At 29.9% G+C, this 51,612-nt stretch overlaps 7 protein-coding genes across 7 annotated transcripts in view; 5 read left to right on the top strand and 2 right to left on the bottom strand.

The window, feature by feature from the left end:
- The first annotated feature begins 10,639 nt into the window (after positions 1 to 10,639).
- On the top strand, positions 10,640 to 12,724 carry LOC127262853 (nudix hydrolase 18, mitochondrial-like). Its single transcript, XM_051291689.1, has 4 exons — positions 10,640 to 10,950; positions 11,096 to 11,213; positions 11,325 to 11,408; positions 12,078 to 12,724. The coding sequence occupies exons 1-4, from the start codon at positions 10,859 to 10,861 to the stop codon at positions 12,396 to 12,398; spliced, it is 615 nt and encodes a 204-aa protein (XP_051147646.1). The 5' UTR covers positions 10,640 to 10,858; the 3' UTR covers positions 12,399 to 12,724.
- A 2,284-nt stretch (positions 12,725 to 15,008) lies between these two features.
- On the bottom strand, positions 15,009 to 18,282 carry LOC127262852 (uncharacterized). Its single transcript, XM_051291688.1, has 4 exons — positions 17,998 to 18,282; positions 16,532 to 16,649; positions 16,224 to 16,452; positions 15,009 to 15,206 (listed from the first exon to the last, which is right to left on the bottom strand). Exons 1-4 carry the CDS (start codon positions 18,147 to 18,149, stop codon positions 15,178 to 15,180), a joined length of 528 nt encoding a protein of 175 aa, XP_051147645.1. The 5' UTR covers positions 18,150 to 18,282; the 3' UTR covers positions 15,009 to 15,177.
- Positions 18,283 to 22,349: 4,067 nt separating this feature from the next.
- Positions 22,350 to 27,276, top strand: LOC127262848 (UV-B-induced protein At3g17800, chloroplastic-like). Its single transcript, XM_051291685.1, has 4 exons — positions 22,350 to 22,484; positions 22,582 to 22,729; positions 25,110 to 25,408; positions 26,264 to 27,276. Exons 2-4 carry the CDS (start codon positions 22,616 to 22,618, stop codon positions 27,063 to 27,065), a joined length of 1,215 nt encoding a protein of 404 aa, XP_051147642.1. The 5' UTR covers positions 22,350 to 22,484; positions 22,582 to 22,615; the 3' UTR covers positions 27,066 to 27,276.
- A 99-nt stretch (positions 27,277 to 27,375) lies between these two features.
- Positions 27,376 to 29,544, bottom strand: LOC127262851 (purple acid phosphatase 3-like). Its single transcript, XM_051291687.1, has 7 exons — positions 29,439 to 29,544; positions 29,139 to 29,295; positions 28,928 to 29,038; positions 28,270 to 28,397; positions 28,047 to 28,175; positions 27,903 to 27,970; positions 27,376 to 27,809 (listed from the first exon to the last, which is right to left on the bottom strand). The coding sequence occupies exons 2-7, from the start codon at positions 29,293 to 29,295 to the stop codon at positions 27,611 to 27,613; spliced, it is 792 nt and encodes a 263-aa protein (XP_051147644.1). The 5' UTR covers positions 29,439 to 29,544; the 3' UTR covers positions 27,376 to 27,610.
- Positions 29,545 to 34,617: 5,073 nt separating this feature from the next.
- On the top strand, positions 34,618 to 37,369 carry LOC127262849 (purple acid phosphatase 17-like). The gene is made up of 7 exons (XM_051291686.1): positions 34,618 to 34,881; positions 34,987 to 35,143; positions 35,234 to 35,341; positions 35,414 to 35,541; positions 35,748 to 35,876; positions 36,975 to 37,042; positions 37,113 to 37,369. Exons 1-7 carry the CDS (start codon positions 34,684 to 34,686, stop codon positions 37,327 to 37,329), a joined length of 1,005 nt encoding a protein of 334 aa, XP_051147643.1. The 5' UTR covers positions 34,618 to 34,683; the 3' UTR covers positions 37,330 to 37,369.
- A 3,697-nt stretch (positions 37,370 to 41,066) lies between these two features.
- Positions 41,067 to 45,013, top strand: LOC127262847 (UDP-glucose 6-dehydrogenase 1). The gene is made up of 2 exons (XM_051291684.1): positions 41,067 to 41,225; positions 43,233 to 45,013. The coding sequence occupies exon 2, from the start codon at positions 43,243 to 43,245 to the stop codon at positions 44,683 to 44,685; it is 1,443 nt and encodes a 480-aa protein (XP_051147641.1). The 5' UTR covers positions 41,067 to 41,225; positions 43,233 to 43,242; the 3' UTR covers positions 44,686 to 45,013.
- A 4,044-nt stretch (positions 45,014 to 49,057) lies between these two features.
- The window catches only part of LOC127262846 (uncharacterized), a 5,300-nt gene continuing 2,745 nt past the window's right edge, over positions 49,058 to 51,612 (top strand). Inside the window, exon 1 of the mRNA XM_051291683.1 lies at positions 49,058 to 49,797. Within this exon, the coding sequence (XP_051147640.1) occupies positions 49,361 to 49,797 (437 nt within the window). The 5' untranslated portion in view covers positions 49,058 to 49,360. The remainder of the gene's footprint in view (positions 49,798 to 51,612) is intronic.

Below are 51,612 nucleotides of genomic sequence, written 5' to 3'. Positions count from 1 at the left end.
GTTAAGTAGGTAGTACAATTACTAAATTAGGAAATGATACCCTTATTTTGAGACGGACAAAAATGAAAAATGGTAACCTTTCAATGGGACGAAGGGAGTACTTCTTTTGTCTAAGTTCAAAAGTTCTCTTTGGGGTTTTACACTAGATTAATAAATAATAGTAGTTTATTAGTTAGTTGAATTGTGTAAGAAGTTTTGACATTTTTGTTTTTGAACTTTATGTAAAAAATAATTGTATATTTGTAATTTAGGTAAAAGTAGGGTATTTTGGTATTGGTGTATGATTACTTTTACTAAAATAAGAAATAGACACTTTTGGAATGAGATGAGCGAAAATGGTAAAAGTGGTACTTTGAGTTGGAGCATTCTTTTTATCTCATTAAATATCTCATCATATATTATTTTAATATCAAAACCCCAAAATTTTGTCTCATATGGGTACAAAAACAATGAACAATACTCCCTCTATCCACATAATTTGTTTACTCTTTCTATTTTGGCTCGTTCCACATAATATGTCTTTGTGTTATTTAGAAATATATACTTTAATCACATTTTTAAATTAATAAATTATATATTTTTAAAAAAAATTAAACTATTTAGACATTTTAATCTTAGTTTATAATTATTTTTATTAATATAACTTTAAATTACTTACCAAATAGTATATAATACTTAAAATTTTGTGCCCCAACTGAATGAACAAATTAGCTGGAAATAGATCAAATATTATTTTAACATAAATGTAAATTAGGTAAAAAGAAATAAAATGAGAATATTATAAAAAAAAAATCATAGAATATTTTTTATATAAATTTAATACTCCTTTCATCCCTTAACAATTTATTTATTTTTTCATTTTCGTCTGTCCAATAATAAAGTATTCATTTTTTTTTTAGTAATTGTACTATCTACCTAACATTACAAATATCTTTCCAATTTACAATATATTACACAATGTCATTATTTTTATATCATACAATACTAACAGGGTTAATTTAGTTTTTTTACCTTTATTCCTATTTTATCCCAATACTAATATTTCTAAAATTTCGAACAAAAAACAAATGGATATATAAATATGGGACGGAGGGAGTATAAAAGAATTATAATTTTGTTAAATTATAAGTAATAAAATTGTATATAAATATTTTTTTTAGTATAAATGAATTATAAAAATAAGTTTAGAACCAACAAAGAAAAATTGACTTAATTTTTTTGGAAATTTTTACAGAAAATTACGGGTGTGTTTATTTTGTGAAATCAGTAGAAAGAAAATTTTTTTATTTGAACAATAAAAATAAGTGAAAAAACAAGCCCATTGATTATACGGTTAAAAAAAAAAAAATTGAATATAAATACATTGGGCTATTTCTTTCATTTATTTGGGGTTTATGGGTGTGTTTGTTTGGGAGTTTGGATATTGAGTTGAGATTTGAATAGTAAAAATTTTGAATTTGAATAGTTGTATGATGTGATATAAGTAGGTATTGATGTGATGTTTTAAATGTAAAATTGATTTTTAGTATAATATAAAAAATAAAAAATAGGTGTTTGATTTGATGTTTTTGGGGGAAAAAAATTGGATGAACAGTGGGATTAAAATCCAATCTCCCAAACAAACACACCCTTAATCTTTTGGTTCTTATAATATAAAAATCGGCAACCGTTACTCGTTGGGTGTACTATGAAAATTTTTCCGGCCGAATCTAATTCATTTTCTTAGATATATTTCATGCACAAAATGGGATATTTTGGTGTGTTTGGAGGTAGATTCAATCTCAATCCTACTATTTTTATTTTTTTAAAAAAAAAATATTAAATTAAATTTTATTATAACATAAAACTTTTAATCAAATTGAATTTTTACTGTTTGAATATCAAACTCAACTTCCAATCTAACATTCAAACACAAATTTGCCTTGTTTGGTTGCTTGTTCCTATGCATATTTATTTGTTTGTTTTTTTTAAATATTTTTAAACAAATACTTCCTCTACCTCAATACAATAGTATTGTTTACCATTTTTGTCCGTTTCAAAACAATAGTTTCATTTTCATAAATAATCATATCATCGTACAATTATCTCTATTTTTTCATTATTATTACACAATTGCCGTTACTTTTTACACTAATATACTCACAAGGGCAAAAAAGTCATTTATCCTTACTTTTTACCAACTACCAATATAATATCAATATTTAAATTATGTGTCTAACACAATAAGACTATAATTTTGGGACGGATAGAGTATTTTTTAAAAATCAATGTATAAGAACACACACCTCTGTTCATATGAAATAAAATTGTATATTGTTATTGAAATTGTGTACAGTAAATAATATTGATTTCAATAAACTCAAAGTATTTCGTTTCAATTTGTTATTTATGTTTGATTATAATTTAGAATAATATTCTCTTTGTCCAGCCATATATGACATCTTTTTCTCTTTAATGGTTTCACATAACTAATTTTAAAAATATTTAACAAATATAAATCAATATAATAAAATTTTAAATTTATTATTTATGGATCATTCAAAACTTTTTTATTTCTATATCTATCAATGGTAAATAAATATTTTTATTTTATATTTAAAATATGTAAGTACATATTTTAATTTTTTTTTTTATCATATATTAATTTTTAAATACTAACAACACAATTTATATAAAAAAATAATAAAATAATATTATAACTATTGTAATTATTTTATTAAATTACACTATTTAAAATACTCCTTGGGTTCCAAAATTATGTATCTGTTTGCTTTTTGTACGGAATTTTAAAAATATTAATATTATATTAAGATGTAATAGAAATATAATAGAAATAACTAAAATAACTTTATTAGTATTGTGTAGTATAAACGTAATGACATTTGTATAATACATCGTAAATTGTAGCGGTATTTATAATGATAGGTAGATAATACAGTTATTAAAAAAAATAATTATTTTGTTTTGGCAAAGACTAAAAATAAATAAATAAATAAATATTTGTTACGGGACGAAGTTGCTGCTAGTTGTTTAATAATATTTTTAATATTATTTAAACCATGGAAGCTAATTAATGAGTTCTAAGTATTTAATTATTTGGGCACTGTTTGACTGAATAGAAGTGCCAATAATGTACTCCTTTCCTCCAACTACAAAGAATATATATTTCTATTTTTGAACGTTCAATTATAAAATAATTATTTCATTAAATATTTATTTTTTTTCTACAAATACAGTTACTTTACATCACATCATTACTTTTATACCACAAAGTAAAGATAAAAATATCGTTACACTACTTTTACATACCCACTATAATTAAAATATTATTATTTCTTAAACTCCGCATCAAAAGTAAATATATAGTTATCGTGTGATCGGAGGGAGGGAGTATGTCTTAATTGACATAAAATATAAAATAAAAATAAATAAAATGATAGTGACAATATTCCAAGTTGGATTGATTGTATCTCATTTTGACGGAACTCAACTTGGAAAAATATTTCGACATCTGTTTTCAGTGAGCACAGTAATTTATTGGATATTTCTTCAAATTTTATTATGTTTTACACATATATTCTAGATATTATGGTCTATGAATATTCAATTTTAACTTCATATATATATATGTATTTATTTATTTATTTAAATTATTTTTTTTTGTTCGAATTATATGTATTTATTTATTTATTTTTATGTAAATTTTAGTGTATTAATATTTTAATGGTATAATTATTAATATTTTGTAAAGTTTATGAGAATTTTTATTAAAGTAAAAAATGCATTTACTAAAAAAGTAATATTTATTATGTTAAGTACGTAGTACAATTACGAAATTAGAAAATTGTAACCTTGTTTTGGGACGGACAAAAGTGAAAATAGGGATATTTTTATCTTTTTTACTACAACTTATTACAATACTAATATTCAAAAATTTACGTGTAAAAAGTAAACAGTAATCTTGCGGCGGGACGGATGGAGAATTAAATTTTTATATAAATATGCTAGATATTTATCATTGTTATACAATCATTATTCATTACTTAGTATGTTAAATTTTTCTTATAACAATATGATAGAGAATTTTGTGAATAGTTTTTACAATATGATGGTAGTTTATATAATATGAGTGTAATTAGTTGGGTTTTTTTTTTTTTTTTCAATTAATTCTTTGAATGTTATATTTTATGAAAAAAATTAATTTATTTTATATAAAATCTTGAGAATTGTAAATAGTAAGAAAAATGCAAATAGTAAAGTAAACTATGCCCTATATATTTAGAAGTATTATATATCTATTATTATACATATGAAAAAGTAGTTATGAACTCTAATATATTTATTTCAAATTTTACTATTTAAATTCTATATTTAAAAAACATATATTTTTTCTTATAAAATATCTTATTAAATAAATACAAAAATTAAATATTCTCAAATCAAATTCCAAAAAAAAAAAAAAAAACAATTGGTTGTGTAAGACAATATTTCTAAGATGAAATGGTATATTTTTATAAAATATTGCAAAATTGAATTGTAAAAACGAAAAATAAATAAATAAATAAAATAAAATAAAATAAAAATGATTGCAACCTCTGTTATTTCTAATTTACCAGTAATTAATTTCAACCATCATCGTTATTCAGGTCATGAATCAAGCCAATTATTAGCTACAAAATTGTACGGACGACTGGATAAATATTTGAAAAGACATAATATTTATTAAAAAATAATAATTTAAAAGTGACGAAGCTATATGTAAATTATTTCTGAGAAATTATTATTATTATTATATATATATATAATAATATTGTGGAATAAGTCAAAATAAAATAAAATAAATGTTTAAAATACACTCGTATTTGAAAATTATTAGAAAGTAGGCTGTAGGATGTCATAGCTATGTGTAACACACCATAAATAAATTAATTAATTAATAAATAGATCGAATAAAATAAATAAATAAAGTAATCATAATTTGGGTGCTGGAAATGAAGTGAAAGCGTGTGCTATACATTGGGTGAACCGAGTGGGTCAGTCTCAGTCTCAGTCTCAGTCTCCCCTATTAGCCTGACTTTGAATTTAAGCCCTCCGTTTTATTATTTACACAATGTGGTCCTTAACTTATACAATTAATGCACTTTTACCCGCTTCACTCTTGCATTATACTGTCTCCATTTCGAATTTTTTTTTTTTTTTTTTTTTTTTTTTTTTTCTAATCGGTCTTATATAAAATCATTTTTATTTTCGATAAATTTAAAAATATTAAATATATTTAATAAATATAAATTAATTAAATTAAATTTCAAATCACTTGCATGTAAGAGTTTGTTTAGTTTTTATTAAAATATCCCCCGTCTCGATACAATAGTCTTGTTTACTATATTTGTTCATCTCAAAACAATAGTTTTATTTTCATAAATAATCATATCACCATAATACTACCCCTACTATTTCATTTTTATTACACAATTTCTATTACTAATTTTGTTCATCCCAAAACAATAGTCTTATTTCCATAAATAATCATATCACCATAAAATACCCATACTATTTCATTTTTACTACACAATTTATATTACTTTTTACGCTAATACACTCATAAGGGCAAAAAAGTCTTTTATCAATACTTTTTACCATCTATTCATTTGTAAATTTTTCATTTGAATTTTGCACGTAAATTAATATGTAGTGTAATTAAATAATGTAATATCTATTTTGTCTTTGACATTTAAGTAAAAGTATTGTTAAAAAAAAAAAAAAAAGAAAAAAAGTAAGGATAATTGATATTTAGTTGATAGTTACTTTTATTAAAAAAATTAAAAGTTTTGATTTAACCAAACTAAATTGACAAAATGAAAAGTTCACTCTTCGATGAAAAGAGTATGATATTTTTCTAAAAAATATTGAATACTCCATCAGTCCCACTTATTATATCTATTTTTTCATTTTCATTCGTCCACCTATTTTGTTACATTTTTTTTAGAAAATAATTATAAACTTTAATTTTATTTTAAAATTTTTAATTATTATTTTTTTTATAATTTTAATTAGATTAATTAATTATTTTAGTCTTAATCTATATTATTTTTATAATTCGATAATTATTTTTACTAATCAATTATTAATTATTCTTATTAATTAATTCTTAATTATTTACTAATTATATCATTCATAAATTTTCGCGTATCTACAGTAACATGAACATAATATCCGAAACGAAAAAAATATATTTTTAATAAAAATCGTATGATCTCAATCATTTTGATTTCGGGACCGACCCAACAACGCCAGGAGACTTTCAACACAAGGCTTATCCGCATGTCACGAGGGCGAGTCCTCCACCACCACCACCAATGCCCAATACCTCCCAGTCCACTTCACCATCTAACCGGACTCTGATACCAACTCAATCCTAGAATATGATATTGTCCGCTTTAAGTTGAGTCCGCGGATTTGTTTTTGGATTTCCTTCAAAAAGCCTCATACCAGTGGAGTTTATGTGGGAACTTATAAAGTGTTGATTTTTCTTCACATCTTCCAATGTGGAACTTGGATTTGCACCCGATGACAAACCTCGGCTAAATACAAATGTGAACTTTCTAGCAACATATACCAAACTACACCAAACTTTGAAAATTGTAATAATATTCAATATTAAAATAAAACTACTTAGAACACGTAGATAAACTAAGCACCTTTTCAAATTAAGCCCTCAATAAAAAAATAATTAAAAAAAATACACGTAATAATATTTAAAAAAATCAATTCACACTCATGCATGATTTAAACCTAAAATCTCAGGCGTTGACATAGGATCAAGGTCAAACACAAATTAAGTCTGTTTCACGACTCACCACCGACGGAGACCAATTTTCAAAGTCAACCGAGCGTTCGACCGCTGACATCTACCCAACGTCAAACCCCAATAAATAAAATAAGATCAAATATTTTCATCCACCTAAAAATGTCAAACTCCCTCGCCAATACAACCCCAAAAGGCAATGGAGCAAACCCGCAAATCCACCAAAGTCTAGGGACTGGCTTCAAATTCAGTCCCAACGCCATCCCAAAGGGCGAACGGGGCAATCCCACAAATCCACTAAACTAGAGGGCCTGATCTGCAAACTAAATCACAAAGCTGCACCATTGATCAATTTTTATTTTTATTTTTTTAAAAATATCTTATTAAATATCTAATTTTTATTTAATAACTATAAAATTATTTTTAATTTAAAACATAATATCAAATACTCCCTCCGTCTCAAAAAAGTTGTCTTATCTTTTTCATTTTCGTCCAATTGTCTTGTTTTCTTATTTAGTAATTATGGTCCCTATTTTATAACAAAATTATTCATATTTTTCCAAACTACCCCTAAAATTCTTAAAAAAAGCAACGGCATTATAGTATTTTACATTCTACTTTATACCCACTTTCAATTAAATACTATTATTCTTTAATTCCCGTGCCAACTCCCGACAAGATATTTCTTCTGGGACGGAGGGAGTACTTCTTTTATGTTATACTCGCTCTGCCCCGCCACAAATGACCCAATTTTCTTTTTGGTACATTCTACAAAAAATGATTAATTTCTATTTTTGGTAAGTTTATCAATTATAAACATACTTAACAAATATAAATCAATTTAATTAAGCTTCTAACATCTTATACGTAGGACCCACTCAAAACCCATCTCTCTCCTCAATTAACAAATATTTTTATCCACCTTTAAAACTCTTCATTTTTTATAAAACTAATTTATGAGAATGATAAATAAATATATTTTTTTATTTATTTGTATTATATAAAATTTTATTGTTTACAAAATGATATCTATATTGCATATATTTTATTAAAATATAATTTTAAAAATATTTAAAATACCAATAATATTACATATATAAAAAATAATAAAATATTATTTTAACTTATTATTAATAATTTAATAACCTACATTATTATCGTGTTCCTGAAAAAAAGACTTCCTCTTCCACCGGACGGAGAGAGTATATATTAACACAAAATTCTCTGCTTTATTTATATATGTTTTTCATTTTTCAATTATTTATCATTGATAATTTTTTATACAATATTATATTAAATGTATTTTTATTTACTGTATACTACATTAAATATTTATTATTATTATTTTTTTTTTTAAAAAAAAATTTCAAGAAGGAATCTTCATATTCCAAAACCCTAACTCACATTTAAATTTTAAGGTGTATTACCTCGTATAAAAAAAAAAGAAAAAAAAAATCTTCAAACAATTTTAATAAACAAAAACACTCAAACTCATACTCCTTTGTCCCATATATTTTGGACGCATTACTGTAGATAAGATAATTTAAATAGAATATGATTAGTAAGTGCTTGAAAAATTTATTAGTAAAAATAATTATTATTTGATAAAAATAATTATAGATTAAGATTAAAATAACTAAATAGTTTAATTAAAATTAAAAAAATAATAAATTATGATATTTAAAATAGAAAAAAAAGACAAATTATGTGAGACAGGCGAAAATAGAAAATAAGGACAAATTATGTGGGAATGAGGGAGTATTATTTATCAGTTTTTTATTAATAAATATTAAATAAAATACATATTTTTATTTTATATAATTTATAAAAAATTAAAATTAAAATTTTAATTTAAAATATTATATTAAACATTATTCACTCCTTAAATATTAGTCCATTCAAATTTTACTATTAAAAAAAATCAAATTTATATTTATTTTGTTTGAATTTAAATTTTTTATTTGAATTTTAATTTGAATGATATTTTTAATGTAACAAAGTATTGTAAAAAATTATATTCACTCCCTCTGAACTCAAGATAATTTTTTATTATTTTTGTTTGTTTCAGTTAATAAAAATAATAATAATTTTTTATTTTAATAAAAATAATTATAATTAAAATTAAAATATCTATAATTATAAAATATTATTAAAGTACAATTATTATATACATAAAGTCAAATAACAAAAATATCAAAATTTTTACATACTTCAACTGACTAATAAAATATTAATATTATTACTTAATATATATAATATAAAATTCCAAAAAAATGCTTTTGAATTAGACAGAATAAAAATATTTTTATTCTGATTATACAAAGTAAACAAAAAAGATCTAAGATAAAAACTAACATTACTAACTATTCATTATAACTAAAATATTACTCCCTTCATTCCAGATACTGTGTCTGCTACACTGTAGACACGGTATTTTAGGAATGTGTAATTAGTAGATAATTAAGAATGTATTAGTGAAAATAATTATCCTATAATATAAATAATTATAAATTAAGATTAAAATAGCTAATTAGTTTAATTAAAATTAAAAAAAATAAAATTAAAAAATTTAAAATAAAATTAAAGTATGTAATCATTTTCCAAAAAAGGAAAGTGATATGGTATGTGGGACGCACAAAAACGGACAACATGGACATGGTATCTGGAACGGAGGGAGTATTATTGTTTAAACTAGGAGTAAAAAATAAATGTATATTATGAGAAAGTATAAAATAATTTTGTATGTGATGAATATTTATAAATTTATATAAAAATTTAAAATACTTTAATATTAATATATAATTACTTTTATTATAATAAAAAATACTCCCTCCGTCTCAAAAGAAGTGTCTTGTTGAGAGTTGGCACAAGTAGGTATAAAGTAGAATATAAATTACTAAAATGTCCTTACTTTTTGAATGATTTTAAAGAGTATGTTAGAGTAATAATTATGAGTAGTATGAAAAAATAGGAATAATTTTATTTTAAAGTAGGGACCACAACTACTAAATAAGGAAACAACACAATTGTTTTGGGATGGACAAATATGAAAAAACAAGACAAATCTTTTGGGACGATATTTTTAGATTAAAATAATAAAAATAGTAATATCATTAATTGAAATGTACTGTAGGAAATATTCTCTCGGTTCTATCTAATATGAGTGTATTACCGTAGACACGAGAATTTAGGTAAAGTATAATTAGTAAATAATTAAGAAGTATATTAGTAAAATTAATTATTATTTAGTAAAAATAATTATAAATTAAGATTAAAATAAGTAAATAGTTTAATTAAAATTAAAAAATAAAAAAAATAAAAATTTAAAATGCGATTAAAGTGCATAATTATATTTTCAAGAATAGAAAGAATAAATTATGTGGAAACAAAAATAAAAAATATGGATAAATTATATGGAACGAAGAGAGTAACAATCAGAAATGGTGACGTGAGGAACCCCACAAACCCCCCAAAGTACAGGGACTGCTTTGCAAATTAAATCCCAAAGCGGGAGCTACGCGAAGCCCACAACCGTACACAGGACACGTGCAAGAGCTTCTTCCCCACCCATCATGGCAGATTCCCAAAACCCCGAAAGCGACGTCGTACGCGTCCATCCAGAGAAACCCTAATTTGATTCCCAAAAGAGGGATTAATTTAATCGGAATCGATCATCCATCCATCCATCCAAGACATCCTAATCGTAGAAGAATTGTATTTTCCAAATTATTATTATTATTATTATTATAACGATAATCACAGCACTGTTCATCCACACGGATTGTTGTGGGGATTCCCTGTTCTTTTTGTAATTTTATTCGACCTGCCAATCATTTGTCTCCATCTCCATTCTCAGCACTCGTTGTTGCTTATCCCCTTCCCTTCCTCCATAAATAGGCCGCTCATTTTAGTTATTTTTTCGTCGTTCACTGATTCCACATCTCACCCAAACCGCAGCTGAGCTGATTTTGAAGAAATTAGGGTTTATTGGTGGGCGGAGATTCATATTTGCTCCATCGATTTGTTGAAGCCAGCGATATTTTCGAATCAATTATGACTCTGCACATCAAGAAATTGGCGACGTCGCCTTCTCGATCGGGCAGGCATTTGCAGCGCTACAATCAAGGGTTTCGTCAGGTCGTCGGGTATGTATTCTGCTGCTGCCTCAAAATTTCTGCGATTTTCGATGTTCTATTTGAGTGAAAAATTGGGGAAAAATGGTCAATTAGGGTTTCTGAAATTTTCCCCCACAATCTTGAAACTTACATTTGCCTTATGAAAACTGTGCAGGTGTGTTCCGTACAGAATCAAAGCTGAGAAATCAGCAGAAATTGATGAGATTTCGATTGAAGATTTGGAAGTCCTTTTGATAAGCTCTCAGAAGAGTTCAAGAATGATGTTCCCTAAGGTGAAGACTTTTTACCCAAATTTCAATTCCCTTTGAAATACAATTGAAGTGATTATATATATATATATATATTGATATTTATGAACTGACATTGTTACATTGGTTAAACAGGGTGGTTGGGAACTCGACGAGGATATCGGATTGGCCGCCTCCCGGGAGACGTTAGAGGAAGCCGGCGTAGTTGGCTTGCTCGGGGTGAGTATTCTTCACAAGCTGTTTTAATGGCGATGATAGATTTAAGTTGCTTTTAAAGATGTTTTGGAAGTGCAATGAAAGATTTAACTTGCATTTAGATATGAAACTACCTATAAAATATAGGTTTCGGATGTAATATTTTAAAGGTAAAATTGCTTATAACACCCTGTGATTTCGAAATTCAACGTAAGATCTCCTTATACTTTAAAAATTGCATGATACCCCTTACACTTGCAAAGACGTTGCATGAAACTCCACCACCATAAAACCTCCATTGTGTAATGAAAAAATGATTTTCTATCCAGTTTCATGCAACATTTTAAAGTATTGGGGGACGTCAATCATTTTTTAATATAAAGTGGGGATTTACTCTGAATTTCGAAACCACAAAGGGGTTTCATGCAACATTTTTAAAATATAGGGGGACGCCATGCAATTTTTAATGTAAATGGGGGATTTACGTTGATTTTCGTAACCACAAAGGAGTTATGGACAATTGTGCCTATTTTAAATGAAAAAATATAAGGACGTGATGATGATGATAATGATGATGATGACCAATAGCGCTAGAATGATTTGAAAATATATGTAAACTTGGTCTAACTTTCTTGTGTTGTTGTGTAATCAAATTAAATATAATCTAATCTAATTCGTTGCCGCGTCTTTTAGGACAAATTAGGCGAATGGATTTTCAAGAGTAGAAGCCAAGAGAAGCAACACGAAGCATCGATGTTTTCCTTATTGGTGAAGGAGGAATTGGAAGTATGGCCGGAGAAAGATGTCCGCCATCGTGTTTGGATGACGATAGACGAAGCCCGCGAACTATGCTCGCATTTATGGATGAAGGAAGCATTGGAAGCCTTCGTTCGCCAGTTCGCAAACGGACAAACGATAAAAGAAGAGTCTTTGGCTTCTTGCGGATTCGATGAATTAAGACTTAGCATTGGGGAGCCGAGCTCGGATGAAGAGGATTGTTATTTGGTTCGGTGACGGGAAATTAGTGACAGGTACAATGAATTCGATTATCCAATTTTTGTCTCTTTTTTTCACATCGGATCGATGAATTGAGACGAAGAGATGGTTTGTAGGGTAGATATTCGGATGAATAAGTAGTTCGGGGGCGTCGTCGGGATCGGGATTCTTTTATTCGTTGATTCTTTTTAGTTGTGTAGGTAGAAACATCCAAGAATGTGTATATTGCAAACCATTGTTGAAAAATTTGCAGTGGTTTCTTTTTATTCTAAGGATTTCTAAGAATTTTTTGACTTGTAAGTTGTCTCCTGCTGATCAATGTGGAATTTGATGCTGTTTGCATAGAGCTATGGTGTGTTGACTTTGACTTTGATGGGAAAACTTGGATGAAATCATTGTTGATTGGAATAAAAGAATCCAATTTTTTCTTTGTTAAAAATTTAAGGATATGGTATTTGGTATGCATATGATTTTTGTTCAAATAATCATTTGAAGACGATGTTTTTCTTTTTTTAAAGAAATATACTTCCTACGTCCATTAACAATCTATCTATTTTTTCATTTTGATCCGTCTCATAACAAGGTATTGTACTATCTACTTAATAACACAAATGTCGTTACTTTTGTATCGTACAATACTAATAAGAGTAGTTTAGTATTTTTACCTTTATTTCTACTACATTCTAATATAGTATGTCTATCAAACAAATCTAATCAAATTAAATTGTTGATTAATCGAACAAATTCAATTCGAATACAAATATTGTATATTCGATTTAAATTTGATTTGGTTTGGTTCGGTTTTGCTATTTATATTGTTATATCATTATATTTTGAATTTTAAAGTACAATTATATTGTAATCGATTTCGGTTTGATTTGAAATATTTACAAAGTATTTTTTTTTATTTAATTAAGATTTTAGTTATTTTAATGTTTTTTTCTTATTTTTTTTTAATACGGTTTACAGTTTTAAATATTTATTCGGTTCGATTGGACTATCAAATATCTGTGTACTTAGAAATAACCAATACCATCAATATAGTATTGTGCTACATAAAAGCTTGTGTCGTGTGGTGTATAGATAAGCTTTAGTGTACTAAAAACACTTCGGGTTTGTTCGTTTGTAAGATTTACAAATAATTTTACTGTGATTTTACTGTTTAAATCCACAATCTACAAATTCCAAAACCCCCCCACCTAAAAAATCCTAGCCGTCTACTTCGGCCAAAGAATGTTGAGGTGCCGGCGACGGCAACGGCCGGCGAAAGAAGGTGGCGGAAGAAGGTGTAGAATTTAAAAAAAAAATAAAATTGAAAAATCAAAATTGTAAAAATAAGGTAAAAAAAAAAAAAAAAAAAAAAAAAAGAAAAGAAATCAAAACTCATCTGGATGTTCCAGCGGTCGGCAGCGGACCTTGTTTCCTGAAAAAAGCAGCGGCCCAACGTAGGAGAAGAAAGGGGAAAGGGAAAAAAAGAAGGAAAAAAAAAAAAAGAACAAAGAGAAAAAAATGAACGACGGAAAAAAGAAGAAAGGAAAAGACGTTGAGGTCGCTGCAGTGTATTTGTGGAATAGAGCTTTTTTTCAATCACAAACGTCAAATCAAATTATATTTTATTTATTTATTTTATTTTTTAAATAATATTTAAATATTAATTTATTTAAACTATCACATCAATATATCAAATTTTTCAATAAAATAATAATTTTTTTTACCATAATCATTCCAAAATTCAAACCCTCAAACAAACACTAACTTAAAAATTCTTACTTCAAAATCTTCAAAAATCCAAATCCAAAATTCAAACCCCCAAACAAACACACCCTTCCTTTATGTCTGTATTAGGGTGTGTTTGTTTGGGGAATTGGATTTAATTTTCACTATTCATCCCTTTTTTTTTCCCCCAAAAACATCAAATCAAACACCTATTTTTTATTTTTTATATTATACTAAAAATCAATTTTACATTCAAAATATCGCGTCAACAACTATGTATATCACATTATACAACTATTCAAATTCAAAATTTTTACTATTCAAATCCCAATTCAAAATCCAAACCCCCCACCAATCACACCCTTAAATGTACTCATTGCTAATATCGGCAAATATATATAAACACACCCTTAAATGTACTCATTGCTAATTTCGGCAAATATATATATATATATAATAGTTAAAATTGCTACTTTTAATTCAATATTTATTTATTCATTATTATTATTAGACATCATTCTAGAACAAGTAAAGCAATAAATTTTGCACCATACCAAACATTGATATAGACTAGACGAGCAATACATCAAGTATAAATCATATGACAATATTTTATATAGACTAGACGAGCAATACGTGAAGTATAACTGTCTATATTTAATATCATATGTTGGCAGCCTATCTTTTTAATCACTTTTGATTTATATTATTCCATCAATATTTGTTCTCACAAAATTATTAAATCAAATACAATACTATTACTTTCAAAAAAACAAATATTTTTCCTTCAATTCAAAATTTCACCAATCTCAATTTCAAATACGAACCTCGTAGAAACACACAAACACATATATTTATGTTTGCACAAAACAAAAGAAACACACAAGGAGAGGTAAGAATCTATACACTTCATGAAAGAAATTTACTAAATCAACATAAAGGCAATTAACACAGTCGTTTAAAAACACGAATCCTGACATACAACGTAAATTCGAATGATAGTGTTTCAAAAGCCAATGTTAAGATTAAGTCGAATACTTACCTTACAAGAAAAAATCCCCGTCACGAATGGACTTGCTCCTCAAGCTTTTACACGGACAACAAACGAACCTGCAAGATATATAGAACCGACAGTTTCAGACAGCGATAACAAACATGGCGAGCAATGTAACCAAAGCTTTTTGTGATAGATGTTTCCGGGGATTCCAGCGTTCGAATTCAAATGATATTTCTTCATATATTGCATTTTGCATTTACGCAACAATATTGAGTCATTCATAAACTATTTAAGCTAAAAGTTACGATTAAATAAAGTGCGCAGCAACATATCATAATCATCAACTGGCAGATAAATCATCGAAAGAAGATAGTGAGGCGTAGATTATTAGCCACAACTTAAGTTCCATTTAGGGGTTTGGTTTATCTTCGGGCAAGAGTTGAAGATGATAAATTTGCGGGAGTTAATCTTTAAAATTTCAACCGCATAACAAAATCGAGCAACATACAAATTGTAATGACATAAGTTTTATTATTGTTATTATTATTAGGGTCCGCTCTATTTTAGTATTTTTTTACTATGCAGTCTCGTTGTTGGATAAGTTTCTTAAAACCAAAATAGGGGTATACTACCAAATGCAACTCTTATAGATCTCTTTTGAGCCGCAACTCAAGGATGTGTTTGTTCCATGGATTTTGAAAGATTTCAACTATTCACATAAAATTCCCTCCCCCCGCCCTCTAAAAAAAATATATCAACTCAAACACTTATTTTTTACTTTTTATATTATACTAAAAAATCAATTTTACATTGAAAACATCACATCAATACTTATTTATATCACATCATACAACTATTCAAATCCAACCTCCAAACAAACACACCCGAAGTATCCTTCCACTTGCAGATTTTTTCAATTCCCATCGTTACTATTGCACAATAACATCAGGCTCAAACATTAAATTATAACACTAATTAAAATACTATTAGTTATTTCAATCTTAGCAACTTTTGTTCCAGGTATCATTGTAATAATATCAGAAGTACCTAAACTTGTCATTCATGATTTTTCCTCCATAATTTACGTCAATGAGATTCAGTTGTTAAAGGAAAAGGAAACGGAAACTCACATGCTGGGAGGTTGGATATGTCAGCAGAAACTGCACAGGTTATCCCCAAGTTTGAAAGTGCTCCTCTTATAATCCCGCAAGGAAAATAAAGATGCAAACTGGCAGCTTGCATCGATTTGTTGTCTGCCATAGCCGAAGGATCGTGAACAGAAGAAGCGCCTTCCACTGATTGATCAACTGACATATGAGCTAGCCATCGGAACCGGTTATCTTGCAATACAAAAGTACCCTGAAAGGAAAATGTAAGTATTTCATAAATATTCATCGTCTAACTAATCTATACTTTCTCTTCACATACTAAAACGTACTCTATGATTCGTTTTCAAGTTGTCGATCTGCTTCTTGAAGAGTTCAGACCAAAATTCCTTGCAGATAAATTTGATTGCCTCTAGGTGATCGGTGAACCTTGATCGATCCATTGTGTACCTGACGGAACAGAATGAAACCAGGACCGGCATTGCCATCAAGACACAATAAAGCGGTATGTAACAAAAGTAATGTACGATATAGAGACTCTAAGGTTGTGTTCTTTTGTGCAATTTTCAAAAAAATTCACTTCCAATTCATTTTTTCCCCAAAAAAATCAAATCAAAATTAGAAATCATATGTCAATGGATTTGTACAGGAGAAAAGATTCAAAATTTTACTATTAAAAAATCAAAACCCTCAAACAAACACTCCATATGACTTATGAAAAGGAGAAGTCTACGATGTAATTGAATGCAAACTATTAGAAATCAATGGATTTGTACAGCTGACAGACAAAACCTGATTTAAGTGGGTGTTTGGTTAAAAGATTTTGCCAAAATTCTACTATTCACTAGATTTTTTCTCCTAAAAACATTAAATCAAACACTTATTTTTTATTTTTTATATTATACTAAAAATTACTTTTATCTTCAAAATATAGCGCCTAACACCTATTTATATCACATTATACAACTATTCAAATTCAAATTTTTTACTATTGAAAATTCAAACCTTCAACCAAACACACCCTGCTCGAAAAAGGATACCACCATCTCAGAACGGGCAACCTATTTCTTGCCACACAATCTCAACAAAACCGAAATAAACGAGCTAAAAGGAACTAGTTTGATCAAATCAAGGCATCGAGCATTTGTAAACCAATTCTAATATGAGATTCATACAACCGGAAAATGAAATCGATAACTAGCAACAACCAACATCTCAGAAAGGGCAAACTGTTTCTTGCAATACAATCTCAACATAACCAAAAGAAATGTGCTGAAAAGACCAAGTTTTATCATCGAACATGCCCAGATCCAATGCCATACAACCGAGAGATACGAAAGCGATCAATAACATAAACTGCTCCAAAAGGATACCAACATCTCATAAAGGGGAAACTAATTTTGGCCACTCAATCTCAACATAATCCACAAATGAACTACTACAGATGACAATTTTTATTCAATTATTGAAATCTACAGCTTTCTTCCTCCTCAATACCTGTTAGAAGACAATCATCCACACCCAATCTTCTTCCAATAATGGAAACTAATCACTACCATCACCAAGTAGTATAATGGATTATTACACTGTCTTCAAAATCCATATCAATAAAAATTCAAGTAGTGTTTCTAATTTCTAATCACTACAAGTACGCAAATCGTTCGATTTTTCCTTCTTCCTTCAAACTGTTCTGATGGATCTCAATTTGCTCGAATTTCCCCAATTAGCATAACCATCAATTCGAAACAATAAAAAATGGTTGCATACGTGTATGCAAAAGTAGCGGTTACTGACTGACCTTTCGGATAGTTGGTGGCCGACCTGAAAACCAATTGCTTCGATCCGTGGAGCGGCGAGCTCGGGCTTGTTGGCGTAGAAGCCCCTGCAATAGGACGATACTACCTCCGCCATTAAACTCTCCACGCAGCTCTCTGATACTTCCCTCACCATGCTTCGATTGGATCCGATCTACTCCTCCTTTGCCCCCCTCCCCTTCGATTCGATTAACGATGAACGGATTTGCGTCCTTCGACGGAAGGCAGACCTCTGTACTTCAAATTTGCAATTTTTTATTTTTTTTTAAAAAAAATTATTTTTAGTTATTTAATAACATTTCTAGTAAAAAAATCAAAGAAGGGTTTTGGGTGTGCTTTGGTGGGTATAAATTGGATTTGGATGTTTATTATTATTATTGTTTAAATAATATTTTATTAAAAAAATATTTTTATAAAAATAAATATTGGTTTGTTTAATATTTTGATTTGAAATTGTTTTATATGTAAAATATATAAATTAGATAGATAATATTTCATCAATTTCATAACTAAATATCCATTTCTTTTTTCACATAGTTTTAAAAATATTAGTATTATATTGAAATATAGTAGGAATAAAATAGAAATGACTAAAATAACTTTACTAGTATTGTGTGATACAAATGTAATGACATTTGTGTAATATATTGTAAGCTGTAAGGGTATTTGTAATGTTATGATAAATATTACGGTTACTTAAAAAAAGAAATAGATACTTTGTTATGGATACTCTCTCCGTCCCACATACCGTGTGTCTGCTACACTGTAGACACGGTATTTTAGGAGGGGTGTAATTAGTAAATAATTAAGAATGTATTAGTGAAAATAATTATCCGATAATATAAATAATTATAAATTAAGATTAAAATAACTAATTAGTTTAATTAAAATTTAAATAAAATAATAAAATTTAAAATTTAAAATGAGATTAAAGTGTGTAATTATTTTTCAAAAAATGAAAGTAACATGGTATGTGAGACGGACACAAACGGCAACGTAGACATGGTACGTGGAACGGAAGGAGTAATATTTATATTAATTTTATTTTTTTGTGAAATAATATAATATATATTGAGGATCATATTGTATAAAAAAATAATTGGACAAATAAATCTAATAGTATCTTTTCAAATGTAAGTTTTTCTTTTAGGTTTAGATCAAATTCTTATATATGGGTTTGTTCGTTCTACAATATTTTTTTCATACATTTTTTCAAAAATATTATTCAATATTACATCTATTTATTATTTTTTATATTTCATACACAATTTTTTATAACTCATATAAATAAATATTTTTTCAATTTATTTTTAGGAAACAAACACGCATTCATAAATAGATTCAGTTTGAATATACATTTGAAGTATAGAAGGAGCTGGTCTTGGGCTCGGGCGAGAGGTGCCTGTCCAGTAACCAATCTGAATAGGGATCCATTATTCATTTATGTTATATATAAAATAATTATATATATAAATTATTCGATTTAATGTATTAAAAGTAGAATAAGACTTGGTGGTTAAGTGCTATATACATTATATTTAGAGAATATGTTTTTATGCATCATAAAGAATTAGAATTAGACAAAGTTAATATTAATGTTATTATTGATATTTTGCATATAAAAATATTATAAAATTTATTTTATTTAATTATTTATATTTTATTATAGATAACAAAAATATATATTATTCCCTCCATCCCAGAATTATAGAGTGGGTTGTGTTTGACACGAGATTTAAGGAATATTGATATTATATGGTTAGTGGGTAAAAAGTACTGGTAAAATTTTTTTTTTGTCCTTCTGAGTGTATTAGTGTAAAAAGTATCAGATAATTGTATAATAATAATGAAAAAGTAAGGATAATTTTATAGTGATATGATTATTTATGGAAATGAGACTATTGTTTTGGGACGGACAAAAATGGTAAACAAGACTATTGAATTGAGACAGATGAAATATTATTTACACATATTTAAAGACTTTATTTTTTGTTTTGAAATTTTTTAGACAAAATTATATTAATACTATTATTGATATTTTATCTAAAAATACTAAGAAAAATATTTTATTTAATTCTTTCGTAAAAAATTTATAGTATATCATTTATATATATAGAGGTCCTATTGTTGCAATTTTATTTTTTGGCATTAAAAAAAAATAAGTAGTATTAGACAAAATTATTATTATTATTATTATTGATTTTTTTTATTATTTTTTTATTTTTTTGCATCATATAATACTAGAAAAAATAATTTTTAATTATTTATATTTTATTATAGATAAAAAAATATTATATATATATATATAAGTATTGAGTTTTATTTCACCTCCGGCCTTTAAAAAGTCAGAATTGACCCTAAGTATAGATAATAAAATTATGTGGTGATAAAGTTCAAATATGTAATGATAGTAATAATAATAAAATGTTGGAGTCCAATTTTAATACTTTTCCTGTTGGTTAAAATTATACTCAAATTTTTAGATACATTAATTTTAATATACGTATATTTTTTTATTATTTTTTTCTTTTTATAATAATCATAATATATATTATAAATTTTTTATTATAAAAAGAATTTTTATGATACGAACGTAGTCGTAAGACATATAGAGATATTATTAATCCGTGATTGTGATACTAAACCAATGAGAATCCGCCACGTATAATATGAGATTGATTTCATGGTCCAAAAATGAGTATAACATTTTATGTGGATCCCAGTGGTCGTATTTGGACTCGCCACGAACACCAATTGACAACTGGATATGCAATTACGGTTATGCCCTTCCCTTAGAACCGACAATCCATTTGTTCGTGACCGTAGTGTGTTTGTTCGGGAGTTTGGATTTTAAGTTAGGATTTGAATAGTAAAAATTTTGAATTTTAATAGTTGTATGATGTGACATAAATAGGTGTTGATGTGATGTTTTGAATGTAAAATTGATTTTTAGAATAATATAGAAAATGAAAAATAGATATTTGATTTGATGTTTTTGAAGAAAAAAAAATGTGATGAATAATAAAAATCTAATCAAATCCCCAAAACAAACAAACTCTGATACACAACTCTCAAAACTCTTGATAGAACCACACTCTCACCTCACGGTATACAAGACAACAACCATGCAGGAAATGCAAAACAAACAAATTAAAATCCCTTGCACTTAAATAGAATAATGTGTCTATGCATGAAATCCGTAATAAATTGACCACCTAAAATATCTATTCCTTTTGTCTTGAGTGCTCACCAACTGAGAGAAAGACAAACAATATTGTCATCAATTTGTTGTAGCAACCAAACAGGCACCTTATTGCAAAAGGAAACCTGTGAACAACAACAACAAGAAATAATGAAAGTAGTCCCGTAAAGGATAATATGGTGGTGTTGAAGGTGAGATTTGTGACCGTAAGGTCATATGTTCAAACTAATGACGTTCGCCTAGTGTGACTTGCCTTATCGAACCTAGTTTGCAGAGTATTAGATTCGATCGGGGGTTTACTCAATACGCACTTTCGGATAATGGTTAAGTATTCTCATGTTATATATATATATATAAATATAAAGAATAGAAGTATCGATATGCCAAAATAGATTACGAGATTTTTTGTTCCTAACATAATAAAATATTTGAAAAAGAAGATTATATATTATTTATATACTAATATTTATGCAATATATATATCTTTATACCATGCTTCTAAAATATTAAAAGGAATTCCTTATCATTATTGTTAACTACAATATAAATTAAATTTATCAGTCATCTCCCGTCAACATTTTATTACCTTATTCAAATTGAATAGTTTTATTTTAAATCAATTATCTGTTGCACACTCTCGGTGAATGTGTTTGTTTGACAATTTGAATTTTGGTTTGACAATTTGAATAATAAAGATTTTGTTTACATAACATATTTTTATTTATTTAATACTATTTATTTTTTTAAAAAAATATCACATCAAATATATTTTATTTCTCCCAAAATATTCAATTAAATACTAATTGTTTACATTTTTTTAAAACTTCCAAAATTCAAAAAACCTCTAAAAATCTCTATCTAAACAAAGTAAAAAAATTTGAATTGAAATAATTGTATGATATAATATAAATAAGTATTAATTTGATATTTTGAATGTAAATTTAATTATTAATATAATATATAATTATTTTTTTTAATGAATAATAAAAATTACATGAAGTTTGACAAGAGAACACAAGAACAACGTGTATTTTTCATGCCATGAATTCCGAATGGCATGTTTCGTAATTTTTGAGAAACGAAAGGGTTAATTATCTCCAAGTCAATGGTATAAATATCGTGGGAGACGGAGGCGTGTCCGTGCACGCATCGGATACCAAGTGTCTCTCGAACGCTCGCGACAGTATTAAATCAAACAGATTTGGAGTCAATTTTGTATGCGAAGTACTGAATCAAACACGTCTGATACACTGTCATTTGGACCTTAAGGTATTTGGATCCGAATTCCTTTTTATTACTCCCGTCGTAGTAAGAATTTCTGCGTTTTTTTTTTTGAAATTAGGGTTTTGTATGATTTGTTCGGCAGGTGTATTGGGAATTGGTTCTTGCGTTGATCGGAAATGGAAACCTCGGCTGCTATTCAGGCTTCTTCAGTCGGAATCGGAAGTGTTTCAGCTGCTCGGCCCGGTGTCAGGGGTTTCTCGAGGCCCCTGCTTTCTAACGCCTGGATTCAGGTAATTCTATTGTATGTTGTTCGATTGAAGATTTGAAGTCACAGGATTATGGCTCCTTCTTTGATGTTCTTTCTAATTTTGTAGTACTAATTTTGGATCTATGGTTATAGTCTTGATTCTTGAATAACCATCTATTGGAAGTTGGGACCATGAATTTCGTCATAAATTTTGAGTGTGGTGTAGTAGGTAGGTCATTTCATATGTCTTAGGTATCTGGTATGAATATCTAAAAGCATGAGTTAACCCTTAGGGGCTTAGAGAAAATGAATTGGAGAAATATATAAAAAAAAAATGCAGCTGGATGGATCGATTAAGAGTAAAATGATTATTCAGACAAGAGAAGATTAAGAATAAATGATTGTTGGGACAAGAGAAGCTAGAATCTATGATAAATAGCTTTGATAAATTTTTTTATTTAAATAATAAATTAGCTACTGTATTTTGTAAGATCAAAATTTAGGGTGTGTTTGTTTGGGTGTGTGGATTTTGGGTTGATACTTGAATAATAAAAAATTTGAATTGGAATGATGTGATATAAATAAGTATTAATACGATGTTTTGAATGTAAATTGATTTTTAGGATAATATAAAAAAATAAAAATTCAGGGTTCTATTTGATAATTTTGGGGAAAATTTGGTATGAATAGTGTTAATTGTCAAAATCCTGTAAACAAACACAACCAATGTATTTTTTTTTTTAAATGGTAATAATTATTTACTTAAATAATAAATTAAATATGACATTTTGTAAAATTAAAATAATATAATTTCAAGAAATAAAAAAGCTAAATATTACAAAAATTTTTAAAAAGCAAATAAATAAATATATTGCATAAATATTCAATTATCTGCCTTTCTCATGTGCCAGAGAAATAAAATTAGATCATAGAAATGATTTATTTTTCAATTTTCAATTTTCAATTCTCAATTCTCTTGCTTAACCAAACAATTATTTTCATTTTTCTGACTTCATTTCTCTGCACCAAATACACTCTTACATAACACATCCTTACAGAATTTTAGGTATTTGGTGCACCATTGCTAATGTAAGTTTTAGGATCGAAAAATAACTTTCATTAAAGACCCAAAAACGAAAATGTACACGTTCGAAACATTAGCAAACACACACTATGTGACTCCTCTTTATTAATAGGGGCTGACCTTTGATAAATCTGAGCCACAAAGTGCGTGTTTATTAATTTTTCGATTTTAATAGAAGTTCTCTTTAGTTCCTTTATATTGTTTTTCGATTTCGATTTTTCAATATTAAAACTCACAGCTAATTTATTTTTGTCAAAGATGTTAAGCACTTCCTGATTTTAGGTGAATCTTCACCTACACTGTTGCACAGCCACTACTCAAAACTTATGCTAAAACTTTAGCCATTATATATTGGGGGCTGAGTTTTCAATCCCAGATCCCACCCATGGATTCCAAATAGGATCTGGTATCTTACCCAAGAACCCATAATCATAGATCTTCTAATATTAAACTCGAAACTGTTATAAATTTTTTTGATCAATGCACATACAGAATTGTAAGGAAAATATCAAGATATAATTGTGGATTGTTTTGATGAAATGGGAATAATTGTTTATGGTTGGCTCTGGAATATTTTACTTATCGGATTGACAATTAGGGAGATTGCAGTGAATGGTGAATGATTTGTTGATACTGGTAGAAAGTATATATCTAAGGCCTAATGGACTATTATTAGAAGACGACTTAGATTTGTTTATATACATACATATGTGGAGTGTGGGCTACTGATAAAATGATATATAAGATAAACCCATTTTTCATTCCAAATTTGCTCTGTATTTTCGGAAAAAGCACCAAAGAGAAAAGAAAAAAAACCATATTAAATAGAATTGAATCAAAGAATTTATCGGTGACGAAGGGTTAACGTTGTATTTAATCCTTTCATAAGTGGTCTCAATTTTAATTGCCATATGGATTGAAGTATGAGAACATAACAATATTCATCTTAGTAAAATAGTACTCTCTCCGTCCCAAACACCCTGCAATATTTTCTATTTTGTTTGTCCCAAACTCACTGCAACATTTTCAAATTTAAAAATAATTAATAATATTTATATACATATATTAATATATACTTCACTTTATCTCATCACGTAGCTCAAATAAAAAAATAAATAATCATTTTTCTCTCCAATCACGTTACTTAATATCCAAATTATCTCAAATTACCATACTTAATACTCTCCACCTAAATTCTAAATTCTTGTGCCAAACACAAATGTTGCACAGTGTTTGGGACGGAGAGAGTATTACATTTCAACATGTTCATATAATAGTGCAAATTTAAATTTTTAATTATTCTGATTAATTCAATTCTTTATATTGTGGTGCTTTGCAGGCAAGGCAATTTCCTCGTGCCAAGATTTGCCTCAGAAAAGTTGGCCTCTCGAGCAGAAGGCACTCAGCCATTCGAGCTTCTCTAGAACCTTCTGATTCCGGCAATTCAGATGCTCCTATTGCCCCCCTTAAGCTCGAATCTCCATTCGGCCAATTCCTTTCGCAAATACTAGTAAGCCATCCGCATCTTGTACCTGCTGCCATAGACCAGCAGCTTGAACAGCTCCAGACTGACCGCGACGTTGCTGAACAAGGGAAGGAAGAGTCATCTGTATCTGGTACCGATCTTGTGTTATACAGGTTAGTAATACATACACCTTACCGTTTGCAAATTGCAATGTTTGATGGTCGAGTGCAATTAAATTAAAATGTGCTTGAACAAAGTGTTTGTTTGTTCGTTGTTTTAGTTTGAGATACTTTTTAGATATGAGGTATGAGAAATTGTATTGATAATATAAAAAATAGTTTTTTCTTCCCAAACATGGTAATTTAGATAGGTAATATTAAATAGGATAATTTGAGAATTAAATTAGGTCTATTTATTTGTTTATTTGGGTCATATGATGTGTGTCTGTTTAGTGAAATTGTTTGAAGAATATTTTTTTTCCATGAGGTATAGGAAAATAATGAGTGTAGGAAAAATATGTTCTTGGGAATTTGTGGAAGAACTCACACCCAAAATGTGAGGTATCTTTATTAGGAATTAAGTATAGTTAATTATTTTTTATTTCGGAAATATTGTAGGGTGTTTGGGACGGAGAGTATAATACTCTCTCCATTCCATATCTATGTATCCGTTTGTTTTTTGCACGGAGTTTTAAAAATATTAGTATTATATCGTAAAAATAAAGTAGAAATAACTAAATTACCTTATTAGTATTGTAGGAATAAAATATTGTAAATTGGAAAGATATTTATAATGTTAAATAAATAATACACTAGATACTTTGTTATGGACGGACCAAAGTGGAAAAATGGATAGTTTGTCGAGGGAGGGAGTATATTGTGTTGAATTATTGACTTTATATATGTGAACGAATAGAGTCCATATATTGTTTATATTATGTGAATATGCATATATATATTTCATATTTGTATTTTTAAACAAGAACAAATCCAAACTCAGTCTAACATGTGATTGTTTTTGTCTCACAGGAGAATCGAGGAGGTTAAAGCCAACGAAAGAAACAGAGCGTTGCAAGAGATGCTTTACGCATTGGTGGTACAGAAATTCATGGATGCCGACGTGCGTTTGGTTCCCGACGTTACCTCCACATCTCCCGGGCAAGAAGATAAACTCGAGCGTGTCCATTCCCCCGAGGCTTACGAGATGATTCAGAACCACCTGACGCTCGTTCTCGGAAACCGACCGGGCAATTCCAACACGGTGGCGCAAATCAGCAAAATGAGAGTCGGCCAGGTCTATGCAGCCTCCGTAATGTACGGCTATTTCCTCAAACGCGTCGACCAAAGATTCCAGCTTGAGAAGAGCATGAAAACTCTACCACAAGGAATCGATGATCGAGAAACCAACATCCGAAAATTCGAGGACGGAACCTCTGCCATGGATTCTTCGAAGAAATTCGAACCCCACCCCCACCCCCACCCCGGCGTCCAGTCATGGTCTGCTAGCACCGGCGAGGCGGGGTATTCGGGAATAACGACTTCGAGACTACGGACGTACGTCATGGCGTTCGACGGGGAGACGCTCCAGAGATACGCGACGATCAGATCGAAGGAGGCGATTAGCATAATCGAGAGCCACACGGAGGCGCTGTTTGGTAAAGCTGAGATACCTATGAATCCCGTAGGGGGCGTCGATTCTTCGAAGGACGAGCTTGTTAAGCTTAGCTTTGGCGGTTTGAGGAGGCTCGTTCTCGAAGCTGTCACTTTCGGGTCGTTCCTGTGGGACGTCGAGAGCTACGTCGATTCGAGGTACCATTTCGTTTTGAATTAGCCTTGATTGATTCTGATTGTTTCTGGGAATGGGAAGGGATGATGCATAAGATGTGAATGATAAGGTTTAACGATGATGAAGTTTCTTCTTCTCTATGCATTTTGTTGTATTGATTTTACTTGTATATACACTCACTGTGGTTTATGCAGTGGACATAATGTTCTTAGTTAGAATAATAAGGATTCGAATATATATATATTAGTTTCATTAATTTAAACTTCTAAGAGGTTTATGGACCAAATAAAGCTTTCTAAGCATTCAACAATGGCGGCGATGGGATTTGGATATGAATTTCGACAGGTAGGCTTTTTTAACATCGGAATTTCCTTATTCTGCGCTGTATCTTCGAATGTCTTTCTCAAATCGGGAAGAAGCACATAACGTGTTCGTTATTATTAGCGTTAGCATCATGAATCACACAACCAAATATTCCGCACTCAATTTCGATTCTGTTTCGATTTTTCAGAAGCTGAATTTCACCAAACTAGGGTTACACAACGTCGTTCCGTTTCTCGATTTCTGTTACTATCATTATATTAGGGATTTTACGGTTTGAGATCCATACGATGGAGAACTTTCCCTGCAACGTCGTAGAACTCCATTTTTGCCGATTTCCTCGTGAGCTTCACCGCCAGGAAGCCCTGGCCGTCGTAGTAGAAACGCAGGCTATCATTGTGCACGCCGTAATGGATATCCTTCTTCCAAGCCTTCGAGCCGCCTCCGCTCGTCAGGAATTGCAGTTTTCTGCATCGATCGACAAAGAGGTATGTTTCCAAAAACCTTAAAACCGAATTCGTAAATTCACGATTACAGCAATCAGCAACTCCATAAACGAACCTGTCTGCGTTGCTTAGGTGCTCCAAGCAGTGGTCATGTCCATTGATGTACATATGCACCTTATTTTTCTGCACATGTTTCTCTGTTAATTCGTTACTGATGAATTTTAACCTAATTTTTGTTTTGCAATTGTGGTTTCAGTACCTCAAGGATTGGGAGAATCTGCTCGACGACTTCCAGAGTGTCGCCATGATGGCCTATGCTTCTGATCGTATGGTGTGCGATCACAATCTTCCAGGTAGCCTTTGATTTTCTCAGCGTTGAATCCAGACTCTGAATCATAAACAATTTTGCTTTAAAACTACAAGCAATTTGGCTATGGCTGCCATGTGTATGCATATATGATATGACTGTAAAATAGGCTTACTTCTTTAACAGCAGAGATATACTTGTCTCTTGGTAGAACACCACTCCAATCGAATTTCTGTTTCTTAGGATTCTTGAAGTATTTGTCGACGAAAGGAGTAGTGTCAACGAAAATGAAATCCACGAGTCCTAGGGGATTGATCATATAGTCATAAATGATAAAGTAACTCTGTTCGAGTCATCTTATATGCTGAAATATATAATATAGAGCTATTAAATGAGTCGAGCGAGCTCGAATATCGATTTTTCGAGCTCAAATCGAACTTGTTAATGGTACAGGCTCAATTCGGCTCGTTAAGAATTCGAATCAAAATACTAGCTCAAGTTCGGCTTGTAAAATTTGAACTCTGAGCTCGGCTTGAATTTTATACATATTCTATATATTTTTAATATATAAATTCAATATATTTAATTTTATTCACAATTTTTTTATAATAAAATATTCAAATTTTAATAATAAAATTTTAATATAAAAAATTATATATGTATATATTATATTAATATATAAATAATATAAATATATTATCACTAATTAGTTCAATTTAGCTACTCGCGAGTCGAGCTCAAGCTCGGCTAGAGTTGTTAACCAGCTGAGTCGAACTTGGCTCGCGAGCTATTTAATTCGTTTAACAGTTCTATATGCATATATACATACATACCTTTTACTTTCACAAGGAAATTTCTTTCGCAATGCCACCGTTTGTCAGCGCGCCTAAGTTCTTTACTGAGCTGTGCGCCGGTGCTCCCCAAATAGTCATGATTTCCCAACACTTTTTGTTATTTGGAAAAGATATTGATCAGTAGTTTAGGAATAGAACATAAAAGAAACGAGAATTTAATTACGTCGATACAAATACGATGATTTACTACCTGCATACCACGGCTTTTGAAGGCTCTTAGCTGTGTATATATCAGTGAATGATTGTTTATAGAGCGGATCTTTGACACTTTTCAATCCCTCGTCGTAGAAATTGTCCCCTGTGGAGATCACAAGGTCGATTCCGAGCTGCTCCCCAATCTTCCCCATCTGCAACACCCAAATCAGGACGGATTATATCCACACGGTATGTCCTTTTTTTTCTTTTTTAATGCTATACTTATTTTGATTGCGCAAATAACTACTCATTGATTTCGATAATTAGTTTCGGGCTAATAGTAAAACTCTGATACCTGTTTTGCCACTGCTGACTGATTAAAATTACCCCTTCTTCCCCAATCTCCCACGGCCAAAAAGGCGATCGAAGAATGGCTCTTCTTAGCACCACTATAGTGTAGGATTTTGAAACTATTTTCCGAACTGCTCGCCAATCGAACATTGAAAAAACTCGTAGGAATCAGCAAAAACCATGCGAGAACAAGGTTTCGGATTTCTGGAACCATTCTTACGGGTTTAGGAGGAATTTTTATTTAGATCTTCTATGGAAATTTTGTGTGAAGAATTCTGATATTAATAGAGGTCTCTTATAAATGAATGCTGGCTTATCTTAAACTCGACATATTATAAATGTTGGAATGTACTAACGTAGGTTGTAAGGTTTTTTTGGGTTTCTTTCACTTAATTTTATTTTTATTTTTGCTTTACTATTTTGGTTTAAATGTGACAAAAATTAATGGCTGATGAAGAGCATCGAAAATGAGATATTGTTTTGAGAAAAAATGGAAAGTGAAATTAGTGAAAAATGGATATCTACTTATTTCACTTTGAAATCTCTTTAGATTCTTTTGGTATATTTTGTTGTTCTTTTTCAGATTTTTTTTTGATTTTGTAGATGTTTTCTTTGCTAATGGATTATATATACAGAGCTTTTTTGAAACTTTTTAAGAATAGTATAAAGCGAATTTGATAGATGTTTTGTCATATGTAATACTAATTGGATTGAATGTGATATTTCAAAAAATAAATCAATAAAAATAAAAAATACTATTTTTAAATAACGGGCGCCAAAAATATAAATACTATTTTTCAAATAAATAGAGCTTTAAGTGTTTGATATATGTATATATATATACTTTTTATTTTTTTAGAAAATAACGTTAATGTTTTAGAGCTTCATACATTGAATGAAAATGTACTTTCTCAATTATACCTAAATAGTTCTATTTTTTATTTAGTACTGTTTTATTTAAACAATATGTTTCTATTTATAGTTTACATGGTTTAATTCATTTATTCATTTATCTTTACTGTTATATTTATATATTCAAATATATTGCATGTTTTACTTTTGGATCCAACTAAATTTTAGAATTTTGTATCTTGATGTAGAGTTTACGAAGTTACGATAAAATCAGACTAAATTTGAAGTATGAAGAATTTGACGCAATCGTAAAATATATGTGAATTTTGTACCGTTTTATAATATTTGATTCAACAATTTATTTATTTATTTATTTTTTTGACGTAACTGGGTAAAGAAGAAAAATAATAATAATAAAAGTTTGGATGAAGGATAAACTTTTGGGAAAAAAATTCAATAAAACTACATAAATTTTGATATTTTCACTAAAAATATAAAAATTGGATGTGTGGAGAACAAATTCATAAAAGAATACATAAAATTATAGATTTTTTTATATTCTATAGATATTGGGGGGGTTTGGGGACAGCTATCTTCGAGCCCTATATAGTTTCGTTCATATTACTCACAATATATTGTCATCATTGTATTGAATTTTAAAATTTAACACAATAACCATCACTATTCAATGATATATTTTATTTTATTTTTTGGTTAAAGACTCTAAAAACTAATGAATCTGGAAATTATCTTATCTAGTCAAATAAATGAAGGGAATAAGAAACAAGTGGATTTATAGGATAGAGCGGAACAAAGATGGATTCATAAGTAGATTCAAAGTTGGTTACAAAGGGCTATATTTAAGTCCACGGGATCGATTATGATGAGTGTTTTGCACCAGCGACAAAAAATGTGACAGTAAGACTTGTGCTTGCCGTAGATGTTTCAAAGGGTTGGAATATCTAATAAGTGGATATTAATAATACCACCAGTACAGTGAACTAGGACAGACATGTAAACTAAAGAAATTTCTTTATGAACTCAAACAAGCACCTCTTGTGTGGTATAAAATTCTTGCTGAGAAAGTCGTTCAATTTGGGTTTACCCAATCTACTCATGACCATTGCTTCTTCATAAAGCATGTTGGGGGGCATCTTTTGATATTGATAGTCTATGTCGATGACATTCTTTTGATAGACTCATCTCCCAATTTTATTCATGAAGGCAAGATGTTCTTGCACGATGCTTTTACTATCAAAGATTTGGGAGAAACAAATTGCAATATAAGGATAGAACTTATATAGTTAAAGGATAGACTGGTTCTATCACAAAGGCAATACATTTTTGACATATCGATGAATATGAAGATGGAATCTGATTAAAATTATCCACTACAATTGGTGAGAAACTTTTAGATCATTTTCCATATGGAAGGCTTTTTGGAAGGCTATGATATTTAATTTTTTTAGGTCTGATATTGCTTTCGCAACATACCAATTAAGCTAATTTATAAGCAGACCTTCATCTCTCACATAGGAAGTATTGCATATATATTGGGTCGAATATCATTTCATGGAAAGCTAAGAAACAACCAACTTTGAGTACTTTCTCTACTAAACCCGAATACAAAAGTATGTGCACTACAACGTGTGAATTGCTCTGAATTTTTTACATACTCAATGCGTGTCTATTTTACTACATATCCTGTTTTATTGTGATAATCAGTATACACTTTGACCTGTCGCGCGGTCAATCAAATATTTCACCTAATCCGTGATCACAATTTAATGTAATACAGGGGAAGGGATCGTCTCCACAGGGATTGTGTGATTCACTCTTTCGTGTTCTAATGCAGTAAATAAACGGGAGATTTTCTTTTATTATCTAATGAAAATAAAATAGCAAAGCAATTAAATTAAATGGGAACCGACTATAAGGGGATGTCCAGCTCAAGGGATGATGCAGTTATGACACTTATGTTTTATCATTAATTTAATAAAATTAATTCTTATTAAAGTATCAATAAATTAGTTATAGTTATCAATAAGCTCTGACAACCAATTTTTCCATACAGTGTAGGTAATTAAGGTACGACCATTAACTACCCCTAATTAAGCAAATAAACCTTGGTGCGCCTATAAGAATATTGTCCAACCGTATTTTAATCTAGAAAAACCCAATTCAAAACAATTACTACCTAAGAAGAGCAATTAGATTTGATTATCTAACTCCCGGGAAGGAACTATTCAACCCGGTTGTCACCTATTCAAGTGCGAATACGATTACGGATATCCTACCTGAATTGACTTTGGATTATCATAATAATTCAAATATCGGTACCAAAATATTCAATCAATTTAACAATCACAAACGTTATTCTCAGGATTAGACAAATATTGATAATAAAAAATAACTTTTATAAAGAAAATCAAGTATCACCCCTCAAACCAGAAAAATATCTACTCTATAATCAAATAATAAAGAACAAAAGAGACATATAAAATCATAGTGGGAGGGGAAAATCTTCTCTGTCGATTTGCTCTGCGCGATCTATGAATCTGTCAGTCTCCTGCTCTTGTGCGTATTTGCTTCGGCCGTTCTCTGCGTCAAAACGTGTTTCCCCTCCTTTTTATTTAATTTTTGCCCTAATTATTTTGTAGATGGGCTTTTGGGTCTTTAATTAATTTCGGATTGAATTGGTTGTGTTGGATCCTCTTGTCATATCGAGTTGTTGGTGATTTCTTTGGCTTATTTCGAATCTATGCTTGAGGGCAAGCATGATCTAGGTGTGGGGAGAATTGATAGTTAGAAATCGCATGCGTTTTATGTTCATATCATATGCGATATTTGAGTGATTTTGATTGAATTCTACCTAATTTATATGCGAATTGTTTATTTGCTGTGTGCAGAGGGCAAATATCAAATTTGACATAATTGACCAAAAAAAGAAAGAAAAATCCAGCTATTTATTCGCTGTGTGCAGAGGGCAAATATCAAATTTGGCATAATTGACAAAAAAAAAAGAAGAAAAATTCAGCTGAATCCAATCAAAATCACTCAAATATCGCATATGATATGAACATAAAACGCATGCGATTTTTAACTATCACACTTCATATTGCAAGAAATTCGATCCTTCATGAGAGAACAAAGGACATTAAAATATCATGTCATTTGGTACGCCATTACTTTCTACAATGATTCATCTCTTTGATTCATATGAGGAGCATAGTTCAAACTACGGATATTTTCACTAAAATTTTGTGTGGATCAGTATTTAAAAATCTTCGGATCAAACTATGTAAAGATACGCTTAGTCCGAGGGAAGGGTGTTAACTATTGATCTTTCAAAAGGTTGTTGACAGCTTCACCTCAATTTCAGAGGTTGATGAAGAACATGAACGTGATATAACAATGAAGAAGAAGACATTTTCGATTTTGGGCGTATCCTTGATGGGCTCTTGGTGCATTTTTTTTTTTTTTTTAATTTATATTGATAGTTTAGAAGTCCAATAATTAGTTATGTTGTTAGGGTTAGAGTCTTCTTGTTTTGCATTTGTATATATATGGAATATATAATACTTTCCCCTATCATTTTCGAAAGGTGAACTTTCTTCAATAGGGCTCTAAACCCGTTAACCGAGCTCGCTAAAATAATGATTATTAACCATGATGATTCAACAATTCATAAGTTTAAATTTTCGATGATTTTGAATTTTATCTGTCACATATGATTTACTTGGTGTCATTTGTCGTGTCAGACTTAATTTATAAATTATTAGGTTTGGTCAAAAATTTATTCATAATACACTAAAAAATAATACCATAAAAAAAAAAAAAAACGTTATCTATAACAGTATTATAATTAGATGTCAATTATTCGTTATTTGATTGTGATATCAAATAGATTTCATTATCATAATAGTTATCTTTATCCTTTAAAATAGTTAGATAATATATTTATTTTTATTCAATATAGATATATATATATATAAAAATACCTTTTCAAACCAAACCATCAAATCGAATAAATAATAGTGCATTAAATCTCTTTTTCATTTCATTCAATATTATACTAACATTATTATTTTCGTATTTAAATTTGCAACGACTATGATCTATCAAATAGTTGTCTGTCGAGCAGGAGCGAATATCCAACGGAATCCGAATCACCAAGTTCAGCATATTCCTTATTCTGCGGGATATATCACCGGACGATCTGGACCGCACGTTGTTCTTAATCACTGCCGTCCATTTTAACCCAAACCCTAATCATCGTCATTAGTGTTAATTAATTACTGTGATTTAATATCTCACCTCCCTTCATATATATATATATATATACGGTATACCCTTCCCCTTCTTCACTTCTCTTTATTTCGTAATTTCAGAGAGCCATGGAAGGTTCTAGAAGCGCCGCCATGGTTCTCCTTCTTACGTTTGTGTGCACTATTCTCTGCGTTTGTAAGAACGTTGCAGCGGAGCTTCCGAGGTTCGAACATCCGGCGAGAGGAGGCGGCGGAAGCGTCGCGTTTTTGGTTGTCGGAGATTGGGGAAGGAAAGGACATTATAACCAATCGCTCGTTTCTCACCAGGTTTGATGATTTCCTTTCCTTTCCTTTCCTTTCATCTACTGGTTTTTGCGTAATTCGACGTTGAGATTGTTTGTCTGATTTTGGAGTCGATGACGATGTCTGTAGATGGGGAAAATTGCAGAGGATTTGGACATCGACTTTGTCGTGTCGACCGGCGACAATTTCTATGACAATGGACTGCACGGAGAAGACGATCCGAACTTTCTGGATTCCTTCAGCAACGTTTACACTTCCAGAAGCCTCCACAAGCAGTGGTACAGCGGTGAGCGTTAAAATTCCTTACAGAAAACTGCTCGGACAAAACTCAACCGTCGCCTAATTCTTAAAATCTGCTATGTGCGTTGAATTTCAGTGTTAGGAAACCATGATTACAGAGGCAACGCGGTGGCTCAGCTCAGTTCGTATCTGAGGAAGATCGACAGCAGGTGGCTTTGTTTAAGGTCCTTCGTGGTTAATACAGGTGAGTTGCTTTATTATTACCTCATAAGCAGATCCGATTATGTCTGAAAATAAGTGAATTTCGATTCTTCAGAGATTGCTGAGCTGTTCTTTGTGGACACAACTCCCATGGTGGAAGAATATTTCACGAATCCAGGGGATCATACGTATGACTGGCGAGGTGTGTTGCCTGTGAAGTCGTACGTCGCCAATTTATTACAGGTTAGTTAAATTTTGAAAGATTTTTGTTGATTGATCTTGTATATATATATATATATATATATCTTTTTTTATTTTTTTTATTGGAAATTGATTGTTCTTGTATTGATTCCGTGTAAGGAAGTTGGAGCTGATTGTTGATTGTGATTTATTTAGTCTAAAATCTGAATTGGAATAATTTGCTGAATTGAATAATGCATTATGGATAGGATGTTGAGACGGCATTGAAGGAATCGAAAGCAAAGTGGAGGATTGTCATAGGGCATCACGCCATACGGAGCATTAGCCATCATGGCGACACCCGGGAGCTCGTGGACCAGCTTCTTCCTATTCTTCGGGTAATAATTTTATTATTATTATTATTAGGAAAATTGGTTTATAATTAGTTTAAGAATTCTAATATAAAATTAATTTTTATTTTAAATTGAAATAATTGGTGCATTATTTTAATATAAAATTAATTTATTGGGTAATATAAACAATAAAAATTTGATTAAATAACTTTTGATTTTTTTTAGAAATAATATTTCCCTCTGGATTGATATAGACTGTTGGAGCATATACTATTCATTTTTTTTTCTTAAAAAATATCAAATTAAACACTTATTTTTATTTTTTATATTATACTAAAAATCAATTTTACATTCAAAATAACACATCAACAACTATTTATATCACATTATACAACTATTCAAATTCAAAATTTTTACTACTCAAATTCAAGTCAAAATCCAAAATCCAAACCCCCGAACAAACACACCCTCAATGTATTGAAATAGTGTAAAGAGACAAACTGAAAACCCTTCTCAGCTTTTCTTTTCAACCTGAATTATGTTTTGAAAGTTTAATTTTATATTTCAATAATATTTAATACTCATGTTCAACTAATTTTTATTATTCTAAAGTATATTTGAGATTAAATAGTGTTAAATGAATTAAAGGTAAAAAATAAATATTTATGTTTAAAAAAAAATAGAACAATAATTGTTATACGTTCTAAATAAAAAAAATAAGAAAAATTTGTAAAAGAAATATACTATTAGTTTTAATTTATAAAATATAACACAAATTTTATATTTTTACCATTCATTCATTTATTACTTTTAGTTTTTTACCTTACAATTAAGGGCAAATTTGTCAATTCATAACAAAAAATAATTATCTAAAAAATCGTACAAATATATTTTAGGACAATAAAAATTGGATTGAGAGAGTATATTTTTATTGAGAACAATACAAATAAATAATACTCCCTTCCATATCTATTTACTTTTTGCATCAAGTTTTAAAAATATAATATTAGTATTATATTGGGATGTAATAGAAATAAAAATAAAACGGATCAAAATAAAAAAATGAATAAATTGTTAAGGAACAAGAAAAATAATATTTTGATTAAAAATAAATGACAAAACACTCATATATGTTTATCGCAGGCCAATGGGGTGGACTTTTACATCAACGGCCATGATCATTGCCTTCAACAAATTTCCGACAATCAAAGGTACGATGAATGCATATTTATATGAATTTACTAAGTAGTCGAAACGTAATGAATTTTATTTTACATATAGCCCGATACAATTTCTTACAAGCGGAGGAGGGTCCAAGGCATGGAGAGGGGAAATGGACAAATCCAACGTTGGAGTCGTCAAATTCTTTTACGACGGACAAGGATTCATGTCCGTAACCCTCGACTCATCAGACGTCGAGGTAGTCTTTTACGATGTTTCCGGTAGGGCTTTGCATAGATGGACTATGTCCAAATTTCTTCTTAGCTCCCTAATGTAAAAAATCGATTTGTAATTAATTTTTATCTTTTTTTTTTTTTTTTTTTTGATAACGTAATTTTTTATCTTAAATTGTGTGATCTATAGTAATAAATTGTGTTCATTATTATTTGTAGCTTATTATTATAAAAAAAAAATCAAATTATTAAAAGCACGAAGGAAGTAATATGTACAAGCCCACAAAGTTATTAATTGGTAAAATATGTTACGAGGAAAGCCGTACTGTTAATAATTGCATAATTTTAATGTTTGATTAATCGAGACGGAAGTTAATGTGGAAATTAAATTTGAAGTTTCCCATGTAATATAGGTGTATTACCGTAGAAAAGAGAATTTAGGTAAAATATTAGTAAGTGTATTAGTAAAAATAATTATAAATTAAAATTAAGATAAGTAAATAGTTTAATTAAAATTAAGAAAATTATAAAATTTAAAATTTAAAATGCGATTAAAATGCATAATTATATTTTCAAAAATAGAAAGGACAAGTTACGTGGGATGGAGAAAAATAAAAAATAGGAACAAATTACGTGGGATGGAGAGAGTATTTATTTACAAAGAAAGTGACATATTACGAACCCAAAAATTCGATAGCAAAGGTAAGACCACCATGTAGAGCCTAATGTGAGAATATAGGATTTGTTTCTTTTGTAATTTTTTTTTTAACACATTTAAAAAAAATAATAATATAATACACATATTTATTACTTTTATAATATCTACATATCTATATATTTATGTAAAAAAATAAATCACACATCTAGATAATTGTAGTATTATTATTATTATTATTATTATTATTATTATAAGGTGAGAGACTGACTATTTTTTGAATACGCTTTGAGTAAATTTAGATTGAAATTAAAAATCTGCAAACTAAATCCGATAAAATAATTCACATTATGAGTTCACCTAGACCACCGGATCATTACATTATTTGAAATTTGAATTCACGGACCGACAATCTCGAGAGGGGCTTGCCCCCAACCCTTCTCTATTTTTTTTTATTACTATCTATCTTATTTTCTAAATATATGTAGTACAAAAAGTAATTGAAATTAATAAAAATTAGTGAAAATCAGAATTTGTGTGATCTTAGTTTGAAACAAAAAATTATTATTATTCAATTTTGTATAATTTTTAATAAAAATATAGCATTAGGTTTTTTTCAAATTAATATATTTAAATATTATTTAAATAAATAAAATAGTCAAACTCAAATGGTGTGTTTCTTTTGAGATAGTTTTAAAAAATTAAGTCTAGATTTGGATTGAATTTGAATTTTTCAATAAGTTTGGATTTTTGTGTTCCTTTGAGATTGTAGGTTTGGTTTAGATTTGAGAATTTTAATTTGTATTGATGTGATAGTTAATAAAAATAATGATGTAAATATATATTAAATTAAATTTATAAAATTAAAAATAGTATTATTTGAGTATTAATTTATATTGATCATAAATAAATATTTATATATTTTTATTTATTTATATTATATAAAATTTTATTCTTTATAAAAATAACATGTATATTGTATATATTTTATTAAAATAATTAGAAAAATTAATTTGTCACATTTTTGCACAGCCATGAAAAAATAATAATAATAACAGAACCACTGAGCTCTGCATCCTAAGCTTACACCCTATAGTCAATGAGCCTGATTTGGTGCCCAAACCACTGTGCACAGTAATTGCATAGTGGGTTTGGAGAAACATACTCTAAATCTTTCTTTTCTCGATCGCTGTATGTCCAATCATCGGCTGAGTACTAAGCATGTATTGATGATCACTATTATTATTATTTTATAAGATGAGAATCCACACCCACTATCTGAAAGTGCGTATTGGGTAAACCCTAAATCGAACTTAATACTTGCAAACTATGTACGACAAGACAAGTCATACTAAATAAATCATATATAACAGGTAGACTTGAAAGCATTGAAGTTTGAACTCATGACTCCACGGTTACAAGTTCACTACCCATACCGCTAGAAAGTTGCTATGGTTGCTTCAACCAAAGTTTGCTCGACCAACGCATTGGTTAAGTATATCAAATGATGTCTAGATTTATTATTTTTTTTATGTGAATTACTCAATCCATCCACTAAATTTAGAATATTTGGGTTCGCAGTGGAGATTTAAAAAAAAAAAAAATTTAAAAAATGATAAAAATAAAAAGATAGATACTAGTATTTTTATAAATTTAGATAGAAATGAGTAGAGAAAATATAATAAATGTAGTAAAAATAAGTGTTGAATGAAGGATAACGAATTTGTTGACTTTACCAAAATTAGTAATAGAGTAAATTTAATAGTCCAGACTAAAAATGAAAGTGAAAGTATATATATCACATTGCTCTCTTTCCCTATGAAATATATGACTTTTCTTTTTATTTTTTATTTATTTTTTATTTGTCTACAAAAATATGTATTTTCTATTTACATTAAAAATTACTTCCTCTGTCCCACGTACCACATATCGTGTCTGCTATGCTGTAGACATGGTATTTTAGGAGGGGTGTAATTAGTAGATAATTAAAAAATGTATTATTGAAAATAATTATCCTATCATATAAATAATTATAAATTAAAATTAAGATAACTAATTAGTTTAATTAAAATTTAAAAATAAAATAAAATTAAAAAGTTTAAAATGAGATTAAAGTGTGCAATCATTTTTCAAAAAATGAAAGTGACATGGTACGTGGGACGTTGGAAGTATTACATATATTTTATACATTTCAACATTCTACTTTAGTGATGGATTGAATGCTTATAAATTCAATATTTTGTTTTACTCTATTAATTAATATAATTATCTAAATTAATTTTGTTGCGTCAGCACACATGTTGAATTTAATATAGATAATTAAGATTTTAATTTTATCCACAATTTATTACTCCTTCCGTCCCATGTATTATGAGCCTGTAGATACGAAAATTTAGGTAAAATATAATTAGTAAGTAATTAAAAAATGTATTAATAAAAATAATTATCGTATAATAAAAATAATTGTGGATTAAAATTAAGATAACTAAATAGTTTAATTAAGATTAAAAAAATTATAAAATTTAAAATTTAAAATGAGATTAAAGTGTATAATTATATTTTCAGAAAAAATTAGACAAATTATGTAGGACAGACGAAAATAGAAAATATGGACAAATTACGTGGGGACGGAGGAGGGAGTTCTGTTAAAAGAACAATCATTTAAATATCATCTCAATTTGGGCCTCAATTTATCTTTATTTATGGGCCGAACGGTTGGGCTGCCTCCTCTTTTGTTGAGTAATAATTTTTTCTACAATAATTTTGGGATAACATACCAATGTTCTATTCATTCAATTTATTCAAAAAAATTTCGCACAGCTCATTAAATATATATATATATATATATTTTTATATTTTTTGTAGTTGGAGAAAGTAATAATTTATATTACTATTATCAATTTTTTCTAAAACTTAATCTAATCTTAAATAAATAAAAAGTGTGAATCACGTTTCGCTTCGTTTGATGAAAAATGGCTTAGAGATTACTCAAAACACGTGGGCCCCGCTCCTCCCTTACACTTATTTATTAACGTATATTATATATTAATTTATTAATTAATTTAATTAATTAACAGTGTGTGTTTGCTTCGCTTCCACACTTATATTTATTACATACTCATATCATTTATTATTTTCAATACAAAATTTGCATTAATAATTATGAAAGGCGTTGGGAGGGTAAAATTGTCTTTTCATCATCGACCCGGCCGCGACGAGCGCGGGGTGGGGCGAGATGTCGTTTCGACTATTTAAACGAATCTTCCATGGTGATGTTTGAGCTCGCACATTCTCTTCTCAACGCCCATTCACTCGCAGCGGATTGTTTACAAGTGCGATTCTGAGGTAATTCGTTTTTAAATTTCAGGTGCTTTCGTATTTTGTGTTTATGGATGGGGATGCTGCTCTGTGTCGGCAGATCTGGATTTGTGGTTAAGTTTCTTTGTGTCTAATTTTTTTTGGATTAATTTGGTGGTGAATTAGGGGAAAATATTGGAATTGCGTGGTTTAATTTCTGTTTTGCAGTACTAGATTCGTTTCCAGTTGATTTGATCTTTCGTTTTTCTCATTTCATTCGTTGATTTTGTGTTGTTTGGGGGTAATTGTGTTGGATCTGCTTGAATTTTGTGAAATATGATCATAGATCGGGTGAAGAATTGTATCTAATCAGTAGTGTGTGATCAATTGCGATTGGATTTGGCTTTGGATCTTCGATTTGGAGTAGTTTATGATTTCTCGAGTTTCAGCTCAGATCTGATTCGAATAGTAGTATGTGAATTGTGCTTCATTTATTAGATCTGATTTGGAGAGTAGTGTATGAATTTGTGCTTCATTTATTAGGGCAGATTCGGGATTGCATTTATTGATATTGTTATTGAATTACGATTTACAGCTCCTGCAAGTAGAAACATAGAAATTTCATCATAGATTGCTTTTGAATTCTCATTAGCATCGTTATCACTTGTTGAACTAATCAAATCTATTATGAACAAATCCAAACTTTTTAAAGTTGTTAAATGATTTGAAGAACATTTGCTATTGAAAACATACTTGTCAATAGTTGCAATTCCGGTTTTACTTTATTTGTGAAATTTTGGTTTTGAATTGTAAAATTTTGAATTACTATAGTTGTTTGACGTTATATTTTAAATATAAAATTAAATTTTAGTGTAATACTCCCTCCGTCCCAGAAGTAAATATCAATTTTCTTTTTGCACGTAGTTTTAGAAATATTAGTATTATATTGGGATACAATAGGAATAAAGTAAAAATGACTAAAATAACCTTATTAGTATGTGTGATATAAAGGTAATGACATTTGTGTAATATATTGTAAGTTGTAAGGGTATTTGTAATGTTAGTTAGACAGTACAGTTACTAAAAAAGGAAAATAGATACTTTGTTATGGGACGGACTAAAATGGAAAAATGGATACTTTGTTATGGGATGGAGGGAGTATAATAAATGAAAAATAGATGTTTGATTTGATGTTTACATGATAAAAGAATTATTGAAATAGTAAAACCAAAATCAAAGATGCACAAGTAAACACAAGGTAAAGGTAAAGAGGTAAAGTGGGTTATTATAAAAACTTATGAAATAATTAATCAAAAATATTGAAGTAAGTAGAAACAAGCAGTAGAAATTTGGTTATTATTCGTTAAAATAAATGTAATTATATGGTAAGTAAATTGTTTTATTATAAATAGTTTGTGTATAAGTTTAGCTAATGACAATGACAGAAAATGAAAAAATAAGAATATTAATAATATTCATATAAGAGTAATAGTCAGAATGTGAAAATGAGGAAAATTATTTGTCACATTTTGAGCCCGATTAAATTTGATTATCTATCTATTAAAATAGTTGTGATCTAATTGTTCGTTCATAGTATTTTAGAGGTTGATTGTTATGTAACGCTGTCCGAACATTGGCGGCGAATAAATTAGCAAATCATCACACAATATATAGCACATTACTAAGGTATCACATTAAGTTGAAACAGTTAGCAAATCGTTATAAGACAAATGGATAATGTGTTATATAATATACTATATATATTGTGTAATGGTTTGCTATTTTCTTTATGAAAATTTGCTAATTTGATCATATTACTTTTGGTTTGAAGTCAAATTATAATTTGCAGGATATATTTGCTACATAGAATTATATATTGTGTTATTCAAATATGTGTATTCTATATCAATTTTCATTGAATATATTTAGATCAGAATTTTGAGCAATATTTTTTTTTTCACAGTAATGGGGTCGAATTCCTAAGTAGGGATGTCTTACTGTTTGATTTATAAGTCTTACGCAGAACTTTGAGCAATTTATGTGCAAATTTTTCAGGAGACTGAAAATGGTGAAGATTTGCTGCATCGGAGCCGGGTACGTCGGAGGCCCGACGATGGCCGTGATTGCTCTCAAATGTCCCAAAATTGAAGTCGCAGTTGTCGATATCTCCGTCCCTCGAATCGCGGCCTGGAACAGCGATCAGCTCCCCATCTACGAGCCCCGCCTCGACGAGGTCGTTAAGCAATGCCGCGGCAAGAACTTATTCTTCAGCACCGACGTCGAGAAACACGTCGCTGAGGCAGACATCGTCTTCGTCTCCGTCAACACCCCGACCAAAACCCGAGGCCTCGGAGCCGGAAAAGCCGCAGACTTGACCTACTGGGAGAGCGCTGCCCGTATGATCGCCGATGTTTCCAAATCCGACAAGATCGTCGTCGAAAAGTCGACCGTCCCTGTCAAAACCGCCGAGGCCATCGAAAAAATCCTGACCCACAACAGCAAGGGGATCAACTACCAGATTTTATCGAACCCGGAATTCCTCGCGGAGGGGACGGCGATTCAGGATCTTTTCAATCCCGACCGGGTCCTCATCGGGGGCCGGGAAACGCCGGGGGGCCATAAGGCCGTTCAAGCGCTGAAAGACGTCTACGCCCACTGGGTTCCCGAGGATCGGATTCTCACAACCAATTTATGGTCGGCCGAGCTGTCGAAGCTCGCGGCGAACGCGTTCTTGGCGCAGCGGATCTCGTCCGTCAACGCCATGTCCGCTCTCTGCGAGGCGACCGGCGCCGATGTCTCCCAAGTGTCGTACGCCGTCGGGAAGGACACCCGGATCGGGTCGAAGTTCCTCAACGCCAGCGTCGGGTTCGGCGGCTCCTGCTTCCAGAAGGACATCCTCAACTTGGTCTACATCTGCGAGTGCAACGGCTTGCCGGACGTCGCCGAGTACTGGAAACAGGTGATCAAAATCAATGACTATCAGAAGACCCGGTTCGTCAACCGCGTCGTCGCGTCGATGTTCAACACCGTCTCCAACAAGAAGATCGCGGTCCTCGGGTTCGCCTTCAAGAAGGACACGGGCGACACGCGGGAGACGCCCGCGATCGACGTCTGCCAAGGCCTGCTTGGCGACAACGCCCAGCTCCGAATTTACGATCCTCAGGTCACCGAGGATCAGATCCAACGCGATTTGTCGATGAAAAAGTTTGACTGGGACCACCCGCTCCACCTCCAGCCGATCAGCCCGAGCGCCGTCAAGAAAGTGCAGTGCGTTTGGGACGCGTACGAGGCGACGAAAGACGCGCACGCCGTCTGCATTCTGACCGAGTGGGAAGAGTTTCGGAAGCTCGATTTCCAGAAGATTTACGACAATATGCAGAAGCCAGCGTTTGTTTTCGACGGCAGGAACGTCGTCGACGTCAATAAGCTTCGGGAGATCGGATTCATCGTCTACTCGATCGGAAAGCCCCTCGACCCTTGGCTCAAGGACATGCCGGCGGTTGCGTAGATTGATTCGATCAATCGATTTGTTCCTTTTGGGCTCGGCTTGATTCGGCACGTTTAGGGACGTATTCAACACTATCCATCCTTACATACGGTACGCATATATATATATATATATATACCATTCTGGTTATTGAATTTTTGTTGGTGTTCTGAAAATTTTTAATTGGTATAATTAATTATATATTATGTCGTATTATTATTATTATTATTATTATTATGATTATTACATTCTACTTTACCCTCTTCAAAATATTACATTGTCTTCTTGTTCGGAAATTCTTATGTGCTGTTAAAAGCTTGTGAGGTTTAATAAAATGCTACTTTTGTTATTTTAGTCTTTTTCTTCTTTTTATTTTTTTTCTTTAAATCACTAGTGTTTGCTATCAATATAATTCCCACTACTTGACAAGTCAATATAAATACTACTTCTGTCTCACGCATTAGTGAAAATAATTATCATATAATATAAATAATTATAAATTAAGATTAAGATAACTAATTAGTTTAATTAAAATTTAAAAAAAAATAAAATTAAAAAGTTTAAAATGAGATTAAAGTGTAATTATTTTAAAAATGAAAGTGACATGTATGTGGACATGGTATGTGAAAGGGACGGAGTACTATTTTTTGGCAAAAATGAGCATGTGGTTTTTCAATTTGCTGAAAGATCCTTTTGCTTCAAATTTTTTATAAAATTTACCCCTGATTTATAAAATATTGCAGAAAAAAATCGCTTATGTTAAGACGTAATAGTGGTTGTATGTCACGTCTTTGTTGGTTCATAAATTGATTTATATATATATCTTTTGTGAAGTTACTGAAAAATTCTTAGCTTTATTATATATTTAGTGTTTGGAATCCGAATATCGGCAACTTCTGGTAAGTCAATCTCCAGTAATTCCATCAACGGATGACGAACCTTGATCCCCTAGCCTACACTATTCCGATGACCCAAATAATCAAAATCGACGGTATGCACTGGAAATCAAACTTTACTCAACCCAAAAATTTTAATTTAATCTTGCTCGTGTGATCTCGTCAATTTCTTCCTTGTTTTACTGAACCCATAAATCAAACTTTACTCAATCTAACATTACATATAGAATCCGTCTCCCCAAAATACACAAACAAAAATGACAAAATTCAATGGTAAACCCTTGTTTTTTTTCTTCCGGCTTCCAAGAATAAGAATATTTTTACCCAAGTGGACAATGACCGTGGAGAGCTGAGAGTGAGAGAGGGGTGCGGTTCGAACTTAGTACAAAAAATGCTTGCGGACGACGGCGGAGAGCTGAAAATGCGGTGTGGAGAAGAAGGAAAAATAAGAACCAAAATGAAGAGAGGAAAGAACGAGGAAGAAGATAATGCTAGCGGACGATGATGGAGAGCTAAGAATGTGGTGTGGAGAAGAAGGAAAAATAATAACTAAAATCAAAAAAGAAAAAAAAAACAGAAGATGAAAATGAAAAAAAAAAATAAGAAAAAATAAATGAAAAAAGAACCAAAATGAAGAAAAAAAAGAAAAAAAGATGAAAATGAAAAAAAAATTAAAAAAAATAAAGAAAGAATAAAGAACATAGAAGAGTGAAGAAGTAGGAAAAAAGAAGAGATAAATAAATTAAATATATATATATATAAATAAAAATATAATGATTGGTAAAATTTAACGTAAACTTTAGAAATCATGAATAAATTTTATAAAATTTTCGAACTATAAAAAAAATTCAACAAATTAAGAAAACAATGAAAACAATTCATCGTACTTTTTATAAAAAAAAATGCATCAATTTTAAAAATAGAAGGGGATCCTCAGCATCATCCCCTCTCTGTCCCACACAGTGTGTATCTATAAAGATTTTATAGATATACGAGTGTGTGATGATGCTGAGAATGGGGCAGGGATGGGTGATGCTGAGGATCTCCTCCCCCAAGAAATATATTGTTAGTTACAGGGCTGAAATCAGTAACGAAACTAGCTTCCGAACTTAATTCTCTTTGGTATTAGATGTTATTGTTAATTAAAAAAAAAATTTATATTTAAATTAAAATATACATATACTTGAGCTTAATTGTTGATTTTTTACAAATATTGATACATTTTATGCATTGATCCAAACCAATATCCAAAAATAATTTGTTGAATATTAGAATTCGGATCCAATAAGACCAAATCCGGTCAATATTATTTTTATTCCGATGAATCCAATATTTAGATCCAAAAAGTGTAAAATTAGAGGTTGGATCCAGATTTAAAACATCAAAATTCAGATCGAATCCGACCCATTGACAGACCTATGCTCAACATATTTTCATTACTTAATCATAACAAGAAATATAATACTCCATCTGTCCCACATAATTTGTCTCATTTTTTATTTTCGTTCGCCCACATCATTTGTTTTTTTTTTTTTTAGAAAATATGATTATACACTTTAATCACATTTTAAATTTTATATTTTATAATTTTTTTAATCATAATTTTAATTTATAATTATTTTTATTATACAATAATTATTTTTACTAATACACTTTTCAATGACTTACTAATTATATTTTACCTAAATTCTGATATATACAACAATAGTTTCATATTTTCTGAGACAAGAGACAATATAATTTTATCACAAAATTATTGTCTTACGATGTTCGACCAGAAATTTAGCAAAATTATCCTTCCTACGTAACTTGCTTGCCACTAAAAGACATTGCTTGTTTTACAAACTCACTATCTCTTCCCTATTTAGTGATACATTACCCCGAGAGTTAAGATATGTTTGTAGATAACCTCCGACGCCTCAGGTCACCTGTCATATATGGTTTGCTTAGTGTGATTTTTCCGTCGAGTTTAATTTACAGGGTATTAGGTTCGGTCGGAGGTTTACCCAATGCGCACTTTCGGGTAGCGATTGCATACTCTTACGTCATTAAAAATATAAAAATATTTGTACACAGGTAAAGATAGCCCCAACATATCAAAAATATCCAAACATATAAACCAAAAATAATAATAAAAAAAATAATAGTCTTACAAAAATTGTGTTTACAATTATTGGCCACGGTTATTAAAAATCATAATATTTAATATTGTTTTTATACTTGTTATAAAAATAAAATTAGAATTTAGTAACATAGAGTTTTGTTCTTTTTATTATTTTAAAATTCAATTATTATTACTTATTATGTATATCCAACAAAAATATACTCTCTTGTTTATATTTTTTATTTTAATCATCTTACATAATTTGTCTATTTTTTCATAAAATAATTATATATTTTAATAATATTTTAAATTTTATAATTTATAATTTTTAAAATTTTAACACTTTCCCGCACATGTTATCATGTAGTCATGATTGTGGCCTCCAACTGCATCCTCCGCATCTCACGGCCATTGATTACATTTGATCTTGCCAAACTTTTTGCCAATAAAATAAAATAATATATATATTTTTAAAAAATTAATATATTGCACATATTTATTATATTTATATAAACTAAACAAATTTTTTATATTTTACATAAAAAAAAATATTTTTTAAACTTATTTTTCAAAACAAACACATTTATTTTTAATAATATGGAAATTTGCAACCGCTATCAAAACAAACATATCCCTTAATGACACTGAGTACTGGTACAAATGGCGTATTTTATACCAACTCAATCTAATATGAATAATTATTTTTCAAAACAAACACAAACAATTTTTTTAATAGTTTTTTTTGTCATTTTTTTTTAATTATTTTAATGTAATAGTAATTCTTTCAAATAAATAGTATTTTAAATTGAACACAATTTATATATATCTTATTTTTTGCTAATAGTTTATACTATTTATTATATATATGTACGTTCGATTATTTTTTATTAATTTAATGATTTTTTATTTTTTTAATTGATTATTTGATTTGTTCAATTTTAATTTTAAAACTTTTTAAAATGAATAGGCGGGTTAATTTCGTATTAGTAGGGTAGAGTTCGGATCATCTGATTTATTTAAAAAGGGATCATTTTCGGATTAATCAGGTTTAAACGGATCGAATTGAAGTTGATATTTTTGTCCATTTAATTAAACAGGTCGAGTCGGGTTGGATAGTTTGACTTGTTTTAAAATCCGACCCGAACCGAACGGACAAATTGCACGCTCTAAGTTAGATACAGAAATGGGCAATCTAATCCGACAGTAATACGACACGTGTCTTAAAAAACAATAAATAATTGAAGCAGAAGCCAATCGCCGCGTACATGTCCACGTGGCGTCCTATGAACGGTAGCTTCCAAAGGTCTCCTGTGGCTGCCCACAAATTTCTCAACCCTCCCTTTAAAGTGAAGTAATTATTTTTCGCACCAAAAAATATAATAATAATAAAATAAAAATTGAAGAACAATTTCCAAATTGTCAATTTGCATGCTTAAATCAATCTCCATAAATTTCCTCTTCCTTTCCCAATCTCCAGTCGCTTTCCGATCCCAAATATTTATGGTGGAAGGAACTCCGAAAAATTCCGTGCATGTTTTGCTTCTAGATTTCGAGATTCGTCAATTTTCAGCTTTAACCCTAATTTTGAGGCTTCGATTTCGCTGAATTTTGAAAGTTGGGAGGTTTCTACCGCTTCCGATCGAGGAATTGGGCGGAAATTGGTTTGCGGAAGAGCGATTTGTTCTTCGTTTTTGCGATGATGGTGAGGAATCCGAACGATGCGGCGGCGACGGTGATGCTAACGTCGGGGGCGAGCGGGAGGATTCGCGCGCTGTTATCGCTGCGTTTGTTGAGGAGTCTGTGGATTTTGATAACGGCGTTTGTTTTGGTGATTTTGGTGCCGTTCCGTGGCAGGAGGAGGTGTTTTCCGGCCGGCGCGGCGGCGGAGGTGTCGGAGAAAGGAGGGGGAAAGGATGAGAGATCGGCGGCGGCGGGGAAGGTGGTGAGAGTGCCGGCGGCGATGGTGCCGAGAAGGACGGCGGACAAGGAGGCGGTGGCGCGGCGGGCGGCGGCGATTAAGAGAGTGGTTGAGGATCGCGGCGGCGAGACGGTTAGGGATTTTTCGCTGTTTGTTACGGCGAGAGGGGACACCATTTTCACGCAGTCATGGACGCCTGTTAGGATTGCAGTCAGGTAAAATTTCTTCCAATTTTGCCCCCAATCATTTGAATTTGTTTCTTAATTGCATTGTTCTATAACAAATCTGGCATCATTAATTGTGAGTTTGGTTGTTTTAAAGTTGGAATTTGAATTCAAACAAGTTTAAAATATTTAAATATTAAACATTTTAATAACACAGCTATAATTATGCTAAATCCGTTTTAAAAATAACTTTATTCATTAATAATTTTATTATCAATATTTTAATAAATAGTAATTAATTTATCACTATTTTTTTTTTGTTACATATTTTTTATCAATATTTTAATAAATTTTATGTAATACACTACTTTAATTTTTTTACCATTTATTTTTATATTAAAATATTATTATTCTTTAATTTTTTTATTAATATAAATTAATTTTGTATATAGTTATATATTGAAAGAAATTAAAATATTGGGAAAATCCTCAAACCAAACACAATATAGTGTCAAGCTTTTTAGATTTTGAATTTGAGATACGTAAAGAGTAGAAATTTGAATTGAAATATATATAATTAATACAACTAGTATTTAATTCAATATTTTGAAATGGAGAAAGAATTTACCTTTAATAAATTAAATGAAAAATAAGTTTTTTTTTTAATCTAGGATTATTATTACATGGTTTTAACTTACTCATATTATTCAAGTTTGAAAAAACTTTTGTTCAAGAGATAAATTAAATAGAGCTCAAAGACACAATTTGACTAGTGAAGTTAATAAATGAGTTCGGATTTTGGTTTAATTTTTTCCGGGTGTAATTGGTATGTATCTTGTAGGTTTTTATTTTCGTTGTTTTTTTTATTTTTTTTAAGTGAAGCAGTAGTTGAATGTAATATTTTGTATGTAAAATTGACATGCTTTTATCATCCATATTAACAAACACGAGTTTAGGAATAATATCCTAAGGGGAAGTAGGCTTGTGTGGTTTCTCTTGTTTTCTCCATGTGACAATAAATTTTGTTGATATGTTCTCAAAAGTGTGATATATTTAGGCCCTACGACTTACAATGTGTCGACATTTTTAATGATATTTGACAGCAGCATCAAAGAAGAACCTGTGGCCGTGAATACACACCGACTGATAATGAAATTTACAGCTCTTGCTTCTTGTCATTATTAGGGACCTGATTTTTTTGAAATCGAATGATTCTCTTTCATTCATCTTAAAGATTTTATGTTAGCTGAAGTCCCTATCTTCTTTTGCTTGGTATGGCCCGAACACTGCATTTAGTCTCGAAAAATCTTGTGGATGTCGTCAAATGTTAGCCATAGGAATACTTAGTTCCTTCGTATGATATATCTCCTCGTACGTATAATTCATCCTTTTAGCTAAAGACACTTAAATACGAATTACCTAAGATATTTTGGTTTAAAGAGTGGTCGTATGCAATGTTTTGTGAAAGAAAATAATAAATTTTTATAAGTAATTGAATGAATTGCATAGTAATTAAACATAGTTGTTAATAGCGACCGTAATGCCATTTAGTATCGGTTTATATATCGAGCCACTTATCATTTAGTTTATTAATTAAAAAGAAATAAATAAATTCTCTTCGTCCAATTTGAAGATAAATAATTATTTTTTGCCCATAATTTAAGAAATAATAATATTTTAATTGTAGCGGATAATTAAAAATAATATAAAAACAATTTTGCTTTTGTTTTCTCGGTGTAGAAATAATGATTTTATGGTAAAATTGAACTTTTTTTTAAATGATTATTGTATAATTGGATAATTAAAATAGAAATATGTGCCTGCTTAAAATTTTTATGGAAATTTGATTTAAATTGAATGAAGATG

The sequence above is a fragment of the Andrographis paniculata genome, unplaced genomic scaffold (genome assembly GCF_009805555.1).
Source record: "Andrographis paniculata isolate CXL003 unplaced genomic scaffold, ASM980555v1 Contig66END, whole genome shotgun sequence".
Taxonomy (NCBI): domain Eukaryota; kingdom Viridiplantae; phylum Streptophyta; class Magnoliopsida; order Lamiales; family Acanthaceae; genus Andrographis; species Andrographis paniculata.
This window is presented reverse-complemented; position numbering and strand designations above follow the sequence as displayed.

Bases quoted from the DNA above. Each gene is read 5' to 3' on its own strand.
- LOC127262853 (XM_051291689.1), top strand. From the start codon at position 10,859: ATGACTCTGCACATCAAGAAATTGGCGACGTCGCCTTCTCGATCGGGC. The intron at 10,951-11,095 runs GTATGTATTCTG...AAAACTGTGCAG, and splicing joins GGGTTTCGTCAGGTCGTCGG to GTGTGTTCCGTACAGAATCA. The intron at 11,409-12,077 runs GTGAGTATTCTT...CGCGTCTTTTAG, and splicing joins GCGTAGTTGGCTTGCTCGGG to GACAAATTAGGCGAATGGAT.
- LOC127262852 (XM_051291688.1), bottom strand. From the start codon at position 18,149: ATGGTGAGGGAAGTATCAGAGAGCTGCGTGGAGAGTTTAATGGCGGAG. The intron at 16,650-17,997 runs GTCAGTCAGTAA...CTGTTCCGTCAG, and splicing joins GGCCACCAACTATCCGAAAG to GTACACAATGGATCGATCAA. The intron at 15,207-16,223 runs GTGAGTTTCCGT...TATATCTTGCAG, and splicing joins CATATCCAACCTCCCAGCAT to GTTCGTTTGTTGTCCGTGTA.
- LOC127262848 (XM_051291685.1), top strand. From the start codon at position 22,616: ATGGAAACCTCGGCTGCTATTCAGGCTTCTTCAGTCGGAATCGGAAGT. The intron at 22,730-25,109 runs GTAATTCTATTG...GGTGCTTTGCAG, and splicing joins TTTCTAACGCCTGGATTCAG to GCAAGGCAATTTCCTCGTGC. The intron at 25,409-26,263 runs GTTAGTAATACA...TTTGTCTCACAG, and splicing joins ACCGATCTTGTGTTATACAG to GAGAATCGAGGAGGTTAAAG.
- LOC127262851 (XM_051291687.1), bottom strand. From the start codon at position 29,295: ATGGGGAAGATTGGGGAGCAGCTCGGAATCGACCTTGTGATCTCCACA. The intron at 28,176-28,269 runs GTAAGCCTATTT...TTTATGATTCAG, and splicing joins ATATCTCTGCTGTTAAAGAA to AGTCTGGATTCAACGCTGAG. The intron at 27,810-27,902 runs GTTCGTTTATGG...CGATCGATGCAG, and splicing joins CACCTAAGCAACGCAGACAG to AAAACTGCAATTCCTGACGA.
- LOC127262849 (XM_051291686.1), top strand. From the start codon at position 34,684: ATGGAAGGTTCTAGAAGCGCCGCCATGGTTCTCCTTCTTACGTTTGTG. The intron at 35,144-35,233 runs GTGAGCGTTAAA...GTTGAATTTCAG, and splicing joins CCACAAGCAGTGGTACAGCG to TGTTAGGAAACCATGATTAC. The intron at 35,542-35,747 runs GTTAGTTAAATT...CATTATGGATAG, and splicing joins ACGTCGCCAATTTATTACAG to GATGTTGAGACGGCATTGAA.
- LOC127262847 (XM_051291684.1), top strand. From the start codon at position 43,243: ATGGTGAAGATTTGCTGCATCGGAGCCGGGTACGTCGGAGGCCCGACG.